Source organism: Engystomops pustulosus, chromosome 10, assembly GCF_040894005.1.
Source record: "Engystomops pustulosus chromosome 10, aEngPut4.maternal, whole genome shotgun sequence".
Taxonomy (NCBI): domain Eukaryota; kingdom Metazoa; phylum Chordata; class Amphibia; order Anura; family Leptodactylidae; genus Engystomops; species Engystomops pustulosus.
Window position 1 is genome coordinate 60,386,937 of NC_092420.1, and position 69,500 is coordinate 60,456,436.

General features: G+C 42.8%; 1 protein-coding gene across 3 annotated transcripts; it reads right to left on the bottom strand.

The window, feature by feature from the left end:
* Positions 1-27,129: 27,129 nt before the first annotated feature.
* On the bottom strand, positions 27,130-53,997 carry LOC140103869 (dimethylaniline monooxygenase [N-oxide-forming] 2-like). 3 transcript variants are annotated; one of them, XM_072127159.1, is made up of 10 exons: positions 53,738-53,997; positions 53,519-53,542; positions 46,741-46,880; positions 44,379-44,567; positions 42,430-42,592; positions 36,351-36,493; positions 31,570-31,766; positions 28,091-28,446; positions 27,922-27,994; positions 27,130-27,691 (listed from the first exon to the last, which is right to left on the bottom strand). In XM_072127159.1, the coding sequence occupies exons 3-10, from the start codon at positions 46,870-46,872 to the stop codon at positions 27,346-27,348; spliced, it is 1,599 nt and encodes a 532-aa protein (XP_071983260.1). In that variant the 5' UTR covers positions 46,873-46,880; positions 53,519-53,542; positions 53,738-53,997; the 3' UTR covers positions 27,130-27,345. The 3 variants fall into 3 exon arrangements, with proteins under 3 accessions (XP_071983260.1, XP_071983259.1, XP_071983261.1); XM_072127158.1 differs by lacking the exon at positions 53,519-53,542; XM_072127160.1 differs by lacking the exons at positions 44,379-44,567; positions 53,519-53,542.
* Between the last annotated feature and the right edge of the window lie 15,503 nt (positions 53,998-69,500).

A 69,500-nucleotide genomic window follows, 5' to 3' on the forward strand; every position in this document is an offset into this window, starting at 1 on the left:
CCCACAAAGTCTCTCTGTGCTGTATCTTCACAGACTATTACACTGTCTCATCCTCCTACCTCTCTTCACCCTTCCCCCTGCCTCCCAAATCTCACTGCAAAAGAGGAAAGGAGAAGGAGGTACGCTTTGCACACTGTAACATCTTATGAATCTCAACCTCATTCCCCCCAGAAGCAGCCACAGTGCCCTGTCACCCCCAAGCAGCAATCACAGTGCCTCACAACTCCCCCCAGCTGCAACCACTTCGCCCCACGCCTACCACCCCAGCAACATCCACAGTGTCCCACACTTACCCCCCTCAGAGCAGCCACAGTGCCTCACCCCACCCCCAAAAAAGCAGGTGCTTCCCACCTACCCCCTCACAGCAGCTACAGTGCTCCACACCTACCCCCAGCTGCAGCCACAGTGCCCCATCCCCCAGAAGCAGCCACAGTGCCACTCATCTTTCCCCTACCCCAGCAGCCACAGTGCCACTCATCTTTCCCTGTTTTCCTGTAACAAAATCTAAATAATTTTAATCTACTGCAAATCTGAAATCTACAACTCATGACACTACAACTGTCCCTCTTACCGCTACATTAATGTGATAACATCGGGACATGTAAAACAAAAAAAGAATCCACTAGTATTAAACAAGGCTGCCCAATGTTACTAAAATGTGTGTAGCTTCTTTGCATACAGAATACTCTTGATTGAGTCATTTGAATCGAGATATTTTTTTACATTGAGAAATCACCAATTGTATTTTGTAATGTGAGATGCAGCAGTTCAGCAGTCACACTTCCAGTTTATTAGTTATTGGATACAAGCTTAATAAAAGTGACACTAAAAATGACACCAAATATCAAACACTTGCATTTTGATAATATAACATGAAGTATCCTACAACCAAACAGACATGATGGAAGTTATTACTGTTTCAGTATAAAATTACTGCTTTCTATTGGCAGTACAAAACATAATCATATATGTACCTATTACACAATTTTTATAGTACACATACTCACATGTAGGCACAATAACAAGGAATGTAATCCCTTTCTTTTGTTTATTCTAAATGGTTTACATTAAATTAAACTACGATAAGTCAAAACAGGTTACATAAGAATGAATTAAGAAAACATGAGAACAAAATAAATATAATCCAGATTTTTATTTTGGGCAAGTCAGTGACTTTTAGGCAGTATCGAGGGCGTAACCAGAAAGCCCTTGTGCTCCTGGCAAGTTACTAGCTCTATGTGGTTTCTGCAGACACGTCCACTGTGACCCGATAATCAAGCAATTATATAATTCAACTTCTACATGCACAAATGTGAAGAAGAGGGTGAGTGCTCATTACCCCTCCGCTCTCTGCAGGAGCTGAGCGGTGCACCACAAATCCACACAAGACTTGGACCAGCTCTACAGTCAAGGCCATAAGTTTTGAGAATGACACAAATATTATATTTTTACATGATCTGTTGCCCTCTGGTTTTTATGTGTGTTTGTCAGATGTTTTTATCACATACAGAAATACAAGTGCAATCATATTATGACTAACAAAAGCTTTTATTGACAGTTAGAATGAGTTACTGCAGCAAGTCAGTATTTGCAGTGTTGACCCTTCTTCTTCAGGACCTCTGCAATTCTCCCTGGCAGCTCTAAATCACCTTCTGGACCAAATCCTGACTGATAGCCGTCCATTCCTGCACAATCACTGCTTGTATTTTGTCACAATTTGTTGGTTTTTGTTTGTCCACCTGTCTCTTGATGATTGACCACAAGTTCTCAATGGGATTAAGATTTGGAGAGTTTCCAGGCCATGGACCCAAAATTTTCCCTGAGCAATTTAGTTATCACATTTGCTTTATGGCAAGGTGCTCCATCGTGCTAGAAAAGGCACTGTTGATCACCAAATTGCTCTTGGACGGTTGGGAGAAGTTGCTCTTGGAGGACATTCAGGTACCATTCTTTATTCATGGATGTTTTAGGCAAGACTGTGAGAGAGCCAATTCCCTTGGCTGAGAAGCCGCCCCACACGTGAATGGTTGCAGGATGCTTTACAGTTGGCATGAAACAAGACTGGTGGTATCACTCACCTTGTCTTCTCTGAACAAGCTGTTTTCCAGATGTTTCAAACAATCGGAAAGGGGATTCATCAGAGAAAATGACTTTACCCCAGTCCTCAGCAGTCCACTCCCTTTACCTTTTGCAAAATATCCGTCTTCCCCTGATGTTTTTTTCTGGAGAGAAGTGGCTTCTTTGCTGCCCTCCTTGACACCAAGCCTTCCTCCAAGAGTCTCCACAGTCTCACAGTGCGTGCAGATGCACTCACACCTGCCTGCTGCCATTCCTGAGCAAGCTCTGCACTGCTGGTACCCCGATCCCGAAGCTGAAACACTTTTAAGAGACGGTTCTAGCGCTTGCTGCTCCTTCTTGGGCGCCCTGGAGCTTTTTTGGCAACAATGGAACCTCTCTCCTTGAATTCCTTGATGATGCGATAGATTGTTGACTGAGGTGCAATCTTTCTAGCTGCGATACTCTTCCCTGTTAGGCCAGTTTTGTTAAGTGCAATGATGACTGCACATGTTGCTTTAAAGATAACCATGGTTAACAAAAGAGAAACAAAGATGCCAAGCAGCAGCCTCCTTTAAAAGTGTCCAGTAGTGTGATTCTTACTTAATCATGACAGATTGATCTCCAGCCCTGTCCTCATCAATACCCACACCTGTGTTACTGGAGCAATCACTGAAATGATCGTAGCTGCTCCTTTCAAGGCAGGCCTACAATGAAGTTGAAATGTGTTTTGGGGAAAAAGTTCATTTTCTAGGCAAATATTGACTTTTCAATTAATTGCTTTTAAGCTGATCACTCTTTATAACATTCTGTATATGCAAATTGCCATTATAAAACCTGATGCAGTAGACTTTGTAAAAATTAACATTTGTATAATTCTCAAAACTTTTGGCCATGACTGTATTATTTGCGGGCAGGGTGCCCAGCTTGGCCGTGGTGAGGTGAGACACAGTGGGGCACATTTACTAACAACAGTGAAATGTGTACTATGTGAAGTTAACCTCTGTAGTGTGCAGGCAAAGCCAGATTCATGATTATTGGCGCACGTTCTTCATGAATCTGTCACTCCCTGCACTGCTCCGACAGAGTGCACATCTAACATAAATCTGGTGCACAGTCCAACTGAACACCGAAATGTCGCCTTCAGTGCAAAAATTTGTGTCGCACAAAGAATAGTGCACATGCACCACAAATGTGCAAAGAAAACTGGCACACGGCTCATAGTAAATGTGGGCTAGTGTGCTCACTGCACCATGACCGTTTTTAGTACACCTCTGTGGGGCCTGTAATCAGGTCGTAATTCATGCATCTAGATCATGGCCCCCAGTTCAGACGTATGCATATAAGTAGGAAATTCAGCATAGGGAGAAGAACATGATGCATTAACCCAGGGGCGTTGCTAGGGTCACAAAAGATCCGGGGTATGGGCCCCAATGCATATGTACCAAATTTTCAGTTGTATCGACTCCTGCACATAACCCCCTTCACGTGTGGTAATGCCAATAACAACTGTACCTAACATATACAGCTACAGAAAACACAGGAGAAATCCCTACCTATTCCATTCAGTGCCTGCAGGTGACGTGTCATTGGACTGTAGTTGTTGTTCTCTATCTTCTCCATTAGGCCTGACATCACCATTTCTCCTCTTCAGCCACATGTCCTCCCTGTGGAGTTCAGCACACAGACTTCCTATGTTCTTCATTTTTTCTAAATCTTGATCGCCTAACACTGTTATCCTGCTGCAACCCCAAACACTTTCTCTCCTTTACTGTAAAGCCCCTTTCTTCTGAGGCTGACTACACCGATGTCTTAGAGCTAAAAGAGATCCTAGACATGAAGATGGTGAGAGTTAAGCGGTTCTTCTTGGTTGACTGGAAGGGGTTTGGGTCTGAGGAGACATCTTGGGAGCCTCTGGACAATTTCCTGGACCATGGTCTCGGGCCCAAGAAGAGGGGTAGGCCCAGCTCCCTGTAGTATATAGCCATCAGCCCCCAGTAGTATATAGCCACCAGTCCCCTGTAGTATATGGCCTGTCAGCCTGTTGTCGTATATAACCACCTTTACCCTGTAGTATAAAGCCACCAGTCACCAGTAGTATATAGGCACCAGTCCCCAATAGTATATAACCTCCAGCCCCCAGTAGTATATAGCCACCAGCCCCCAGTAGTATATAGCCTGCCAACCCACTGTAGTATTTAGCCTGCTAGCCCCCAGTAGTATATAGCCACTAGTCCCCTATAGTATATAGCCTTCAAGCCTGTTGTACTATATAGCCACTAGTCCCCTGTAGTATACAGCCAGCCCCCTGTAGTATATAGCCAACCTTCCCTTCCATGGATCCCACATCGGGCAGCCGCCAGCCTCTTTGAAGACACAGATACTATCGATGGGGGAGATTGCTGATGCACTGTTTCAGTGGCAGCAAGTAGTGATGGGCCACAGGCATTCCATCACTTTATGCTGCTGCCAAAACAGTGCATTGGCAATCTCCCCCATCTATGGCATCTATGTCCCACTGTGTAACATCCAGGGTGTAGCTTAATGCACTTGGGCACTTTGGTGCAGCTTCATAAGTTAGTTTTGCTTTTTGTATTTTGTGCCAAAAATAATCCACATCATAACAGATTTGACAAATTTGTCACAGCTTTATGTTTAGCACTTCTATCTTGGAGAGGTAACAGTACTTCCTTCACCTTCCCTCTAATGATGTATGAGCCATCCTCATACATTGGATGATGCATTATGCAACAAACATCCACCACTAACAGCTAAAATCAGTGCTGCCATGAGAAGACATGGTAACTATTTAAATGCCCCGGAAACGCCACCGGGAGCATTTAAATGCAGGCAGCGTGTGCGAGCCGCTATGTCCGTCTACTCCGTGATGTCATTGGGGGCGTCAATTCATTGTTGTGACAGTCGGGATTCTATGTGAGACTCCCCGATGTGTCATTCAGCACAATCTATAATAGTGTGCCCAAAACTGCTATAAATCAATGAGAAAATCCCCATATAATGCAATACAGTATATGTTAGGATCAAAGTAACAAAGTAGAAAAAAAAACTATAAAAATCAAGCTCCCTTTCCTTAGAACAGATATAAATATAAACAAATGAAATCATAAACATGTTAGGTATTTCCACGTCCCAAAATGTCTGATATATCAAAATATAAAAACAGTTATTCCCAACAGTGAACTTCATAACAGATAATAGCCAAATCGGTCAGCTTTGTCTCTAGATTTGCAACTTGCAAGGTTCTTATTGGCACAGCACCCACTTCACAATCACCTTCTTGTTGAACGACACAATCCATGACCTCAGTTTCCATTTTAGGTTTTCCAGAGTAAGGTTGCTTCTTCATGACACCTTTTAAACCATCACACAGGTCACTCACAACTGTCAGACTCTGAATAACACATTTGTCTTCTTCACCATCTGCTAGTAGCTGATTTGCAATTGATTCTCTCATCACTTGGAGTTTGGAGTGTACACTTGCCCAGTATGAACTCCACCTCAAGGTCTGTGCAGAGTTCAAACTCATAAGTCAAAGTCCCAAAGAAAAGTCTCCTCAGAAACACCAAGATGTCTGGGTTTACTCTTGAGACATCCTGAAGGCAGTCCAGCTACACTAATAGCGGGTTCCACCCACCAACAACTCAAATGTCTTAATTGACATGTTCTCCGGGTTCCTGAGCAGAGGACAATGAGGGCAAAGACATCTACTCATTGGCAGCTCCAGCACGGCTCCTTCCACTACACAGATGGGACAGCTACATGTTGCCACTGATAGTTGCCCTTAGCAACCACCTCTTTGTACTGCAGTAGAGACTTTTCCCACTTGGCTATTTGGCAGCAGGACATCCAGCCACTCAACAGTCCATTTTAAGGTTGTCCTTGGCAATGACTCACACCATGTTTTTCACTGGATTTGCAGACACATCATAGGCTCCTTGAACAATGGAGCGGCATCCACTTGGCTTGGCAGGCCTCCTATCAGCATCAGGCAGTGTAGGGAATGTAGGTGGAAACACTCCTGGTGTTGTAGTACCTCCATGTTGCCTAGAAGTCTGTTTATCCAGGGACTTCTGTAGTTGCTCCCAAGCAGCTTCAAGCTTCACTTCAACCTCTGCCATGTCACTTTGGGAATAACCCTTCAGCATTTCTAGGTCTTCCTTCTACATCATCTGCCGCAAGTGTCTCTCAAATTCATCCAATGGGAAGAATTAAAGCAAAACAGCAACAGTCTCTGTACGTCTCTCTGTGCAGAGACAAACCTTCTATTTAGGCTTTTTGTAGCCCCACAGTGTTACCAGCAGCAACCACCAGTCTCTGGGTCCGTGTCTATTTCCTCAGACAACACAAGCTTTAGAGTCTCTCAAATGGGGCTACTGGCCTTTTAAATCCTGCTGCAACACAGTTAATGTGCTATTTTGTGCCCACATCCTCTACCATATGTAAGGGTAGACGGGCACAATTCATCTGCACACTAGTAAATCCACTGTCCACACAGGGGGACTGACTATAGAGTATTTAGACACAATACACATCTCTTATTTCGGTTTTGATTATTCTCTTCCTATATGGAGTAGAATAACAGATATCAAAAACATATGGTAAATAGAAGCACTCAAATTCACCATTATTTACAATAGACATCCATGCATTGAAGGTTCCCTTATGTCATTCTTTTACTATTACAATTAAAAAATAACAGACTGTAGTATATTATAACAGAAGTATGACAAAAGGTACCATTTCATGCTGCAAATCTATTGTAAATAGTATAGGGGGCCCTGTTATAATTATTGTCCCGGGGACCAGCGGACTCTAGTTACGCCACTGGTTAGGGACACTTCTTGCTTGTTACAGAGAAAAGAGGCAATACATATAGAGGATGATATGATTTTGTCCACACTTGATGTAGAATCACTCCACGCTAGTGTTAGACATGAGGACTTTCTGATAGCGGTAAGATTCTTTCAAGGTGGTTCCATTATAGAGCATTGTATGAGGAATTTTATTCTGGAGCTGCTTGATCGCTGCTTTATTGTTTTTTCAGACAATTACATTGTGCAAGGGGGTACTTCTACCTACAGCTCCAGGGCAAAGCTATGAGGGCAGCGTGTGCCCCCTCATATGTCAACTTGTTACTGGGGCGGTGGGACCTCCTGATTTTGGGATGGACTGTGACATTGACAACATCCTGGTCGTCTGCAGGGGTACGGCCCAGCAGTTGGAGACATTCATTATTATGAGTTGGAGACATACATTATAATGAGTTAAACTCCAATATGTAAAATATCAAACTGACTTATAAGGCCAGTAGGGAAACATTTGATTTCCTGGATGTAGTTTGGATTGTCACAATTTGGTTATTTACAAACCGATTTGTATAGGAAAGATACATCAGTGAACGCCCTATTACAAACTTCTTCAAGAAGGAACCATCTCTACTCCCAAATTCTAAAGGCCCAATATTGACATTTTGTTGATTCCTATGGCCAGAAGGAATACATGATAATGCATGACATTACTTGTACAAAAAAGGTAGTGCTATATTATGCCACATGCCACAGTAATAAGATTTAAATTGGTCTTACCACTAGAGAATTGAAAATAACAGTGAGTCAGCATGTTGGAGACATAGGTGCGTCTAAAGTTCCTGACTTCTGTATGGATGACTACCCAATTTCTTGGCATTTCAAATAATCACATAACTGTAACCCAAGGGTAATACAGGTTCGTGGCATTGACCCAATAAGAAGTAACATCAGGGAAGCCCCATTACACAAAGACTAGCCCAATGTGAGACCAAATGGATCAGAACTTTACGTACACTGACCCCACTGGGACTTAACAAATCTCTGAGCTATGCTCTGTTTCTCTGACCCTCTGATCCAGGCAATTAGATTTTTAAGTTTTTGTTCTTTTATTTTGGAATCTATTTGTTTGTAATGCTTTATATTCTTTTACAGCCATTTAGATGTTATGCAGTTATATTAGATTATTGTCTGGTGAAGGGAAAAGTTCCTGGATTGATCCATAAGACTTTACGGCTTTCTGTTCCTGGGTTTTCTTGAAGGAAACACAAGTCTATGCTTATATAAGTTCATCGAAAAAGTGCAATATATTAATATGTGTCTATGAAATACTGTAACTTACAAAGCCTATCTGTTAACCTTAACCTAACTTAACTAACCCTTTTAAAAATGAATGACACTAACATATCCTCACTGAATACTTTCCTGTCTATTTTAGAATCATTTCTGTTGCATGACGCAGAATTTCCAGGGTCCTAGATGAGTTCAAGGCCCACTATTAGGGCAGGTCTAGTGTCCATTTTTCCTCAGATAGCAATGAACAAAAATGTTGATTGGGTTAACAGTTTTTATTGTAATCAGAGATTTGTTATTTATATCTGAGATGCTTTCCAGAACAGCATGGCTTCAGATATGATCCTTGCTGAGAAGGGAGGAGTCTGTAAGATTGTGGGAGTGGCTTGTTGCATGTACATCCCAATTGACACCGCCCCCTGTGGATCCATTACCCATGCCCTTGAGTAGATTGAAGGACCGTCCAGGGAACTGAAGAAAAACTTTGGAGTGGACACTTCGTCCTTCACTTTGTGGTTGGGCAATTGGAAGGGTTTCTTGACTTAAGTTGGGATGATTTTGCTCTTGTCACTTTTTGCATGTTGTGTGGTCCCCCTCATCAAGTCCACCATGTCCCAGATGGCTTTCCAGGTGGTAAGAACCATGGCAGGTGATGTGCCTAGAGTAAAGTATATCGCCTTGAAGAACTCAGTTATGTGATTTGAGTATGCAGACCTGTGACCCTTGAGGGACTGGCCTCCGGGGAATCTGGTGAAGAGTCCAGCAGGTAAAGGGGTTAGCCTACCTGATGGTACCTGGAGTTTGAGGAGGTCACCCAGGATAGAGTTACAGGCCATGCAAGACTCAAAAGGGCAAAAATGTGAGGGAGATCACAGCCATTTTGTACGTTATAAGTCATGTTAGACTCAGCATCCACTTCAAATAACCTGTCTAGTGGTTCTTTTGTTAGTTTCATTTTTCCTGTTCCTCTTCTTATAAGTCGGGAGGGGTTTCTGTTCTAACAAAGAATGGCACATCTCTAGGGACACTTAAGGCTTGCTAGCACCGTCTATGGGACGGTATTCAGGGAGCACCTGGGCATTTCTTAGTGTGAAGAAAGCCAATGGTTTTACATTCCTTTGTGTGCTGGCATCCAATAGTGTTGCATTTCATTGGGGGTCAAACCACCCAATAGTATTGCCCGCTTGTGTACTTTGTGAGGGAACATAATCCATTTTCTATTGTGTTCTCCCTCTATATGTCTTCTTCTTTGGCACTATTGATAGAAAACACCCCTATGCACCATCCCCCCGAGTACACAGATCAATTTTACACTGATAGCTCCTCTTGAAGGCTATTGGAATGTGGGTATGGTCAGTAGGCTCCTTTGTCTCAAGAACCTATAAAAACTGTCTGTAACCTAAATAAATTGGAATTCTCTCAAACATGTGAAGGTCTGAGTGATTCACCGAGCAGCTCGTACTATACAATGATTTGGAACCACACATCACATCGAGATAAAGGGATATTTCCCTGACAAAACATGGCGCTCGAACAGCGACATGGGTTTGCATGACGCCTACCGGACAACTTAGGGATCATCCTTTCAGGACAGACAGACCATGCAGCTGCACAAAAAGGTAAGAAGTTTTTTTTCTTACAAATTGCTCTGTCTCTCCTTGATTGGATTGTTCCACGAGTTGCATGCCTATATTGCCCAGTCCAAAGAATCTTGTTAGTTTATTTGAAAACTCCATGTGATGTGTGATAGTGTATATGGCTATTGTGTGAGTTTGAATATGTGTGTTTGATAGCGCTATTGTGATACTGTACTGTACTGGTTTTAAGAACGTAACATTCTATGAATTGCCCCTACCTAAAGAGTTTCCTAGACGAGCAGCTTTTTGGATCGTAATTCGCTTGAGACAAAGTAGACTGAGTTTGGACAGTCGGACTTTATAAATTTATTTTGTGTGGTAGGTTCCAGAGCTGCTTCAAGGAAGGGGACTGCAGTCATTTCTTGACGGGCAAACGGTTTAAAAAAAAAAAAAAAATTTTTAGAATTAGAAGTGGTTCAAATTGCCCTATGGAAGAGTGAGTGACTGCGAGTGTGTGCCGGCACTAGAGATATATAGAAAATTATGGAAAATTGCTAGGTAGGATGAGAGGCAATTCAGAGGGAAAACCAGACGTACGGATCTTGAATGAGAAAAAAAAGAGGCTGTAAAAGGATGTCAGAGAATGTTGGAAAAGGACAAGTATATCAAAAGATGGTTGTTTGTATGTTGGTAAATTGAAAGGTTCTTAAAAGAACAAAGGCTGGTTGCATAATAATGATATGATGGAAATTGCAAGTGGATAGAAGAAAGTTACAGAGGAAGTGACCAGAGGAGGTTATAAAGAAACAGCCATAGGAAAGTGTGTGTTGTATGAGTGTTATGACGATGACGGACGAAAACGTTGGACAGACAAAATTCAGGAAAGGTTCTGCCTCCACCCTAAAATGGTGGATGAATTGATGTATGGAAACAAAGAAACAGACTGGCGGAGACATGTGCATGCAATGTGGAACCTAGACCCAACCCCCACACTGGAATATATCCGGTCAGGACTGGATTAGAAAAAGTGCGGGCTCCAACAGGACAAAGACATAGGGGCAAATTTACTTACCCGGCCCATTCGCGATCCAGCGGCGCGTTCTCTGCTCTGGATTCGGGTCCGGCCGGGATTTAAGAAGGTAGTTCCTCCGCCGTCCACCAGGTGGCGCTGCTGCGCTGAAAATCATCTCCACGCGCCGGAATGCACCACCTCGGACCAGGTGAAGGTAAGCGGTCACCAAGCGACACTTTTTCGGGTTTTAAATGCGGCGGTTTTTCCGAATACGTCGGGTTTTCGTTCGGCCACGCCCCCCGATTTCCGTCGCGCGCATGCCGGCGCCGATGCGCCACAATCCGATCGCGTGCGACACAATCCCGGGGCAATTCAGGTACAATCGGCGCAAATCGGAAATATTCGGGTAACACGTCGGGAAAACGCGATTCGGGCCCTTAGTAAATGACCCCCATAGTCTTCAGATGTTTCTCACTTTGATATACTTTAATAGAGCAGTGGTATGGAGGAATGATGCATTGCCTAAACATCTTTGGATTTGCACCCACAGTCCACTCAGCTGTATTTAGCTGTATTGTTGTAACTTTAGAAGACAACTAAGATATAGTACCCAGGGAATAAATGTAGGAGACTGTGCCTGCTTATCTAAGAGTCACCTCTCAGAACTACAAGGTCCAAAAACCCGGGTAGTAACATATTTGTTACGGATTTTGGTCTTCTGTGGGGAGAGCTCCTGGACGGTTGTGCAGTCCCAATTGGATTCCCTGAGCTGACCCTTGCCAGATACTGTAGATGTTCTATGGGTTTATTCCATTATACAGTCCTGCAGATTATGGCAAAGATATAAATATGTGTTTTGTCTATATCATGTACAGTGCTAATGGTATTTCATCAGAGTTTCCAGATCTGAGGAAAGTCCAGCACACAATTGTGGACATTGTTCATTGCAGGCTTGGACCTGAGACATCCTGTGATGTATGTTTAATAACATCAGACATGTAGTGTAAAACTTTATAATACACCTAAAAGTCTGAAGGATGTGGTCAAAAGTGTTTGCAATTTGTGTAGGATGATGGAGTGAACTTAGATGTTACAATGGTGTGTTAGATTCCTTCTTTGTTCTCCTGCTATGCTGGGACACCTAGTACTACAGACACCACAGGGAGAAGGAGGGGGCTGCCTCCCCCCTTGTCTCAGTGAACACAGGAAGGGGGGGGGGGAGCACATGTTGGAGTTTTAAGAGAAGAAAGGAACAATGAGAATGTGTGTTCATTACTGAGGACTGATAACCCTGATGGCCCTAAGCAGATTTTGTGTTTGATTCGGTGCAACATCTGTAATTTTAATGTTTTAACCAGGAGTAAAACCTCCCTATGATCCCTACACTATTAGTCCTATTCAGCAGCTATGACTGAGATTATTATTAGGAGGTTTTTATGCAGAAGTTATAACACACCTAGAAGCCTCCTACGTCACTGTCTCTAGTGATGCTTCTGCTCAGTAACACTGTCTCCCAGTATGTGCCCCTAGTATGTGCCCCGAGTATGTGCCTCCAGTATGTGTCCCCAGGATGACTCTATAGTTTTATAATTATACAGCATTGACACATCGGCATTGGTCCCAAAAAGCTGCTGATCGTGTGTCACATGACAACCTGGATCTTCTTGGTTTTGTATCCTACTGCTGCCTGTGGATATAAAAAGCTTCTGTAGTAGTTTTGGACTATCCTGTTACTATTTCACCTCTTCATAACTAGAAACCTTGGTTATAATGTGCCCTCTTTATGATGTATTACATTGAATCCAGCTCCACTACTTGCTAGATTCAAAGGGGGGAGACATGAGGTAGACGGGTTGTATTTAAAATTTTCTATTATCTTAATGATAAATGAACCAGTTACCTTTTTGTAATGTCAAAAATGAATATATCATTAATCTGCATTTTGAGTTTTTTGTAGATTGCTTTAGAAACCAGGAATAAGGTTAATTCTACATCAGATGTGCAGCGGTCACACAATATGAGGTAACAGCAGCAGAACCGCTCCTGACCTACCTGTCTGTACAGGAGGCGGAGGTGAGGGCACTGATGGAGGTGTAAAGTGGCAGAGGGGAAGAATGTGATTCTTTTGGGATTCCTTATGATTCCTGATCTCATATAGTAAGTATATCAACAACTATGAGACTTAGAAATAGCTGATAGAGGCCTTAGTGTTACATTAATATATAGAAACAGGCTTCACAGGTGAGGAAGCAAGACTGGAGTAACACTGGGACCCCATGGATGGAGGGTGGACTATGGCAAAGAGGTGACAAGCAATGTCTGCCAAGGGCCCTTTACCCTATGATGGTTCAGTGCACCCACAGGGTGAGACACCAGTCTAAGACTCTATATGCTTCATGGTGGATAAGTATGGAGTATCACTTAGATTCACTTTTGCTACTGTCCATTTACACAAGTATGTTTATATGTGCTTAGTACAATGTAGGGAGAGTAATGAAATCCCTCATATATACACTCCGAAGCCGCTCTACCCCTTCCAGAGGCTGCAGATTGGCTAAGTACAGCTACCAAAGGTAAGTAGCTACGAACATGTACTTATGTGTGTGGACCTCTTTTCTGGGTAATCTGAACCCTATCCTGTAACTAAAGCAACTGTAAAGACCACAGCCAGGGATCGAGGAATATGTTAGTCCACTTATTCTAGAGACTAAAGTAATAATCCCTATTGGGGCAGTAATATAGTTGATGACAGCTCTAGGGATTATAAAGTCTTTTCACCTACTGAGGTTGTTTTTAGAATTGCCCCATGGATGAACATATACTTCCCTAAGGTTGTCCAGAGGTGTCATAGAGAACTGGTGGGTTGTCCAAAACCTGCAGATACATTTTGTTTCTTAGGTGCATAACCAAGTTTCAATTCCAGAACCTAAAGTAGCTAGAGCAGAGGACCTGCACCCAGGTGATGAGATGGTCCTGATGTGACACCTGAGAGTCTTTTGAAGGGTCATCACAAATACCTGTGACATATCAGCGTGTAGAAACTACAACGAGACAGCGACAGCTGAAGAAGAATGGTGCTGGACTCAGAGACTGATGAACATGAATCTGTGTAGCTCGATGCTGCTATGGACATTATTACTCCTACCACTCCTACTACAGTGTGTGCGCCGCATACCATGTCTAATAGTACTCAGGGGTTGGTATGGTGACATATATAAGGATATACACCAATAGGATGTAGAGATTCTACCCTTTACAATGGATTTACGTGAATTGTGTTGTGATATAATGTTCAGGATGCTCAGGAGGGAAGCAGGTGAAGAGGTCAGATAAGTCCTGGATGTGTGATTAGCATATGTCAATGTACCACCTGAGCACTACCTGAAATTATTCACAAAAAGGGAGGAATTGTGAGGGAATAGAATCCATTTTCTATTGTGTTCTCCCTCTATATGTCTTCTTCTTTGGCTCTATTGATAGAAAAGACCCCTATTCACCATCCCCCCGAGTACACAGATCATTTTACACTGATAGCTCCTCTTGAAGGCTATTGGAATGTGGGTATGGTCAGTAGGCTCCTTTGTCTCAAGAACCTATAAAAACTGTCTGTAACCTAAATAAATTGGAATTCTCTCAAACATGTGAAGGACTGAGTGATTCACCGAGCAGCTCATACTATACAATGATTTGGAACCACACATTGCATCAAGAGATGGGGATATTTCCCTGACAACTTACACGCCCTATGCAAAGTTCCTTATGATTTCCTATATAAGGAAGCTCATGCTAAAAATAAACAAGAAGTGAGTTTAATCACATACTGGCTTCTCCCAGCGCTGGTTTCTTTTTACTATCTAATTTGGAAATCGTCAGACCCGAGGCTGTCTGGTTTCTGAAGATTCATTACAATGAGCCAGTGGCAAAAATGCATTATACTGCAATACAGTAGTATTGCAGTGTATGGTAGGAACGATCAGACCATCTAGGGTTAATGTACCCCAGAGGGTCTAAAAAAATAGTAAAAAAATAACACACACATGTCCTAAACCCTACTTTCACACCATTTTACATCACATCAAAAATGGAATATAAAGTGACCAAAATGTCGTGCAGACCTTAAAGGAAACCTACCACTTCTGAAGGTAGGTGTGAGATTAAACCGCGATATAGCGGTTTAAAACACTCGCTAAGGTAAGCTCCGGCACCAGCTCACCCTGAGCTGGTGCCCGGTGTTTACATCTCACACCTACCTTCAGAAGTGGTAGGTTTCCTTTAAAATGGCAGCAATGAAAACATCCGCTCATTTCGCAAAATATGACAAGTAAAACATCTCCGTACACCAAAGTATGAAAAAGTTATTAGCGTCAGAAGATGGCAACATTTTTTCTCTTTTTCGTACACAATCGTCTTTCGAAAATGTATTAAAACGCAATATACCCTATATAAATTTGGTATCACCGTGATCGTACCAAAAAACAAAGAATAAAGTAGAGGTGTTATTTGGAGTGCACGGTGAAAGTCATAAAAACTGAGCCCACAAGAATGTGGCGAGGACGTTTTTTTTCAGATTTTTCCATATTTCCTAATACTTGGAATAATAAATGATGTGACGGAGAAGTAAAATTTGTTACGCATAAAATAAGCCCTCTCACATAAAAATGAAAAAGTTATGATTTAATGTTTAGTCTTTGTATGTTTATCATACATATACATGTTTTGTATCAATATGAACATTTCACACACAAGTATTATGGTGTAATATGTTGAAATAATTATTAAAGGAAACCTACCACCACGGATCTACCTATAAAGGTAGATCGGATGGTAGGTGCATCTATAGGACGTGAGGATAGCCCTTAAGCTGCATGCCTAAGACATCTGGTAGGAGGGTCAAAAAGGCTACTGGGGCATGGAGTAGCTGCAACGTGTAGCCTCCGCTCCGGCTACTCCACGCCCCTGTAGCCTCTTTTGAAAATCTGCATATTAGGGAATTAAAAGTTAAAAGGGCTATCCTCATGTCCTATAGATGCACCTACCACGCAATCTACCTTTATAGGTAGATCCATGGTGGTAGGTTTCATTTAAGATCCCCAATAAAAAGGGTATTATTTTTATTATTATGTCCTTATATACATCTTGTTGCCATGTATAAGATGATGTTTAGACTTAAATGCTCCTTGCATATTCAGAGTACTGTATGACTACTATCACTATATAGGTGCATTTATTTACCCTTGATGGTTTATTTATTTTACATTTTTGGAACAAGTATTGTAGGTTTAATTATGTATACCATGTAGTAGCAACATATTCCATTTAAACACATTCCTTGCAGCAGATGGGTGGAAATTCATATATATTTGTTTTTTAAATTAGCTTTTTTTTTTTTTTAACTTAAATTTACCTTAGCAATGGTACTGCCTAATAGACAGTGGGTATTAGCTGGTAGTTTTAGCTGGTAAAAAAGGCTAACACTAAGCCCATTAGCCACTCTCCTTAAACCACTAATCAAAGGCCCCTAATATATATAGGGGCAGATGTATGTTAAAAGTGCAATTTGTGGCCAAGTTTTATTTTATGTGCTGAGCACTTCTGCTTTTTGTTTTATCTTTGGGCAATTTTACTTAAATTTTCCCTTCCTTGTAGCATCTTATTCCCTTGTTTTTATGAAAAGAGGCTTTAAAATTTATTTAAATGAGTATGTGGGGCTCTGGGCTCAATTAACATAAGAGCTCCCCAGACTCATTTGTACAAATCGTAAATCCTTTTTTCTAAACATCAATTGCATAAGAAGCTAATGTAAAAGTGGATCCTGCCAGAGGTGGCACACATCAGCATGTTAGTGTGCTTGGTTTACAATCCTTCATCCAGGTGAAAGATTTCCTTTAAGTTAAATAATGTGTTTTTTTGTGGAAATTTTTTGCACACATCTGAAATTTTTCTGCACATTTTGATACCTTTTAGGAGCAAACAAGTGATAAAACATTTGTCAGCTAATGTCAACAAGTACAGTTGGAAGATTACCTTGGCACAAAGAAGGAAAATCAGTGTGCCACAAGTTTCAGAAAGTAATACACACAAAAAGTAACAAGCTGATGGTGAGGGCCGATACACCACCTGCATAATAAGAACTAACAAATACTTGAACAGAAAATAACTCCAAAATTAGAAATATGACATACCTTTATTGAATCTTACAAAAATAAATCACAATGAAAACAATAATATATGGACCATAAAGGATTAAAATAACATGTATTCAAATAAGAGCCACTAGAGGGCCTCGAGGTAGGTTATACAATCCATCTGCAGAGTAATAGCATATAAAGAGACACAGCAAAGATGAAAAACTCACATAGCCAAACCATAAAATAACATATATCAGATTGTGAATATACCATACCAAAGGAGAGGAATACACGCCACACACCCCGACACGTGTTTCGCTGATTAGCTTTATCAAGGAGAGTGCTATGTGTTGGAGGTGTGTGTTATTTAAACTACCTTGATTATTTGTCTTATTTGTTTTTATTAATTTGGTGTCTTTTATGTTTCTTCCTTTTTCTTTTATAGATATCCCTGGATCATGTTGCCCACACAATACATATGATACCCACAGCTGATATGTTCAGCTGTGTGTTCTTTTCATCCCCAATTGCAATTTATTTATTTTACTTCTATTCATTATGCATTTATACTGCACGTGTGTTCACTTTTGCACTTTTTGCACTTTTTATTGGCACTATTTATTATGTGTATGTGTATTATTATGTGTATATATCATTTTGCATCTGTACTATATTATATTTTATATTTATTGTTCAAAGGTTTATATTTGTATATAAGCTTTATTGGATAATTGTCAGCACCCGTCCAGCAAATGCGCAACCACAACCAGGCTTGGCGCTAGCTGTCAGACTACATAAGTGATAGTGAACTCACCCTGCGACGTCCCTGCGGGCTAAGGCCCTGCCTAAAGCAGATAAACCGCCCTGATAAGGGCGAACCAACTATCAGGAACCTAACTGCCGGTCCCTGAGTGACCCTACAACAGGACACTTACTTCATCTGGCAGCTGCTGGATGGTGGAGCGGACAGGTAACGGAAATACAGGTATAGACCAGTGTTCACACTGGTGCACAGAATACAAACACAGGACTGAGACAGGGACAAAACAATAGATATATAGAGGTCTACAGGCAGATAATCACAGGTCAGGTACAGGTACAGGCAGGATATATACAGGTCAGGTCTAGATCAAACGGGTTATATACAGGTCAGGACAAGATCAAGCGGGTAATATACAGGTCAGGTACAGATACAGGCAGACAAATGGAGACAGGTAAAACTGAACTAGAAACACAGGGAAGACAAGACTCAAAATAACCAGCAAGCCTGATGGATACAGGTACAGGCGGGATATACACAGGTCAGGTCAAGATCAAGCAAGTTATACACAGGTCAGACTCAAAATAACCAGCCAGGTAAGATGGGAGCAGCCAGGTATAAAAAGCTGATCCCGGACACGCCCCCAGTAGCTCACTGGAGGATACTGTCCATCAAGCTAGTAACCCTTGCTGGGCAGGACAGAAATGCAAGGAGCAGGGTGTGGCTCAGTTAATCCAAACACAAGAATTAAGCCACAATTCACACACAAATATGCCATGTATTCCGCCAACTGCGGATAGAGCGACGTTCAGGCACGGACGTTACAATAATATTGGGACTATGTGCAATATACAAGTTTTTTATACACATATAAGGTATATTTTGTATATATATATATATATATATATATATATATATATATATATATACACATACTGCAGTGTATTTATTTTTGCATTATGTATTAATTGTTCATATTATATTCTGTCATGTTTACATCATGAATTATTGGGTTTATGTGCAATACATTATTGGTTTGAGTATGGGGGTTTGTGGCTCTTCCTCTTTTGGTTATATAGGGTTTTGTACAATGCTGCTATTTCCGTCCCTCTTACCGGAGTAGATCCCCTTATATTGCGCATGCGCGCTCATACTATAACTATGCGCGCTGGGATGTGTAGTGACGGCTGGATACGAAGGAATGCGGCCTATACTTTGGTCACACGCCATGTAATTGGACGCATGCTGGTATGGTGTGTAGTATTGCTCGACGAATAGAAAGACCAGCAAGTCAGGTGAACATGATCCATGGAGCCGTATCAGTGGCCCAAGGTAGTTTATATAACACACACCTCCAACACATAGCACTCTCCTTGATAAAGCTAATCAGCTAAACACGTGTCGGGCCTGTGGTGTGTATTCCTCTCCTTTGGTATGGTATATTCACAATCTGATATATGTTATTTTATGGTTTGGCTATGTGAGTTTTTCATCTTTGCTGTGTCTCTATATGCTATTACTCTGCAGATGGATTGTATAACCTACCTCGAGGCCCTCTAGTGGCTCTTATTTGAATACATGTCCTTTTAATCCTTTGTTTGTGGTCCACATATTATTGTTTTCATTGTGATTTATTTTTTGTAAGATTCAATAAAGATATGTCATTTTTCTAAATTTGGAGTTATTTTCTGTTCAAGTATTAGGAAGTTTCAGAAAGTCCCAAATAAGGCACAAAAAATGTGCCTAACTAATAACATTATGCCTTACTCTCCTTGTTGTTGTATATATATTAAAAAAAAAAACATATTACTCATCTCTCCTCTACCCCCACAGCAATCTTCTGATGCTGCTATGTACAGCTGTGAAGCCAGGAGGAAAAATTACGTCTTTACATTGATTCTGCTGGCATCTGCTGCACAATGAAAATGTGGATAAATATCTGCATCTGGAGGACCAAGATAGAGTTTCAGCAGGGGAAATAAATCACAACGCCTGGAATGGAGGAGGAGGGAGGATGAACTGGGATTCCATTTATAGGCTCCAACAAGAGGGGGTGCCTGGGCCCCAAGGCTTTTTCCCCCTCCTCCTCTGTTCTAAGCGTTGTGAGGTACGTCCCCAGCTGATGGTGGCCCTTATTTATGGGTATCTAATGTGTTTAACAGGAAATACAATCTTAACCCACCAAACAGGTCTTGAAGTAAAGGACTATAAGTAGAGATGAGCGAGCACTAAAATGCTCGGGTACTCGTTTTTTCGAGACAAACTTTTCCCGATGCTCGAGTGCTCGTCTCGAATAACGAGCCCCATTGAAGTCAATGGGAGACTCGAGCATTTTTCAAGGGGACCAAGGCTCTGCACAAGGAAGCTTGGCCCAACACCTGGGAACCTCAGAAAAGGATGGAAACACCACGGAAATGGACAGGAAACCGCAGGGGCAGCATGCATGGATGCCTCTGAGGCTGCTTAATCGCACCATTATGCCAAAATTATGGGCAACAGCATGGCCATGACAGAGTGACCGAATGAGGCTAGATAGCATCTAAAACATGCAATAATTGACCCTGACACTATAGGGGACGGCATGCAGAGGCAGCGGCAGCAGTGGCAGGCTAGAGAGTGTCATGGCGACATACCCTAAATGGACTCAGGTTTCACCAAAGGAGGTGAAATGATTTCCTATGTGAACAAAAGGTTGACGGTATATTTAGTCGATAACACAGCATGGTGGTGACATAGTGACCAAGTTCCATAACGTATCTGGTGAAACACCCGAAAAATGAGCCTGACACAGCTCTTTTGATAAGGGGACGACATGTGGAGGCAGCCATGGAGACAACTTCCATGATTAAGAGCGACAGTATGGGGACATTCATATTGCGCTGCTATGATTGCAACTTCAGGTCTCCAGCATGGCGGCGACAGATAGACCGAGTTCCACTATGTATCTGGTGAAACACCTGAAAATTCTACCTGACACAGCTTTTTTGATAAGGGGATGATGTGCTGCATATCCTCTCGTGCTCCTGCGTCTGGGGTATAGAGAGTTGAAATGAGACATTGGTGGACGCTGTGGAGGATCGTGGAGGCAAAATGGACAGGAAACAGCAGGGGCAGCATGCATGGATGCCTCTGAGGCTGCCTAATCTTGGGATGGAGCTGGCGGTCCACTGCCAGGCGAGATTTCGCCTGTCCAAGCCCCTGTCTCTCAGCTCCTCCCCACCCAAAATGGGCCTGGGGGCCAGAAGCGTTTACTTTGAAAAAATTATAATTTTCAAATCAGGCCGGGTCGTTGAATATTTCACCTAGGAATAATGGAATAGCATAGCGGTTCTATTTTTAATTGTTTTTACGGAAATGGTTCCATGATTAAGAGCAACAGTATGGGGCATCCATATTGCGCTGCTATGATTGCAACTTCAGGTCTCTAGCATGGCGGCGACAGATGGGCCGAGTTCCACTATGTATCTGGTGAAACACCTGAAAATTCTGCCTGACACAGCTCGTTTGATAAGGGGACGATGTATGGAGGCAGTGAACTAGTAGTAGATTAAAGGTGCTGCAGTTAAAACTATGTTAGTTGGATCTTGAGATGGAGCTGGCGCTCCGCTGCCAGGCGAGCTTTCGCCAATCCAAGCCCCTGTCTCTAGGCTACTCCCCAAACAGCACTTCGAAGAACCTTTTGTATAAGATCAAGTGTAGTAGCGTTCTTATAAGTTTGGGTTATGGCGGGTGAGGGGAATGTAAACAGATGCGCAAGAAGCGCTGAAATAATATCCGTAAATGATGAAAGTTTGCCAGTATATTTTGTGGATTACACAGCAGGGTGGCAACAAAGTTAACAAGTTTGATGTGGAATCCATGAAAACAACCCAAAATTCTGCCTGACACAGTTCGTTTGATAAGGAGACCATGTATGTAGGCAGCTATATGGACGACTTTTGGAGGCAGCTATGGTGATGACGTGTGGAGGTAGCAATGGAGACAACGTGTGGAGCCAGCTAAAAAGACGACAGGTGGAGGCTGCTATGGAGACAATTTAATTTGGATAGTGCCTGTATGTGGCAGTCCAAAAAAGTTTTCAAACCAGAGGAGCAGGTAGGTGGTCCTCCAGAAAAATTAAATAGATTGAGTGCCTGTATGTGGCACTCCCAAAAATTGATTAAAACAGAGGACCGGGTAGGTGGCCCTCTAGAAAAATTAAATACATAGAGTACTATAGCTAGAGCCAGTTGGCCCTGGCAAAAAATATCCAGTTTCCTATGCTTTAGTGTACAAAGAGGAGGAGAAGGAGGACAATATGGAGGAGGAGTGCATACATTATTCAGGTTAAGCTTCTTTCACCTGGTGGAGAATGAAAATCCGGAGAAATCCAGGCTTTATTTATCTTGATAAGCGTCAGCCTGTCAGCGCTGTCAGTCGACAGGCGTGTACGCTTATCGGTGATGTTGCCACCAGCTGCACTGAAAACCCGCTCGGACAACATGCTAGCGGCAGGGCAGGCAAGATCCTCCAAGGTGTACAGCGCCAGTTCGTGCCACATGTCCAGCTTTGAAACCCAGTAGTTGTAGGGAGCTGTGTGATCATTTAGGACGATGGTATGGTCAGCTACGTACTCCCTCACCATCTTTCTGTAAAGATCAGCCCTACTCTGCCGAGACTGGGGACAGGTGGCAGTGTCTTGCTGGGGTGACATAAAACTGGCAAAGGCCTTGTAAAGCGTACCCCTGCCAGTGCTGGAAAAGCTGCCTGCTCGCCTACTCTCCCTAGCTACTTGTCCTGCAGAAGTACGCCCTCTGCCGCTAGTGCTGTAAGAAGGGAAATACTATTTCAGCTTGTGCACCAGGGCCTGCTGGTATTCATGCATTCTCACACTCCTTTCCTCTCCAGGGATGAGAGTGGAAAGATTTTGCTTGTACCGTGGGTCCAGGAGAGTGAATACCCAGTAATCAGTGCTGGAATAAATTCTTTGAACGCGAGGGTCACGGGATAGGCAGCCTAGCATGAAATCTGCCATATGCGCCAGAGTCCCAACGCGCAAGAATTCACTCCCCTCACTGGCCTGACTGGCCATTTCCTCCTCCTCCAACTCCTCCAACTCCTCTTCTTCTGCCCATACACGCTGAACAGTGAAGGACTGAACAATGGTCCCCTCTGCTGTCTCGCCAACATTCTCCTCCTCTTCCTCCTCATCCTCCTCCACCTCCTCCGATATGCGCTGAGAAACAGACCTAAGGGTGCTTTGGCTATCAACAAGGGAATCTTCTTCCCCGTCTCTTTTGACGAGCGCAAAGCTTCTGACTTCATGCTGACCAGAGAGTTTTTCAACAAGCCAAGCAGCGGGATGGTGAGGCTGATGATGGCGGCATCGCCACTGACCATCTGTGTTGACTCCTCAAAGTTACTCAGCACCTGACAGATATCAGACATCCACGTCCACTCCTCATTGTAGACTTGAGGAAGCTGACTGACCTGACTACAATTCTGGTGGAAGTTGACATCTGGCAGTCTACAATCGCTCTGCGCTGCTGGTAAACTCTGGATAACATGGTTAATGTTGAATTCCACCTCGTGGGCACGTCGCACAACAGTCGGTGAGCGGGCAGTTGGAGGCGGGCCCTGAGAGTGGCAGCATCTATGTTGGACTTCCTGAAATGCGCACAGATGCGGCGCACCTTCGTGAGCAAATCAGACAGATTGGGGTATGTCTTGAGGAAACGCTGAACTATGAGATTTAACACATGGGCCAGGCATGGCTCATGTGTCAGTCTGCCGAGTTGCAGAGCTGCCAGCAGGTTACGGCCGTTGTCACACACAACCATGCCTGGATTCAGGTTCAGCGGTGCCAGCCACAGATCGGTCTGCGCCGTGATGCCCTGTAATAGCTCTTGGGCGGTGTGCCTTTTATCGCCTAGGCTCAGCAGTTGGAGCACCGCCTGCTGTCACTTAGCGACGGCACTGCTGCTGTGCTTAGAGCTACCGACTGATGGCGCAATGCCCACGGATGGTAATTCAGAGGAGGAGGAGGTGGAGGAGGGGTGGGAGGAGGAGGAGGCATAGTAGGCCTTTGAGACCTGGACCGAGGTAGGCCCCGCAATCCTCGGCGTCGGCAGTATATGACCAGCCGCAGGGTCAGACTCGGTCCCAGCCTCCACCAAGTTAACCCAATGTGCTGTCAGCGATATATAGTGGCCCTGCCCGGCAGCACTCGTCCACGTGTCTGTGGTCAGGTGGACCTTGTCAGAAACGGCGTTGGTCAGGGCACGGATGATGTTCTCTGACACATGCTTGTGCAGAATTTACCTAATTTCACTACCCCAACGTTATCACGCGAGGCGCCGTCCTCCTTGTTGTCCCTTTTTGTTCTCCCATTTTCGTTTTGTGCTTGTGCAGGGCTGGGACGGCACATCGGGAAAAGTAGTGGCGGCTGGGGACCGAATACCGAGGGGTGGCCGCCACCATGAGGCTTTTAAAGGCCTCGGTCTCTACCAGCCTATAGGGCAGCATCTCCAGGCTAAGCAACTTGGAGATGTGGACGTTGAGGGCTTGGGCGTGTGGGTGGGTTGTGCTATACTTCCTTTTGCGCTCCAGCGTCTGGGGTATGGAGAACTGAACGCTGGTGGATGCTGTGGAGGATCATGGAGGCGAAGATGGGGTTTTCGCACGGGAGGTGTTTGGGCCGGGGTCCTGGGCAGGGAGCTGACTAGCAGATGACACAGGGGAAGGAGCAGTGGTGTGCCCGGCCGGAGGTGAACAGGCTTGGTGCCATTGAGTGGGGTGTTTAGCATTCGTATGCCTGCGCATACTGGTGGTAGTTAAGCTAGTAGTTGTGGAACCCCTGCTGATCCTGGTTTGGCACAGGTTGCACACCACAGTCCGTCGGCCATCCGGTGTTTCTTTAAAGAACCTCCAGACTTCTGAAAATCTAGCCCTCGCCACGGGAGCTTGACTACGGGAAACATTTGGCGCTGATGCACCAGCTCTGGCCCTGCCTCTCCGTCTGGCCCCACCACTGCCTCCTCCAACCTGTTCTGCTATAGGACTCGCCTCCGTCTCAGAAGCACTGTGTTCACCCGGCCTATCAACCCAGCTTGGGTCTGTCACCTCATCATCCTCCGATCCCTCAGTCTGCTCCCCCCTCGGACTTCCTGTCCTGACAACAACTTCACCACTGTCTGACAACCGTATATCCTCATCATCCGACACCTCTTTACACACTTCTTCCACTACGTCAATAATGTCATCATCACCCACAGACTGCGACCGGTGGAAAACCTGGGCATCGGAAAATTGCTCAGCAGCAACCGGACAAGTGGTTTGTGACTGTGGGAAGGGTCCAGAAAACAGTTCCTCAGAGTATGCCGGTTCAAAAGCCAAATTTTCCTGGGAGGGGGCAGACTGGGGGGAAGGAGGCTGAGGTGGAGGAGCTGGAGGAGTACTGATTTCGGTGACATGGGTGGACTGCGTGGAAGACTGACTGGTGGACAAATGGCTAGAAGCATTGTCCGCAATCCACGACATCACCTCTTCGCACTGTTCTGGCCACAACAGTGCTCTACCACGAGTCCCAGTAACTTGAGACATAATGAACATAGGGAGTGTAGCTCTGTGGCGTTCCCCTGCTCCCTCATCAGAGGTTGGTGTCTCACCCCGCCCAGGACCATGGCCTCTGACCCCTGCAGTAGTTGGACGCCCATGTCCACGGCCTCGTCCTCTACCCCTAGCCCTCGGGTTAAACATTTTCCAAATTAAAGTGTAAACTTTAAAAAAAAAACATTTTGTGTTTATTTTTCTTTCTTTCTTTATTTTTTTTAAACAAAACGATGCTATCCTATTGCTATGGCTAGTTTCTGACCTACACTGACAGCACACAACTGGATTTTGTGCTGTGCCTGATGACTTTGAGTTATAAAAAGAAATAAAGGTAAAAAATAAATCAGCAGACTCTGCCTCATTCTAATCAAACCCCTAATAAATTGTCCCACTTCGGTGTTTGAGGTGGATATGCGTGTCACTAAGAGCTAAACACAACGGTCGCAAGTCTCCCAGCAAATTCCTCACAATATGGTACTAGCTGCACTACTAATGCCAGCAAGCCCAGCCACAAGCAAATAAAAAAAAGGAAAATATAACGCTATTTTAGGCCTAAGTAAGCCGTTGGGGTTATCCTATGGCTATTTTCTAGCCTACACTGAAAGCACACTGCTTTGCAAGATGACTTTGAGCTATAAAAAGAAATAAAGGTAAAAAAAAATAAATCAGCAGACTCTGCCTAATTCTAATCAAACCCCTAATAAATTGTCCCACTTCAGTGTTTGAAGTGGATATGCGTGTCACTAAGAGCTAAACACAACGGTCGCAAGTCTCCCAGCAAATTCCTCACAATATGGTACTAGCTGTACTACTAATGGCAGCAAGCCCAGCCACAAGCAAACCAAAAAATGAAAAATATAACGCTATTGTAGGCCTAAGTAAGCCGTTGGGGTTCTCCTATGGCTATTTTCTAGCCTACACTGAAAGCAAATTTTTTTTGCAAGATGACTTTGAGCTATAAAAAGAAATAAAGGTAAAAAAAAAAAAAATCAGCAGACTCTGCCTAATTCTAATCAAACCCCTAATAAATTGTCCCACTTCGGTGTTTAAGGTGGATATGTGTGTCACTAAGAGCTAAACACAACGGTAGCAAGTCTCCCTGCAAATTACTCACAATATGGTACTAGCTGCACTACTAATGCCAGCAAGCCCAGCCACATGCAAACCAAAAAGAAGTAAAATAAAACGTTATTGTAGCCCTAAGAAGGGCTGTTGGGTTCTTGTAGAATCACTCCTGCCTAACACTATTCTAATATAACACCCTAACGCTTTCCCTGACCAGCAGCAGCTCTCTCCCTAGCGGCATCTAGACAGAGAATGATACGAGCAGCGCGGGCAGGGGCTAGTCTATTCCAGGGTCACCTGATCTGGCCAGCCAACCACTGCTATCGACGTGTAAGGGTACCACGTCATGCTGGGTGGAGTGCAGAGTCTCCTGGCTTGTGATTGGCTCTGTTTCTGGCCGCCAAAAATCACAACGGCGGGAGATGCCATTTTCTCGAGCGGGCGAAGTATTCGTCCGAGCAACGAGCAGTTTCGAGTACGCTAATGCTCGAACGAGCATCAAGCTCGGACGAGTATGTTCGCTCATCTCTAACTATAAGGTCTTTTCTTCGTCTGACACCTTGTGTCCCATAGCAGCCACTAGGGGGCAGATTTATCAAGCTGTCTGAAAGTCAGAATATTTTTAAGTGCCCATGGCAACCAATCACAGCTCCCCTTTAAAATATTCATGAGCACTGGTAAAATGAAAGCTGAGCTGTAATTGGCTGCCATGCGCAACTAGAAATATCCTGACTTTCAGACAGGTTGATAAATCTGACCCTGTGTCTACTTTAGTGGTAGTTATGCTATATTTTGTTGCATACCAATGAATAAGAACTCATGATACATTGTAACACAGTTTATTGACCAGTTCTCACATTAATACAGTATATTTTTCATAAAACAGGTCATAAAACATCACAAATATTTAAAAAATATAAGGCATATAAGGCTGAAAGGAAGGATATACAGCGCTGTACTATAGTGAAACCTCAATTATTTAGTATTTGGTAGCAGGATATAGATAGATTTCTTTCTCTTATGTAGATGTTGCCTTATATCAACCTTTGAGGAACATAGCCAAAATCAAAATGCCAGCCCAAAGAATCCAAGTTATATATGATAATAAATTAGATTTAGTTTTTTTCTTCACCACCCTTGTACTTAGTGGCTTTTCAATACGATCCCATTGAGTCATTATTGCTTCTCGAGCTCCATCCCATTTGCCTGAACCAGTCAGACGGAATTGATAAGAATTGCATGGTCCAAAAACAACCTTCCATGCTAACACAGGATCTGTCAGAAATAGTTTCCATATGTTCACTCTCACTCCTATATCCGTGGCCAGATCATCCATGTATGAGATGTAATTGGTGCGACGAAAATTATTTTCAGATGTTGCAAACCTTTAAAACAGTAATTAAGTGAATAAGATAATATTATTGTTATAACCATCATATTATAGTAGTTTAGAGAAATGAATTCTGTTCCTAATTTTGTACTTGGATTGACCAAGATAAACAATCTTCCAGGATATGTTCCTATCCTTATTCCGTACACAACTTGGAAACTAGCACATGGACATGGGCACATGTTCCTGTCACCCACCGATAGTTAGAACCACGTTTTAACTCACCATTTTTTTCTGCGCTGTTCATCCCTTTGCATTTCTTCTCTCATTCCTACAGGATCTGGAAGTTTATGTAATCCTTAAAATAGAAGTATATAATTGGTCACATGGGTCGACAGTGGTCCATAACAGTTCGACAATCTTCCTCCATGTATATAGTTTCAAATTTCCTTACCCTTGAAAAGTCTTGTTGCCCATCGAGACTGAAGTTCAGCGACCACCATAGTTGGCCCAATGGGTAGAATGAATGCAATGAATGCTAATGTGGGTTTTTCAATTCCTAGAGGGATTATTTTTTTATAAAAAGATCCTTTGCTTTCATCCTTTTTAATGATGGATTCATCTAGAAAAGGGAAACTGTATTCATAGCCCGTGGCCAGTATAACAATGTCAAGATTCTCCACAACGGAACCATCTTCAAAATGGACTGATGTCTCAGTGAACTTTTTTACTCGTTGCTTGATCATGATTGATCCTGACATAATACGGCTTGGAAGTTCCTCATTCACTAAAGGTTCTCTCCAAACCGTCCTAAGATGAAAAAGTAACTTCTAATACATAAACAAGGATATACAGCCAAACAGTAAAATGTACATTAAAGAAACTCATAGCATGCTTGAAATAATAGGTTTACACATTGGAATTTATGTGTATCCAGTAACCCTATTTTCCACATGCCACATCATAAGGGTTTTTTTTTTGCATCCAAAATATTTATGCTTTCTGCTCAACCCTTTAAGGACCCAGCTCTTTTGCATCTGAAAGGAAACCTACCATCTCGGAACTACCTATTAAGATAGATTCGATAGCAGGTTCAACTAATGAATGACATGGAAGCCCGTTTTAGGGCTAATCCTTGAGGGGCCTGTAAATCTTTTATCAGATAATATGCAAATATCTGAAAGAGGATACTGGGGCGTGGAGTAGCCAGAGCTGAATCTACATGTCACAGCTATTCCACGCCATACTAGCCTCTTTGGATCCTTCTACTATGAGATCTTCAGCACTCGTCCACGCGCTGAATAGACTATCTATTCAGAGCTAATCTGCGCATACTTGGCTTCAAAGCCGGAGCTATTAAGCATGCGCAGTAGCTTCAGCTTCGCAGCCGAGTACGGGCAGCCACTGGCTCTGCATAGACCTCACAGTTTGAGGAACCAAAGAGGTTACAAGGTCGTGGAGAAACAGTGCAGTGTAGCTCCAGCTCTGGCCACTCCATGCCGCAGTAGCCTCTTTCAGATATTTGCATATTAAATGATAAAAGATTTATAAAGTTACAGGCCGCTCAAGTATTAGCCATAAAAATGTCTCCCATGTCATTCATTAGTTGAACCTGCCACCGGATCTACCTTAATAGGTAGATCCGAGATGGTAGGTTTCCTTTAAGAACCAGGCCCGATTTTTCAAATCTGCCATGTGTCACTTTACGAATGCTTTGAACGCTTTAACTTCTCAAGATTATTTTCTGAATTTTTTTTCTTGACATGTTGTACTTCACCATAGTGCTATGTTTAGGTTGAAATGGTTTTTTTAATTGCTTTTTTGTTTGGTTGGATGCGCAAATATCCTAATTTTTGTTACTGTATTCACCACACAGGTTCAGTATTTTTTAATTTTATTTTATTATATGGGTTATTATGGACGCGGCGGTACCAAATATATATGCGGATTATCACACAGCTCTTTATGTGGAAAAATAAAAAAGTTATAGATTTTTGAAAGTGGTGAGTGAAAAATGGAAATAAAAAAACTAAAAAAGGACAAGTCGTTGAGGGGTTAATTTGTAAACTTGTAGCACTCATCTGATCGCTTGTTCAAACTAATACACTGCAATAGTGATGTATGGTATAGAGTAGTCAACCTATGCAGATGCATAGTGACAGGATCATTCGTTCAGCAGCTGAAGACAGACTATGCATCATTCATTGGACCCTGGGGCTGCCATGGAAACAGGCATGCAGGGGGTGGCGATCATAGTGGGGGCACCCTATAGATGTTGCGGTCATATTTGCCTGCATCGCCTGAAGCTGGAATTGTGACTATTGCGATCCGGGCTGTTGCATACAGCCAGCCCCTCACATGCTGTCATCGGTATCATTGTTACAGTTTTGTGCAGGGGAAAAATGGACTTCCAGGTCACTACCTGTCACCATGGACATGCATTTTGGAGCATAGTCAGCAAGAGATTCATTTATATTTTGTTTTATACACTGTATAGCATAGTTATCATTATATTTATGTTCAATGGGTCGGTACGATCACGGTGATATCCCTTTTATATAGCTTTTTTATGTTTGAATAATTATGCTGAATAAAAACGCATTTAGAGAAAAATCACTTGTTTTTGCATCCCCATCATCTAAGAGGTATAACATTTACATTCTTTGTTGATTGAGCTATATTATGACTTAATATAAATAGTATCCTTGAATGATTTGAACCTGAGCAGTTTTTCTAGTCCACAAAATTTTTTCTCATGATCATACAGCTCTTGATATAACTTTGCTTCACAGTCTCTTTTTATAAATGCAGACTCACCTGCTATCAAGATACACTGATGTATTATTCAGAATATTTTAAAACTGGAGTAAGAACATTGATTACTTTGAGAAATCTGAATGGTCTTAACAAAAGTAGATTGAATCTTTTTTTAAAGGTGTTATCCGACTATTTCTAAAACTATAGAGGTGAGCTGGGGCTGTTAAAAAATATAGACCTGTATGTACCTTCTCCGGCACTCCCGATCTCCTGCACCCTAATACATTTTTTTACAGCCTCCACCTCTGCTCTGACAACTTCCACACACCTTATTTGACAAGCGGAAGTGGAGCGCCAGAGAAGGTAAGTACAGGCGGTCCCCTACTTAAGGACACCCGACTTACAGACAACCCATAGTTACAGACAGACCCCTCTGACCTCTGGTGAAGCTCTCTGGATGTTACTATAGTCCCATATTGCAATGCTCAGCTGTAAGGTGTCTGTAATGAAGCTTTATTGATAATCCTTGGTCCCATTACAGCAAAAAATGTTTAAACTCCAATTGTCAATGTGGCCAAAAATTTTTTTTGTCTGGATCTACAATTATAAAATATACAGTTTCTACTTACATACAAATTCAACTTAAGAACAAACCTCCGGACCCTATCTTGTTCGTAACGTGGGGACTGCCTGTACAGGGTTTTTTTTAACAGCCATCCCTAGTCCACCTCAAAAGTTTTTAAGAAAGCTGGACAAACCATTTAATTTACTTATTTATTATATATCTTACACATATTATTATTATTATTATTAGTTTCCCAAATATTTCCGATTTGCGCCACATTGCCCCAGGATTTTGGCGCACGCAATCGGATTGTGGTGCATTGGCGCTGGCTTTCACGTGTCAGAAATCAGTGGGCGTGGCCGTAGGAAAACCCGGCGGATTCGGAAAAAATGCGGAACTTAAAAAAAAAAATTGTGTCGCAAGATCAGCACTTACATACACAGGAACGAAGAAGGTGAACTCCGGCGGACCTCGGCGCAGCAGCGACACCTAGTGGATATCGGGCGCACGACATTAGTGAATCCCGGCAAGCTCCGAATCAACGTCAGACAAAGTGCCACGGGATGGACCGGGTAAGTAAATGAGCCCCATTATATTTAACTTTATTTTACCCCTCCGGTTGTATGTTGTACAGGTCATGGTTAAATTGGTCATTCATGTATTTCTTCAGCATCCATCGAGACACAGCTGGTGGCATTATATTGTTGATCCAGTCAAAAGAACGACGCAGGAATCCCAAATCAAATGGAAGTCCTCCTTTTCCAAGCCGCTGAAAAACCCAAACTCCTGTTTTACAGCTTAGATACACCTGTATACAATAAATAATAGACAAAGTTAAATATAAATGTATAAACTAAGATACATGCTATGAGAAATAGTGCAATATCAAACTTTTCATTCCAATTGGCACCTGGCTTCTTATACCATGGGTGTACTAAGCTTACATGCACAATTTGTTAGAGGCTGTTACCTAACATTTGCCCAACATTTCATCTGTAACCTATACATAAGACTGGGCATCCCAGTATGGCAGTATATGGGGATTTTCCTTCTAATTCATTACAATGTGCTGATAGCACATGAATGGGTAATGAATGGGTTAAAATGAGACAGCCCCAGGTCTGCGGAAGACCCGAGGCTGTCATGCCGACCAATTGCCGCTCCCCAATGACGTCACGGGGAGCGACGATCCGCGGCATTGCCGGCAGCGATCAGTGGAGAAACACTGGCACTATGAAGCAAAGACCTACCGGCTATGGAGAGGGCTCGGCCCGTGAGCCCTCTCCATGCACCGGGACCCGGCTTGCGCCGTACTAGTATGGTGCAAGTCGGGAAAAATGGGGTGATCTGTGGGCAGTTTCTAATAAATAGAACTTTGAAAATCCTTATGAAGATGAATTGTCCTCAGCATTCACAGCCCAACACCGTGCAGAACGCTTGGCATTTGCCATAGAACACCAGGAATGGCAAATCCGTAACTGGCACCCTGTGCTCTTCACAGATGAAAGCAGGTTCACACTAAGCACACGTGACATAGATGACAGAGTCTGGAGATGCTGTGGAGAGCAATCTGTTACATGCTACATCCTTCAACACTGACCGGTTTGGCAGTGGGTCAATAATGATGTGGTATTTGAGTCACCACTCCAACCACTCTTAGTACCAATGCCCTCTTAAAATTCTTGCAAGTACTAAACGTGGATATGTTATGTGACTGGGTCCATACTCACAGATTAGTTATTTACAAAAAAGCTCCCTGGGGACCTCACTGAGACCCATTGGTCTAAAACTTAACTTTTAATATGTTCAAGCATTAAAAGGTCTTATTTGGATTGTTGAAACCTATTCGAAAACACACAATTAAAATTTCTACAAATCCATGGCGTAGAATATATATTTATTTATAAGCAAGTCCAGTTAGAGCGGAGTTGTCTATCGTGTTCGTTCAAAATAGGGGGGAACCACTAGGGGTCGCCAGTGGAATAGTTCTGGTTGGTCTATGTATTAAATCAGTAATGTTTTTTATTAGTTCTGCAACTTAGTTGCTATAACTGTATTCAATGATGTAACAGTGCGCTACCGTAGGCTGACTTCCAAGTCACTATTCACTGGTATGTAGATCCACTAGAGCTCTCCCTGTCTGTGAATATTTTTCTCCTCACTTTCTAACAGTTAATGGACATATGAACTAATCCCTACACACCATATCATTGCTGTCTAAAAGATGGATAATAGCCCCCCCGACATGTTTCGCCAAGATAATGGCGTCCTCAGGGGTGCCGGGGCTAAAAATTCTTAGTACACTACACCCAAGCCCCCTTAGTAATGAACAACAGCACTCTTGAGGAATAAATATGGCATAATTCCCCGCCAGTATAAATATTGTTGCCCCATGGCCTTATGATTGCAACCCCCCCTTAATTTTAATGTATCACATGACCCTGGAATAGATGTACAATAGCACCTTCTCCATTGCAGCCACCCCCCATCATGAATATAGCACAGCACATCTAGGAGACCATCTAGCAGCCCTGTGAGCCACCACTACCTTAGAAATGCAGTACAGGATTCATGTGACCAGTAGATAGAAAATAGGGCATGTACAGCAATATAATCATGCTGCCTGCATCCAAAAGGGTCAGACGGTAGGTTTTCTCCTTATGGAGAGATTGCCAATTAAGGCCACCTTAAAGGGAACCTGTCACCAGGAGACCCATTTTGAGCACTCCCGCAGTCCCCACAGAGCATAGTACATACACTGCCAAAGTGTTTTTGTATTAAAAATTGGTTTTACAGAAAAAAAGATATGTTATATTGTACCTTTCATTAGCATCTGCTGTGTGACTAGGCAGTTGCCAATTGGGAGGGGCTGGAAAGGAGCAGTTCCCCCCCACCCTTGGGAAACATGTGACCTTTAAATATATGAATAACTCCCCACACTTGGGATTGGCTGTAGAGGAGCAGGGGGCGTCGCTAAGCCCAGTGATGGGTGTTTTCATATATTTGAAAAGGTCACATGTAGTAGCTGTTCCCCAAGGGTTGGGGGAACTGCTTTTTTCCAGCCCCTCCCTTTTGGCAACTGCCTAGTCACACAGCAAATGCTAATGAAAGGTACAATATAACATATCTTTTTTTTCTGTAAAACCAATTTTTAATACAAAAACACTTGGCAGTGTATGTACTATGCTCTGTGGGGACTGGGGGAGTGCTAAAAATGGGTCTCCTGGTGACAGGTTCCCTTTAAAGCCATATATGCTCCACTAGGGAATTCTGGGATGTATGCAAGTATGTTTTGCAAAGTGTTAAATGGAAAACAATGCCCCCTTTTGCTACCTTGTAAGGCAGCCCCCTTAACACCAAGTATGACCTACAAGAAGTCTAAAAACATTATGTGGGATTAAGCCAATCCAGTATATCTATTCCAGAAGGAACAGACTCCCAACTGTAGACAGCACTATTTCGAGCTAGTTGGGTCTCCTCAGCACAGCATATTGAACTGGATTGGCTGTATGAGAGGCATGTGGAGACTTAAAGCCAACCGAAAGGAGCAGCCTGATCCCCTAATCAACAGTATGTGCATTGCCCCTAATATGGGGGATGAGGGTGGTGCACTAGGCGCACTCACCTACCTCTCATCGTGGGCTTGGTAACAGGGGGCAGGTAAGTAGACACCAAGACAGACTGGTCAATGTTAACATATACTGCCATACGCCAGTGTAGTAGTACATTTGGTGGGGGGTCTGAACAATCTCCAAGACAGACACACTTCATTAGCGCTTCATACTAAAGCCTTCTTAAGCTTCAATTTACAAGCTTATCTCATCCCTAACTGACCCTTCTGACATTCTCTTATCTCTAATAATGGTCACCAGAAGAAAAGCAAACAAAGCAGAGGAAGGTGGCTGACTTCTGTCCGAGCAGAACCTCACATAGAGACCTGACCCTAGCTACCTCGGGTTTCTGTTGGCTGTTGGCAGTAATTCACCTCCCTCTTCCTCCCCCATTAAGTTGCATATCACAGAATATCTGGCTGCTCTGATACCTCCCAGATAATACTCAGAAGCTCTGTCTACAGGCAGAAACAGGAAGGGCACGTTCCCACGATGCATTGCGTCACGTTTTTTGAAACCTTCATCCTTGATCACATGCTGAGGTGACGTTGCATTTTAGCACATGGAGTGGAAATGTAACCTTAGCATGGTCAAGGCTGAAGCCTTTGGAATGCATCAAAAACGCATTAAAAATGAGATGCAATGCATCGTGTGAACGCGCTCTAAGTCACATTGCATAGTTCAGCAATCCTTCCCCACGATGGCACCAGCCACATGTTAGACAGGCTTTTCACTGGACTCTCCCTCTGCTAGTCGGAAGAAGCAAAGACCCTGCTTATCTAACTCTGAAATCTCTCTAGCTGATCTTCCCTCTTTAGAAAGCTCTGCAGACCCCTTCTTTTCCATCCAAACAAGTAAGCAACCAGCAGTAGCATAACTAGTTGCGTAAGCAGTAAAACTGCAGCAAAACTTCTGTATTTACTTTCTGTAGATTGTGACGCCAAGCAATTTTCAGGACAAAGCTCAAGACATCCATGTCCCTCTTGGAAGGGAGTAGGGCAAGAAAGCAATAAAGTTCAGGGTGACCTTAATGCACTGCTACATCTGGACGAGGCAGGTCAGGCTGGCAGTTGAACAACTAGAGTTACATCTGTCCCAAGGGTTTGAAATGTGGCTACTGGACCATCAGCATCTCCTATGCCTTTTGTGTTGCCTGAGAGAGGGACTGACTTGTGTGACATTAACCTGGGAGTAGGAGCCCCTCTTTGGAGCTGAAAAAGGATCTTTGTGGGCTCTGGGCATAAGGGGTCACAGAGATGCCAGCAGGAGCTAGCCGGCTAGTACATACCGGGCGTGCACAGCGCACGGATGTCATGTTACTCTAGATTAAATATGCCTAATAATAGACCCCTGAGAAATCTCTGGCAATGAGGAAACGCGTAGGGTCCTAGGGTGAAGAGTTAGCCCCCAGCTGATGTTAGATAGCCGCGTTCTAATAAAAATTATTATTATTATTGTAAAAAACGTCTGTTTTTACAGTCCTGCAAAATCTTAATGCAAGAAAAAATAAAAGCTAAGTTTTATTTTTAATAAAATACCTCCAATTACAGTAAATATCTGTCCTGGAGCCTTTTGGAAGAACATCTGTGATTACTTCACTGACTCCTGCTGTTCTTAGGCAGATCAGTAGGCTCGTACATATGAAACATAATGGAGATACATTGGGCAAATTGACACACATAGCAACTAATCATTGCTGTGAATGACCAGGGGGGCCCCGATTTCTAATCATAAGTCTCTAGCATGCACATTCTGTTTTAATACAGTGGAGAAAAATATACCTGTGAGGCTTTTGTGCATAACTCAGTAGCGATATCAACTCCAGTGTTGCCCATTCCAATTATTAATACTTGTTTTCCATCAAATCCAATGGGCCTCTTGTATTCTCTGCAATGTAGGACTTTACCTTTAAATATGTCAATACCTTAAAAGAAACAAAGCAACAAGAAAAAAATGAATTTATAACATATACAGTAAATAGTCTCAAGGTATTTACAACATGTATAAATTAGATCACAGCTCCGATAGAGGTCTATGACATCTGGTCATAGAGCCTTACAGTATTTTGGGAAGAGTGTTCGGAGTAGTATCAGGTTAACACTGTCAGGGAACCAAGATGTAGGGACAATGGGGAGCATAAGATGTAATATAAGCAGTAATTTATTGTTAACAGCTCTGTCAAATCTTTCAATCATATCAGCATCCTGAGGACATCAATACAGTGGATTGTCATATCTACATGTACACTGCTGTACATTTTTAAAAGCATGAAGAATAAAGTTAACTGATTTTGCTGGAAGTGCTACGGATCATTTCTCTTTTGGACTATTTGTTTGGATAAAGCCAGAAACACGTGTGCACTCCGTTTGGAAAAGCCTTCACCACTTTCAGGACATGAGGGTACGTGTATTATATTTATACCTTTTCTCTGCTTTTAAGATTATTGTTGTAGCTTCCATCCAAGTTGTCCTGAAGAGGAAGATCAGAGCAAGAGCTCCAATGATAATCAAGCTTTGTCTACAATTTCTCCGTCAGTTCCAAGCAGCACTTTCCGCAAACTGTGAAAGGTTGAAAGGAGGCCTTGTTTGCCGAAATCTGTGCTGGATTTGTGGCCTGGGTGCCCACAGAGAGAGCTGTGAGTGCCACGTGCCATAGATTTGCCACCACTAGTCTAGGCTATTTTACACCCCCTGATCATTTAATCACCCAATTATGCTAATCCAAACTACAACCAGACTACGTGTTGGAATGATGTTCACCACATCTTTCCTGCACACAATATAAAAAATGATCTCAAATGACAGTTAAGCTTTATTGCAGATCAATAAAATACTATAAAGTAGCATGCCTCAAGCAATGTATGTTTTATTCCAGCAGGTAACATTGAGCAGGTAAAACATTGCCTTTCTGAACACTGGTGGAATTGAAGACACATTGCTTGAGGAGTGCCACTTTATCGTATTTTATTGATCTGGATCAACAGACGGTTCGGTCAAACGTTCAGAAAGCCTGCACCAGCTGTTTGCTGCTATGAAATATTTGTCTTTTTTTTTTTTACCTTTAATTCATGGGCCACACCACATGATAACATTAATTCAGATTAGACATCACTGTTAATTTAGACCCAAAAATGAAATACAAAGCCTAAATTAAACCACCTTATAACCTCAGATGTCATGTCAAGATATAACAACATCCTTGTTCCAAGATCCTTCTAGCTTATGACCAGATGCCAAAATCTCATTCTTAGTGCTCCTTCTATTTGGAATTCAGGTCCTTTGTAGCTCAAGTCATGATGCCTCACAGTTTACAGCATTACCAGGTAAATAAGTAGTGCAAACCATCACTTGGTAGAGTGATAGATGGGCAGTATGTCCTTTTAAGACTCCTGGTCTCCATGTTATAGGGGCCATGGTTTTGTAACTGGACTTTAGATCCAGGGTTTAGATGTTGCAGGGTTCCTGCCTTGATTGCTCCTCTCCATACTCCATGACCTGATATTTACCTGACCCTTTAGCTGCAGGTGTGGGTGTTCAGTTTGTTGAGGAGCAAATGTACAGAGGCAAGAGTTGCTGTGTGCTGTTGTTCAAAAGAGAAGACCGACTGCAGTTCCTGAGCAACACAGTGGGAGCAAAAGCCTGAAAAGCTGGGTGAGAGCCATTGCTGGAATGTTCCTTCTGTACTGCTACCCTGAAACTAAGGACATTATATGTTTGTTTTATGCTGAAGAACGCTTGTTGAGTTCCTGTTGGACTGTGTTAAATAAATCTTTGGACTTGTATTTGGACAAACAGACAACAAGTCTGTCTGAAGGGTCCCATTTCCCACATATGGTGTTTTGGATGCAAGCAGCTGTTGCTAGGGGCAACAGCAGACAGAATTGAAGTTTTAGAAGCTGAAATCTGTGAATGTCTTGGTCGAAAGTGGCTGTAGCACTGCAAAAAGGCATGGAGGAACTTATCAAACAGATGATGCATGCCAATCTCCAACAGCAGCAAGCTCTGGCACGTCAGCAGAAGGTTCATGCAGAGGCCTTACAAGCCCAGCAGCAGGCTTATGTTCAGCAGACTAACCGCCTTCTCATGGAGCAAATGGCTGCTTTAAGAAAAGCAGTGACTGTACCACAGGTTGTCGCCATAGTTGGTAAAACCTCATATGTAATTATAAAAAAATAATTACAAGCTTCCTTGCAGAAGATGACCACTGAGGATGATGTGGAGGCTTATCTTACTGTTTTTGAATGGATTGCGGACAGAAAAAACTTGCCAGTAGACCAGTGGTCTGAAGTGCTTGACAGGTGAGCCACAAAATGCTTATTATGACCTCACCTTGCAAGATTCAAAAGACTATAGCAGATTGAAGGCTGAAATACTTGCACTATTGGGGGTCAGTATGGCAGTCCAGGCCATTGAGTACAGCAATGGATTTTCTGCAAAGAGAAGCCACCAATGTCACAAATGTTTGACCTGTTACACCTGGTGTGGAAGTGGCTACAACCAGAGTCCTCTACACAAGATCAGATGGTGGAAAAGGTTGTGATTGATCGCTATGTCAATACTCTTCCTGTGCAAGCGCAGCGCTGGATTGCCCAAAGAGATCCCCAGAATGCAGACGACCTGATAAGCTTGGTGGTGATCACTGCTGAACATCTCATCCTTGAGGCAGACAAAGTAAAATTACCTCACTGGAACCAGAAAGTTCACCCTCTGCCTAGTAGGAGGTTATTGAATTCTGCAGGAGAGTGGAGACAATCTACAGAAAGCAAGAAACAGAAGGCAGTGGAAACAGCTTCTACAGCTCAGTCTTCCCAAATAATTTGTTGGAAGTGTCAAAACCTTTGACGCATTGCTGCTCATTGTCCTGTGATGGTAGATACCATGGAGTGTGATCTGGCTCAACAGTCCTCCTTGTTGGCACAACCTGTCTGCAGTGCTGAGCCGTACCAGGCTGGGGGGGTCACAGATGTGCCAGGTGACTGTCAATGACACCATGATGATTGCTCTTTTGGACTCTGGGAGCCTGGTGACACTTGTCCGCGGTAATCTGCCACAGGTACTGTGTGCCCCAGGAAAATGCCTGGGGGTAAAGTGTGTACATGGAGATGTCAAAGACTATCCGGTGGCTGAAGTGATTATTGCTACTGAATGTGGGTCTGTGTCACACCAAGTGGGTATTCTTAAAGACTTAATGCATGCAATCATTATCCGACGTGACTTTCCTCTGTTTTGGGAGCTGTGGGGTAAAACAGCCATGTCCAATGATAACCAGGTTACCACTGTTAATAATGTATTCCTTATGTGTGAGCTTCAAGGTAGTGAAAATCCGCTTGATGTTAATAGGAAAACCTCCAGAAAAATTTCCTCTGGAGGTGTTGGTCAGAGGATGAAGGGAATATCTCAGAGTCTGACTTAACCTTGACAGAACTTCAGGTGAATCGGGTAAATTTTGGAAATGCACAGTGGCAAGACCCAACACTAAAAATGATGTGACAGTTCTTAATTGTATTCCCCAAGAGCAAGCAAATAATGATGTGGTAGAACAGTTAGTTGTTCCGGGTCCATATAGAAAAGTGGTATTGGATCTGGCCCACACTCATGCCTTGGGGGGTCATTTAGCAACCGATAAGACAAGGGAGCGTATCCTTCAGAGGTTCTATTAACCCAGCTGCTATAGAGAAATTGAAAACTACTGTAAATCATGCTCCACTTACCAGATTAATGCCCCTGTGTCTCATTTCAAAAGCCCTTTGGTACCCCTTCCTGTAATTGAGGTTCCGTTTGAGCGCATAGCTAGTTGGTCCCTTAGTTAGGTCTGCTAGGGGGCACCAATACATTTTAGTGGTTTTGGATTATGCCGCCAGATATCCTGAAGCAATTCCTTTGAGAAACACATCAGCTAAATGTATTGCTCGTGAGCTATTCCATATGTGTACCAGAGTGGGTCTTCCCAAAGACATCCTGACATGACTGAACAGGGTACACCTTTCATGTCGATGGTGATGAAAGAATTATGTAAGATACTTAAGATTAAACAGCTAAGAACTTTGGTATATCATCCACAGACTGATGGACTGGTAGAACATTTTAATAAAACTTTGAAATTAATGTTAAAAAAAGTAGTGGAGAAAGATGGTAAAGATTGGGATTGTTTGTTACCCTATTTGTTGTTCTCCATTAGGGAGGTCCCTCAAGCCTCTACAGGATTCTCCCAATTTGAATTGCTGTATGGTAGGCACCCCCGAGGTCTTCTTGACATAGCTAAGGAGACGTGGGAATCTGAAAACACCCCGTATATGAGTGTTATTGATCATGTGACACAAATGCAGGAAAGGATTTCCAAGGTGATGCCAATAGTGAGAGAGCACATACAGAGGGCCCAAGAAGCACAATGCAGGAAATACAATCGGTCTGCTAGAATAAAAGAATTTGTCCCAGGTGACTGTGTCCCAATACTGGTACCCACTGTTCAGAACAAGTTTTTGGCTTAGTGGCAGGGACCTTTTGAGATTCTTGAAAAAGTTTCAAATGTCTCTTATAAGGTGCCAGGAAACCAGTACAACTATATCATGTCAACCTTATTAAGCCATGGAAGGAAAGGGAGTCACTGGTAGCAATGAGTGCTTCCTTAGTTACGGAATTAGAGTATAGTAATCTGACAGATGCCTCATTAGGGGCTGTTATGTCTCAGGAGGTTAATGGAGAAGAGCACCCTGTTATGTACTTGAGTAATAAACTGAACTCATGTTAAAAGAATTATTCTATTGTAGAACGACGGTGCCTGGCAATAAAATGGGCACTAGACTCTCTGAGGTACTACCTGCTTGTCAGGAAGTTCAAGCTTGTCTTAGATCATTCTCTTTTAAAGTGAATGAGCCAAAATAAGGGAAGTAATGCAAGGGTGACACATTGGTTCCTGGGATTACAGGAACAGCACAGGCCAGGCAAATTACATGTCAATGCAGATGCCCTGTCAAGAAGTTACTGCTTGGTAACTGAAGGTGCCCCACGGCTTTAGGCAGAAGGGAGGGGGGGGGGGGTATATGTAAACCATCACTTGGTAGAGTGATACATGGGCAAGGTTCCTGGTCTCAATGTTTTAGGGGCCATGATTTTTTTAACTGGACTTTAGATCCAGGGTTTAGATGTTGCAGGGTTCCTGCCTAGGGCTCCTCTCCATACTCCGTTACCTGTGTTATATACCTGACCCTTTAGCTGCAGGTGTGGGGGTTCAGATTGTTGAGGAGCAAATGGACAGAGGCAAGAGTTGCTGGGTGAGAGTGATTGTTGGACTATTCCTTTTGTACTGCTACCCTGAAACTAAGGGCATTATATTTTTGTTCCTGTTGGACTGTGTTAAATACATCTTTGGACTTTTATTTGGACAAACCTCCCTGGATGTGAATTTGTGCCAGACAACAAGTTTGTCTGAAGGGTCCCATTTCCCACAGTAGATGGACTATGGTTACACACTGTTACAGGTAATAAACTAATTATAGTGTATAAAATTATACACACAGTTGTCCCTGTGCAATTATACTGTATGATATCTCCATAAACTACTTCTTACATAAAAGCATTGGTTTCCTTTACAATAGCCCATGTGTTGTAATATGGCACATTTAGCTGGAGATATATGAAGAGGAACTTGAAGGTGTTGTACGTGTCTGTAATTTAGAAGGACTGTGTTCAAGCATTTGGTGAAATGTGTAATAATGGGACTGGTGTACACATATCATTGGGAGTTAAATCTAAATATTCAGAGGTTTCCTGCACTAGATAGAAAACTCATCCTTTAGCATACCTAACCAAAAGGTTTCAACTTTAACAAGAAGAAAAGATGACATAACAGCAAATATTTTACCTGGAAGGTTTTCCAAGTGCATTGCAGGTTTTGCATGCTGTCCAGTGCAAACCATAACTGCATCAAAGATGTCTGCTTTCTTTACTCCATTACTTTCCGTAGTTACCAGCCACTGTCCATTAACTGGGAAGTCAGTATGTTTCTCCAATCGGCAAACACTTGTCTAAGCCAAAGACACGGATGAAAAGGTATTTTTATCTTTGTAACAATGTCTTCTCAATATAGGACGACTGACATGGTTTCATAGTATCATAGTTTATACGGTTGAAAAAAGACACTTGTCCATCAAATTCAACCAATGAAGGGATTGGCTTTGAAATATTTTTGTTCACATCCTTTCGTTTTTGCCATAATAAAACCAATTTTTTTCTGATTTTTACATTTTATTTCTGCCTAAAGTTTCTACTTCCCCATAAATCGACCCCAACTTAACAACTTAATGTTCTTCATACTCTTCATATTGACTCCTGTTCATGACAAAAGCTGTGTAAACAAAAGGAACAGTACATTCTCTGCCATGTTCTGTTTCTTGTATTTTAAGACTACTATTCTTGACCAATTTTTGTATTGAAAAATCAGAATGGTGAAAGGAAGTAATAAAACATGACATTTAAAAAAGATATAGACATAAAGTGATATTAAATCAATTCATAAAAAACACATATACCCTTACAATATGGTACAATATGACTCAGTGCACCATATTCACACTGCTATCACAACATGGTGCAAAAGACCCAACTTGATGTAAACAACAGTGCATGGTTTAGTCTTAACAGTCATAGATGGGAGGGAACAGAACAAGAAGTCCAGAGGGAGAAGTCAGAGATACGTCAGGTCAGTAGACAGCACCACCCCTAACAATAGATGAGCCCTGCTTAGCCCACATACAATCACATGCCCTGACATGGGCAGTCATAAAAGCTCATCATAGTGCAACTGGGAGGCCCTATTATCTCAAATTTCTTTGTTAGGATCGAAACACTGGCCTCACATGTACATTTCACTTTTACATTTCTACCTGGAATGCTAGGGTTTTCTACAACTATCTCCAACTACATTTTTAATGATAACCAATGAACAATTTGAAATTTTTTTTCATGTGTGATCTGTGCAGTTTTACTACTTAAATGCAAGTTATTGTAATTTATTTATATAAAGATACACGTACCATATATGCTCGTGTATAAGCTGAGGTTTTCAGCACAAAAAATGTGCTGAGAAATCTCTCCTCGGCTTATACACGAGTCAATGAAAAAAATAAACTTACATACTCACCTTCCAGCATCCCCATTGCTCGTCCCCGCTCCCCGATGCTTGTCACAGATCCTCTTCTGTATTCTCTCCGCTGTAACAGCCGGCAGAGTCAGCTATGTATACTACAGGGGCTGGCAGGCTATATATTACAGGGGGCTGGCAGACTCTCGGCTTATACTCGAGTCATCAGGTTTTCCCAATTTTTGGTGGTAAAATTAGGGGCCTTAGCTTATACTTGTGTCGGCTCATACTCGGTATACTCCACTCATATACGGTAAGTTTTAAACAAAGTTTAAATACAAACACACACAAATTTTAGGTTTTTACTTAAAATTGTAAAAGTCCCAAAAATGTGCCATGTAACCCTAAATGAATTAAGCATAAAGTACCTTGTGGCCTGGGGAGGTATGAAATGAAAAAAAAAAGGCTTATTCACTGGCTTCAGTGTAACACGTACACTGCTATTGACATACTGTTTTCGATCTGCCCTTGTGGGGCCCTCACAATTTACATTCCAGACTGCAAAATAAGCAAACTGGACCACACCAGGATAGGTGGCTTTCTTTTTATTTGTAACCAGTCCTCTGGCCGCCAGTGGGTTCTCTGGTTAGCTAAGAAAACCTGTTTCATTAATAATCCTAAATTCCACACATTGTTTAGCCTAGTGTTAGCATCAAAAATATATGTCTTACCTTCAATTTGATGTATTTCACTAGTTTGAAATAATTTGCGTAGAGTCTGATGTATTCAACGTATTTGTGATTTGGCAAGAAGTTCGGAAAATCCTCTGGCATTGGAAAATCACTATGACACATGATTTCTTTGGAAGAATTGGTAACCAAAGATTTGTAGATGCTGGCCCTTCCATCTTCTACTTCATCCTAAAACAGTTTATGTTTACTAAATGTAGTTGCCTATTTACAGATATTCTCATTTAAAGGAAACCTACCACCACAGATCTACATATTAAGGTAGATCCAGTGGCAGGTTCCTCTTATGTAAAGTTGTATAGCCTTTTTTAGAGCTAATTTTTTGGTGGCCCGTAAGTCATGCAAATTTAACTTTGCACAATATTCAAATTTTCTAAAGAGGCTACTGGGGTGTGGAGTAGCCGTAGCTGAGGCTTAACGATGCAGTTACTCCACGCCCCAGTGGCCTCTTGTCTTCTGCCTACCCTGACATCTACAGCGCGCAGCTCCTGGTAGCTGTGTGCAATCCTCTGAAAAGCTGGGTTCTGAGCATGCGCAGAAGCTCCGGCTTCAGAGCTGAGAATGCGCAGCCAGCAGGCTTTGCTCTGCACATGTGCAGAACTCAGCTTCTCAGATGAGTGCGTTCAGCTACCAGGAGCTGCACGTTGAAGATGTCAGGGTAGGCGGAACACAAGAGGCTACTGGGACGTGGAGTAGCCATGCCGTGTATCCTCAGCTCCGGCTACTCGACGCCCCAGTAGCCTCTTTAGAAAATTTGAATATTTATGCAAATTTTAATTTACAAAACTTTGGGGCCACCTAAAAAATTAACCCTAAAAAGGGCTATACAACTGTAGGTTAGAGCAACCTGACACCGGATCTACCTTAACATGTAGATCCATGGTTGTAGGTTTCCTTTAAATGGCTTGTCCCATGATAAAATATTACATCAATCGACCTTTTTTTGTATATAAAAAACATTTATTGTTCAGAAAATGTTGCTAGGTCTTGATTCCTCTCTCCACTTTAGTTCCCCCTAAATCCATATCATCTACATCAGAGTTGATACAGACAAATAGATTTATTCCCCCATGAGTACACAGCAGAAGATTCATCTTCTGAACCTTGGGTAAGAAAAGCTCTTTTACTTAAACTGTAGTAAAACACCTGTCTTTAGGAATTATATACTTTAAAAGAAACCTGTTATCCCCTTACCCCCCCCCCCAAGCCCACCAACAGTACCTTGTGATGTATAGTGCATGTCCCCCAGAGGTCCCTATTGAATACTCCTATGTGCCAGCTCTTCTGAAAAAATCATCTTTTATGCTCGTGTAAAACCCAGTCAAGGAGGTAGGGATGCTCGTTCCCTCAGCCCCACCTCACGACCGCTGTATGCTCAGCCCACTATAAGCATGATGCATGGCAGTCCTGTCTCCTAAAACCCCTGTCATTCTCCTTCAATGCTGAATTACGTAGCAGAAATATGCAACAAGGACCTCCGACGGATGTGCATTATAAATCACAAAGTACTGTTGGTGGGCTTAGGGGGAATTAAGAGATGAAAGGCCATTGTTGGTAGCACTTTAGTGACCAGTTTCTTTCTTCTGATGGTGAGAGAATTTCTATACTAATTCCATGGAGCATCTCATGTTAGACTAGTTCCAAATGCTACTGTACATTCTATTCCCAGCAATGCACAAAATCACTTTGATCCCATATACCACAACTTGACAGATTGCCTATCTTTCCTTGCTTGATTCACCTGAACACAAGGTGGCATCATAGCAAGCAATTGTAAAGAGGCTGTTCGGGGTTAAAAAAATGGATGGGAGGGCTTAAAAAATAAAACTTATACTCACCTCCTCTGGCACTCCCATTCTCCCGCAGTGCTGCCTGCCACTGGAGGTTCTCTGTTTGTAAACAAAAGCTGATGTTGTCGTCTCAATGAATGCCAAATGCCCATTATAACAGAATGGTGCTACTGGCCTTTGTAAATGGAGAACCCTCCAGTAACAGACGACACCACAACAGAACGAGAGCGCTATAGAAAGTGTATCCAAGTAGCTATATTATTTTTTAAGCCTGCCTAGCGGCCCAGCTATATGTAATTTTTTTAAATCTCTGGACAACCATTTAAACCTCCGGAAGCTTTTTAATTGGTTTTATTCAAAAACCTGTTGGGGTCTGACCAGCAGAATAGTCGATAGTAAGTCCTTATGAGCTTATCTACGACTTCCAAGGCATGCTGTCCTATAAGCTTTCTTTGAGAGCAGTGGGGGATAAATAACATTTATGTTAAAACCCCAATAATTATGGGACAATAAATTTTCTATAATTAGCATATGAAGAGCTTGTATAGACTCACTGTGAATCTCCAGAGGCCTCCAATATCATCACTTCTCTCAAAGCAGGTTGGCTCAAGACCTTCCTCTAGACAAGCTTTAATAGCTCCTAAACCACTAATCCCAGCTCCAATGATAGCCACTGTTTTAACCATGGTTTTATCTGAAACATAAAGAAAATATATTGAAAATCAGTAGGATAATTGGTTTTCCATTTCTTTTAATATGCAATTCAAATTAGACATCCAAATTAGTATAAATAATTCTCTTTGGGCTGTTTGAACAGCATTGCCCCCCAAGAGCTGCATCTGCCATGAGACAAGATGAGCATCTCGCCTCAGGCAAAAGATGACAGAGCTCTGAGGGGAGTGGCAGAATGTTGGATAATAATGTGGGTGGTTCAGACAACCATGGTCAACCAAATTGTGGACCAGCAAAGTCACAGTTGTCATTGATTCAGAATGGTTAAACACAGAACTTTCTGTCCACGCTACTCAGTAGCTCTGTAGGATACAAGCAGTGTTTGATGATGTCACACTGCCTGCGTCCCTGCTTGCAACCCAGCAGAAGAACCGGCAGAAGAGGAGAGCAGCTGAGTTCTGGGAGTGTGACTAGAAGTAAATAACTGCTTTATTATTTTATCACTGGCCACAAACTTATAGATAACTGGAGGGGCTGTATATTATATAATTTGGGAGGCTGGATACCAATATTGGAGGGGAGCTATATATAGGGGGTTATATATAATTTTACCAGGAGAAAGAATATAAAAGGGGTCAGGATTTTAATTAAATTTTTGGGGAAGGGGTATGCTGTATATGGGATATTGTGTATTATTAAACTGGTGGGAATGCTTTATAGAGGGGTCTATTAATAATTATACTAGGATGGAGATGTTTTTGTAACTAGGTGGCTGTATATAATTTATATAGGGACAGTATATTATTAAACTTTGGGCATCTATATATAGGGACCCGATCTTATTAAACTATAGTAGCTGCAATTAAATTAATTGGACGAGGGTATATATAGATGGCTGTTTATTGAGGAAATGAGGAAATTAGAGACTGCTTTATATATAAAATAGAAGGAGCCAGTATACAAATTAGGATTATGTTATACATAAATAATAACAGATTAATTAGGGGACACAGTATATTATTGAGGCTGCCCCCACGTCATGTGTTTGCATTGTGTTTTGAAATGCATCTAAAGCGCATGAGCAAAACCCATCACCAAACACACATTTGTGTAGCATGTCATCACATCTAAATGCATCACTGCACATAGCTGCAGCAGAGGAGGAAGAGGAGAGCTGCTGTGGGGCGGTGACAGGTGAATATGTGGTGTTTATTTTTTTTATATTCATTTGAAACAAGGAAAGGAGGAAAAGCGGGGTTAGGAGGCCCACAATATGAGTGGAGAGCACAAGATGAGGGGAAGATGATAAGGCCACACTATGAGGGGGATATAAGAGGTCACAAGATGAAGGGAAGATGAAAGGAGCATGAGAGGGAGATGAGAGGCCACCATATCAGAGGGCCACATTATATGGGGAAAATGATGATGCCACAATATGAGGGTGAGATGAGGGGCCACAACATGAGGGGAAGATGAGATGCCACAATGTGAGAGGGAGATGACAGAGGCCACAATATAACGGAGAGCTGAGACACTACAATATAAGAGGGAGATGAGGTGTCACAACAAAAAGGTGGGAAATGAAATGGTCACAATAGGAGCTGACAGAGGGCTAAACTTGGCTTCAGAAAATACCGGTAATATTTCCATGTAGTAATATGTAGGCCCACAAAATCAATTTCACTGGAGGGTCTTAAGCCCAGTATCTAGAGAATGCATCAGACACCAGGAGACAGGCCAGTACACCAGGAGACATGGAGTTGGCCGTAGGAGGGCAAAAACCTGACAGCAGGACTGCTACCTCCCCCTTTGGACAGACCACTATGCTGCTCTGTCAGTAATGATGTGGGGAGGAATTTCTTTGGAGGGCTGCCTCGGCCTTGTGTGGCTTTAGTGTGCCAGTAGTTCCTGCATTATGCTATAGACTTGCCTGCCTATTCCCCAAATCTGAATCCAATCAAGCACTTCTGGGACATTGGGACACATTTATTTACTCAGTCCCTCAGAGTTCCCGAAAGTGCATTGTCCGACGACAATGCACTGTGCCGCGATTCACTGGGATCATGCGCCCGATATCCTGCATCTGTCGCTTCCCCGCTCAGGTCCGCCGGAATTCACCATCTTCTTTCCGGTGTATGCATTGGTTGCGACACAATTTTAATCTTAAATCCCACGCTCAGTCAAAATCACTATCACTAATGCCACATAGTACCACAGACTGTCCAGGAGTTCACTATTGCATTTGTCAAGCTTTGGGAAAAGATCCCTCAGGATAACTTCTGCCGCCTCATCAGGAACATGCCCAGGTTTCCTAGGGAGATCATGCAGGCATTTGGAGGCCAGACACACTTCTGTGCCTCAATTTTTTTTAGACATTTGCAATGAAGTTGGATCAGTGTGGAATTTTTATTTCCCGTTTGAATTTTAGTATCAATTCAAATACAGACCTCAATGGGATATTAATTCAGATTTTCTTTGATGTAATGAATAAAGAACTGCACTGGGAACATCTGATTCATTGAGTTCTAGGATGTTGTATTTTAATGTTTATACACAATAAACCTTTATAATACTTTAAACAGTAAATATTGCTGCACTATGTTTTCTATCCTCAAATTTATCAGTAAAAGGAGTTTATTACTAATTCTTTTGAACTCATCAAAACTAGATGAACGGTATCACTTTGTCTGATCTGTGTAGATTAGTTTATGTGCAGTATATGATTATGACTTATTTTTGCCACATATAAAAGCTGCAAGACTATTTTTGGTGGAACATTTTAAACAAATATTTTTTACTATGAGAACTGTCACTCTGTGGAATAGCCTGCCTCAGGCGCTGGTCACAGCAGGGACAGCAGAGAGCTTTAAGAAGGGTCTAGATGCCTTTTTACACCTAAATAACATTGCTGGTTATGTTATATAGAATTGTTTCCCCTAAATCCCTTCCTCATCCAATCCCTTCCCTTCCTTGGTTGAACTTGATGGACAAGTGTCTTTTTTCAACCGTATAAACTATGAAACTATGAAATATGTTGGTTTCAGTTTTGACTTTCACATAACTTAGAGCTTACTTATTACTGTAAACATTGTTGGTATTATAATTAATCTAGAACTAGAGAATGACAATTGCTTTGTGTTACTCAGAACAGTATTTGCACTGATTTAATCTCTTAAACCTTTAATTTTGTTGTTGCTTAAATTAAAAAAGGCTGCACCTACACATAAAAATGTGGCTTGGTGCCACACAGCTACCTGGTTATATAAGGAGACAGAACAGAAAGATAATTCATGTTATGCATTTGAATATGTTTACCTTGATCACAGAAATGTGAATATTATAGAGCTTTGGTATGTTTAATATATTAAAAATATTCTTCTCATTCACAAATATCATAGTATCATAGTTTATACGGTTGAAGACACATGTCCATCATGTTCAACCAAGGAAGAGAAGGGATTGGATGAGGGAGGGATTTAGGGGAAACAATTCTATATAACATTAACTTTTTTTTGTATTTTTGTATTTTTTGCAAGACCAGCTGACGATTTCTTTCATACCAGTTAGGGAACTTTATGCCCTTTTTTATCACATTGATAACACATTGATAAAATATTATAATAATATAATATATCTTATATTATAATATATATATATATATATATATATATATATATATATATATATATATATACATATATACTCAAAAGTCCCGTAGTTCCTATATTAAAATACTAAGGTAATCAGGCTTGATCAGGATTGGGGAAAGTAAGGCAAGACCCAGTATAGGGTTGACACTTGCATACCTAGGATCCTTCACCAAGCCTCATCGGTCCCCTTACCCAATTGTAACATGGAGGAGTTTCATTTCATAGTTCTAACCAAAGCGTCTTAGGAACACCAATCACTATTATTACAGCTGGAGCCTGACTATCAGTAAATAGCATTGTAGCCATATATAACCATATTTAAAGTTACAGTATATAAAGAAATAGATGAGCATTGATATACTGCAGGGATGGTATAGATCATAGTGATCTATAATGAAAAGAATCTCTACTTTCCCTTCTAAGCAGCATGGCTGATACTTTAATCCCTTGACTCACCATTGCATTCCTCAAGATCATGTTGTGGTTATAATTGTATAAAGAGGGCTTAATGCAGCAAACACCCACCCCTAACATCTGCAAAAACCACCAGGGGCATTTTAATGATGATGGCACATGGTCGCCTTTATATCAGGTTGGATCACCCACCCTTATGGCATCATCTGAGGGGAGACGATCTGTTGCTGTGACAGCAAATCATAATATCATAGTATTGATGTACAGTATATGTTTGGATCAATCCGACCCTCTAGGGCTCAAGCACTCTATGTGGTATAAAAATATAGAAGAAAAATTAAAAAGAAAAAGAGATTAATAAAAAACAAAGTTCCAATATCCACCCTTTCCTTATTACCGATATCTAAATAAATTAAGGGATGAAATCATAAACATGTTAGGTATGGTCATGTCCCAAAATGTCCGAATTATCAAAACATAAAAACGGTTATTCCCAGTAGTAAACCCCCATAACAGAAAATAGCTCCAAAGTTTCCAAATCTGCACTTTTTGCCATTTTGGAAATCTACCATCAATATCAGGCATGGATAAACTAAGGACAATTACTCATAGATCTAGGCACTGTGACTGTGGTAATCTTCTTATATTTTCTCCTTCCCTTCAAAATCCAATTTTAAAATAATGGTAATGAGCCTCAAGTTCTCCTAGGGGTTTTACCAGATCCCATCTGAGCTGCAGGTTCAAAGGCTGTTACACTGCCTCACCCTTCCCCATTGCTCCCTTAGCACTTCTCCATCCCTCTCCGTGATGTAATCTCACTGAAGAAGGACAGGCTTCAGCACACATTAGGAGGGGGAGGTACTCTGGGAAGTACACTGTAACAGCTTGTGAATCTTTGACATGGATAAGCTAACATAGCATAATTAGAATAATTTTAAAAGTTGATTCTAGAAGGAAGGAGGCCATGGATAACACACATAAGAAGAATACCACAGTTACTGTGCCTGGATTTATGATTAAGTGCCCCTGGTTTAACAATTGGATTGAAAACTGGCTGAAGGATCGTATCCAGAGAGTTGTGGTCAATGATTCCTACTCGGAATGGTCACCAGTTATGAGTGGAGTACCCCAGGGTTCTGTGCTTGGCCCACTACTATTTAATATATTTATTAATGATATAGAGGTAGGAATTAATAGCACTGTGTCGATTTTTGCAGATGACACCAAACTGTGTAGTGTAATACAGTCTATGGAGGATGTTCATAGGCTGCAGGGGGACTTGGACAAACTGAATGTTTGGTCATCCACTTGGCAAATGAGGTTTAATGTGGATGAATGTAAGGTTATGCACCTGGGGGGCAATAATCCAAAGGCAAAATATGTCCTTGGGGGAGTAAATCTGGGAGAGTCCCTTGTTGAGAAGGACCTGGGGGTACTAGTAGATCATAAATTGAATAACAGCATGCAATGTCAATCAGATGCCTGTAAAGCTAGTAGGATCTTGTCATGTATCAAAAGTGGTATGGACTCTCGTGATAGGGATGAAATATTACCACTATACAAGGCACTGGTTCGGCCTCACCTGGAATATACCGTCCACTTCAGGCCACCAGTCCATAAAAAGGATTCCCTGGAGCTGGAGAGGGTTCAACGTAGAGCCACAAAAATGATAAGGGGTATGGAGGGTCTCAGTTATGAGGAAAGATTAAAACAATTAGATTTATTTAGTCTGGAAAAGAGACAACTACGAGGGGACATGATTAATTTAAATAAATATATGACTGGTCCATACAAAAAATATGGTGGTAAGTTGTTTCAGATTAAATCAAATCAAAAGACGAGGGGGCACTGTCTCCGTTTGGAGAAATCAAGGTTTTTTACTATGAGAACTGTCAATCTGTGGAATAGCCTGCCTCAGGCGCTGGTCACAGCAGGGACAGCGGAGAGCTTCAAGAAGGGTCTAGATGCCTTTTTACACCTAAATAACATTGATTGTTATGCTATATAGAATTGTTTCCCCTAAATCCCTTCCTCATCCAATACCTTCCCTTCCTTGGTTGAACTTGATGGACAAGTGTCTTTTTTCAACCATATAAGCTATGAAACTATGAAAAAATGGATTTTGATGGTAGATTTCATTTAATGTGTTCCCTGCTGGCCTTATATACAGATAACAAATAACTATTGTCTAAAGGTTACAACTTATATATATATATATATATATTCATTAAAATATATTACTAAGTATATTATATTTATCTCTCCTGTTTTCCTTTACATCCTTGCCTCACTGTGCTTATTATTACTTCATCTCCATAATTTAGCAGCCAGTACACAAAGGAGAGAATTGTGGAAATTGTAAACATTGTGTAACAAAAAACATTAATTGGATATTGCCATTATAACCTTAAACTGAGAAATACAGTACAGACCAAAAATCTCATCATGAATATTACACCAGGTTGCTCGATGTTGCTAAAATGCCTTCTTTGCATAGAGAATACTCTTGATTGAGTCATGTGAATTAAGATTAAGTTGAGAAATCAACAACTATATTTTATAACGTGAGATTGAGCAAATCAGCAGTCATACTTACTGTGTATTAGTAATTGGATACAAGCTTAATAGAAAAAAAACTATTGTAAGATTAAGAATCACACCTAATATCAAATAAACACTTGCATGATAATATAATACAATGTATCCAATCCTAGAGTAACTAATTAGACATGATGGATGAGTACTGATTGCTACTGGCAATACAAAACAAAATGATATATATCTAAAACACAATTTTTACACTACACATACTTACATGTAAGCACAATAACGTGTAGTGTTCCTACAGTAAGAAGTTCTTCCTTCTTCTGTTTATTCCTAATGGTTTAAATCAAGTTAACCAAGTTACACAACAAGGTTGCTCCTGAATGAGTTAAGGAATCACGAGAATAGTATGAACATCATCCCGATTTTTTTTATTGGCAAGTAAGTCACTTTTAGTTAACATTAAGGGCGTAACAAGAAAGTGCTAAAGCCCATGACAAATTCTGCAACATGTCCTCCTGCCAAGTTGTAGCTAGCTCTATGTGGAAAGAGAACACGCCTTCTGAAGACACTTTCACTACAATCTGATAATCAGGCATGCTGCAACAATGATGTCATTCAAACTTTATTGAACCAAGGCGAAGCAGACGGCCAGGTGAAGAAGGGCCTATACTCTTTTGTAGCATGGGTGTCAGTGTCAGAGACATGGTATGCTCAGCCCCTTCATGGTCTCATATAGTAGACCTTTATGAAGGTTGTGGTGAGGCCGCAAATCAAGTCCAGATCACAGACCTCAGTACGTGTGCATATAAGTAGTCATGTAAGTAGGAAATGCAGGAAGGGGAAGGGGAATGTGATACATTAATAATCAACCCCACAATTTTGAACTAGAACCTAACTTTACCATTTGTAAATACAAATTCATACGAATTTTGAGACAAAATTCGGTTGGGCACCCAGACTTCGGGTTGATCTTCGACCCGAACATGAACCCCATTGAAGTTAATGAAGATCCAAATTTTAAAACTCAAAAATGGATGTAAAATTGGGTTAGTAAAGGGCTAGAGGGCTGCAAAATGGTGGAGATAACATAGTAGTTGCCCTATAAATTATAACTTTAAAAAGTTAATAAATAAACAAAGAAAAAAAACAATTTTAACAAATTTTTAAAAATGTCGCAACAATAACCTCACCTTAAAAATCTATCTGACAACCAGGATCTGGTTATTAAGAGTGCTGACAAAGGGGGCGGGGAATAGTGCTTCTAGATAGGGCTGATTATGTGGCAGAGGCCAATAGACTTTTGTCAGACCCGTTATTCTATCACAAACTAGATGCTAATCCAACAAGACAATTCAAAGAATCTTTATACAAATTTCTAGATAAGGGCCATAAAGAAGGCGTATTGAATGAGAAAGAGTTATTATATCGAAGAATTGAGGAACCAGTTACAGCCTTATTTTATTACTTACCAAAAGTTCATAAAAACACAGAAAAACCACCTGGGAGGCCCATTATCTCTGGGATTGATTACCTCACAGCGAATCTTTCACATTACGTAGACATCTTCCTTTAGAAATATGTAAAAACTCTAAAATCATTCATTTTGGATACAGCAGATCTTATTAAACACATATTACCCATACAGTGGAATGAAGATTACCATTTCATCACAATGGATATAACATCTCTCTACACGAACATCGCACATGATTTAGGTAGGGATGCGGTAGCTCATTTCCTCAGTAAAGATCCTTCTATGTCTGATCAACAACAAAATTTTCTCCTAGAGAAACCCAAAAGGGAAACACAAAAAGGGTACGGCGATGGGGAGTAAATTCGCCCCAAATATCGCCAATCTATTTGTAGGCCTATTCGAAGAAAAATTCATTTACACACATCCTTTATTCGTCAACTGTGTAACCTTCAAAAGATATATAGATGATATTTTCATTGTCTGGAAAGGAAGTACACAGAGTGCTAAAACCTTCATCTCAGACCTAAACAATAACACATGGGGATTAGAATTTGCCGATAACATTGTTGATAATAATGCAGAGTTTCTCGATATAATAATTTTTCATGACCAAGAGAGAAACATAAAGACAAAGACTTTTTTCAAACCTGTGGACAGCAATAGCTATCTTGATTTTAAGAGTAATCATTTTAAAAAATGGCTTATAAATATTCCTTTTGGGCAGTACAAACGCATTAGGCGAAATTGCACTAACGATTCAGATTATGCACTACAAAGCAGAATTTTAAGTGACAGATTCCACAAAAAAGGTTATCCCTCCTGTCTCACGAATGAAGCTGTACACGTGCAAGTACTTTAACTCAGGAAATTTTTCTGAAACCGAAACAAATTGTACCAAGTGACAATCCTCATACCCTCAATTTTATTACCACTTTTTCCAATGATAGTGCAGACATTAGAAAAATATTACGAAAACATTGGAGCGTCTTACTACATGACCCCTACCTCAAAGATGTAATTCCAGGCAAACCGAAATTAACGTTTAGACGAGCCAAAACCCTGAAGAATATTTTGGCCCCTAGCCGCCTGAAACCCCTTAAACTCTTTTACAGCACCAATCTCATCCTTCCCTAAAACCCTGGGTTCTTTTAGATGTAACCACGCCCGATGCTGTGTAAATGCTGTGAGACAATTACACATAAACGTAAAGAATTTATGTCTACCGTCACTGGCGAAGCCTTTCAACTTAAAGATTTTATGAATTGCGGGACAAATTATGTTATATACCTGCTTGAATGCACGTGTAACCAGCAATATATTGGAAGAACGATTCTACCACTGAGGGAACGTTTAAACAAACATCGTAGCAATATAGAGAAAGGTTTCCTCCAGCACAGTGTTTCTAGGCACGCTTTCATAACCATAATTATAAAGACTTCTGCATTACGCCAACTGAACACATAAAAAACACCGACCCTCATAGATTCAATAGTCTGAAGAACAGAGAAATGTTCTGGATATACAAACTCCAAACACTTGTACCTGCAGGGTTGAATGAGAGTCTTGAAAGTGTTTTTTGATATGTATTTTATCATGTTTCTGTACACATCACACTGGTTTTGTCTGCCTTTTTTATATATTTTTTATATATTGTATATATATATATATATATATATATATATTTATGTTCCTTTATATGCTTTTTATATGCATTTTTACATATATATATAATTTTATATATTTTTATATATGTATCTTTTATATATGCATTTATCCTTGCATTGTCCATTGTATTTTATTATTTTATCATCTCCACTGTAATTGCACCATGCCTCCTTTTTATATCCATTTTATTCATTATTTAGGCCAGTTAGGCAAGGGTATATATATATCATATATTTATATATTTTTATACAGCTTCAGTTAGCCATATTTTTATTCTATTATTCTACTAATCATTTATGTAATTAACTAATTAATTATTTATTTAATTACCTATCTGCACATCCAATTACCCTTTCCCATTTTTTTCTATTTTGGGGAATACCTATGTATTTACATATTTTACCCTACAGTCAATTATATTACCCACACTTAATCTAGCAACTAGCCGCTCTATCAATTAATCATTTCCGTCTTTACAGTGCTCGTTTTTCCCCCACACAGGGCACGAATGATGGTCTAGCCTGCGCATGCACAGACGGCCATGTTTATACTCCCAATCCACTACACTTCTTTTTACCCACTGCGCATGCGCAAGCGGCCATATTGGCCTGCTGCACGCCTTCACCCCGGCTTCTCCCAACCCTAGGCGTCCTGAACGCTGTAACACGCCCACGTAAGCGTGCCTCAACAGGACTCAACAGGATCTACTACTGTAAGTTGTAAGTCATATCCCAAACATTTCACCATTTAATATTTTAATATTTTGATTCCATAAATTCCCGGCATTGTTTACATCAGATAATGGTTAATATGTGACTACTTGTGATTGGTCTATTGTTAGGTTATTTCTTATTTGTTAGTGATAAGTCACAACTGTTTGTGATTGGTCCATTGTCAAGCTCTCTCTCTATTGGTTGTTTTGCCTCAATTGGCCCACCCTTTTTGCATGTATAGCAATGGTGTATGCTGTCTTTAATAACTTTTGTCCTACACTTTGAGAAAGGGCTCTGCCCGAAACGCGTCAGTAAGGACTTCAATCTATTCATTTATGTTTTAACTATTTGGTCTACCGTGTATAAAAATAAAATTGTTATCATTACTATCATCCTCGTTTTTGAGAGTTGGTAAATATCCCGGACAATTAGCGTCACAATTTCTGCCATTATATTTTTTCTACGTTTCTGTTCAATTTATCCCGAGCTCCCTATTTTTGGGACCTTTGGGAAACCTATCTTTGGCTAGTGGCTGCTTTCCTCCACTCTGGGATCCAACTTGTACAGACAAGAGGAACACCATCCACCTCCAGGACCCCAACATTGGGGCATTTTGCCTGAAACAAGACTTCCGACAGGTGAGCACCCCACATAGGGGTTGGGTTTACTCCTCTTCTTTGCTGGAAGATATCACTCTAGGCGCTGTCCTCTGTTTTTATGTTTTTTTCTTTTCACCGATGGCTAAAAGTGGTACTGTGGGCATAGGACTTACAAGATGAAGGAGCTGGAGAGGGTCAAACATTCGGATTCTATACATAATTTGGGGGATGAAAAGCAGAATGTATGGTGTGGACAGGCTTGGTAATGGGGATGATGCTGATGGTGATAGTGGTGATGGTGTCACATCCCCCCTTTGCAAGGAGACAGGTAGCCTTGTGAGGGGGTGAAACTTCTGGGGAAGCCTTATGTGTCTTTTTTGGTGTTTCAACTACTGCAACTCATGTTTAGGTGCATCATCATGAGGTACTAAGATTGTTAAGATTTTGTATAATATTCTTTTTAGGTGAAAAAAATAGGAAGAAATATGTGTAATTAGTTATTAGTTACTATTTGTTTAACAAATGGTAGGGGGGATCGAAAAATATAGGATGCCAGAATTACATGATTGTCTAATGTGAATGTTTCTGAGTAAATTCCAGTCAGATTTTGGAGATAACCTAATGTATTTAGGTCCTGAAAAGATTCCAGGCCAAGTTTTAAAACATTTTTCCCACTCCTTAGAAGGCTATATTAAATGGAGGAAGACACATTAACCCCAGAGACTACTGAGGAAGGCGCTGGTAGCACTCTGTGGATGCAAATAGAATCCACTATGGCCGTGGATCTCGATGTTCACACTCTGGATATCCCAATACACAAATCATTATCTGTCCCCAAAAACTTTTCTTTGAGGCTGGAAAGCCCTTCACGCATGTTCCCCAAGTAAACTGCCCTGGGTTGACCTCCCTATTGTGGTTTTAGGCCAAGCTATCCTATCCACCTCCCGGACATCGTGGGTCACAGCAGGTATCCAATCATGTTCACAATGATATGATGAGGATACCCTGCTCTTGTTTAAACGACTAAGGGAACAGTACTCTCTTACAGGCAACGGCTTCCAACAATATGCCCAGGTCAAACTTCCAAAGATCTCGACCAACACCTAATCCTAATTACTAACAAAATTTTGTCCATGATATTTTGCAAAGTTAGCAGACTTTAGCCATTTTATGTTAAGATCGCTGACTGCATGTGCTTTCATTACTTATATCCCCTACAAATGTGGGAGAAGGAAATGGGAGTTAGGCTATCCCCTTGTAGTTGGTTATCTTCAAATGAAGTGACACATGTCAGATTTGAAAAACCAGGCTGTGTTTGGAAGGTGAAAAGTGGATCAGGCAGCAAGGGATTATAGCACCTGCCATCAGCATGAATATATGCATCCTGAGACATACCTCTCAATGCCCTGTATATCGGGGGAGGTTGGGAATACTGTGACTCTGGGGCCCAGTTCCCCTCTCCTTCCTGGGCCCATGAATGGAGTCTCAGCATTCCTTCCATGATGGTGACCCTGATCTAAATGGGCGCAAACACAACATGTTACATGGGGCAGAGAACTCTGGGAAGAAGAAAGGAACACCCTCGATCACATGTGCAGACATGTAAGCTAATCAGCGACCGGCATTTCACACTGCATGTGCTGTCTCTAGTGTCTAGCTGGATGTACTCAGTAGCTGATGGAGTTTTGGGGGATCTGTATACCCCAAATTTATTTTCTTTATTTGTTACTAAAATTGATATCAAGAAATCTGTGTCAAACCAATATAGTTGCTGGAGTGATTTTTTCTCAAAGTCCAGGGTGTCAGTTTTTGGGGTTCTGTTGTCAGGATTAGAGATGAGCGAACATACTCGTCCGAGCTTGATGCTCGTTCGAGCGTTAGCGTACTCGAAACTGCTCGTTGCTCGGACGAATACTTCGCCCGCTCGGGAAAATGGCAGCTCCCGCCGTTTTGCTTTTTGGCGGCCAGAAACAGAGCCAATCACAAGCCAGGAGACTCTGCACTCCACCCAGCATGACGTGGTACCCTTACACGTCGATAGCAGTGGTTGGCTGGCCAGATCAGGTGACCCTGGAATAGACTAGCCCCTGCCTGCGCTGCTCGGATCATTCTGTGTCTGGATGCCGCTAGGGAGAGAGCTGCTGCTGGTCAGGGAAAGCGTTAGGCTGTTCAATTAGAATAGTGTTAGGCAGGAGTGATTCTACAAGAACCCAACAGCCCTTCTTAGGGCTACAATAACGTTATACTTTTTTTTTTTTTTATTTGCAGCTAGTACCATATTGTGAGGTATTTGCAGGGGGACTTGCTACCGTTGTGTTTAGCTCTTAGTGACACCTCAAACACCAAAGTGGGAAAATTTATTAGGGGTTTGATTTCAATTAGGCACAGTCTGCCATTTACTTTTTATTTTACGTTTATTTTTTCATAACTCAGCGTCATCTCATCTGGCATAGCAGTGTGCTTTCATACTTGGCTAGAAAATAGCCATAGGAGAATCCAAACGGCTTACTTACGCCTACAATAGCGTTATATATATTTTATTTCTGGTTGATCTGCTGGTGGCTGTCCTTGCTGCAGTGCATCTACTACCAAATTGTGAGGAATTTGTAGTGAGACTTGCGATCTTTGTGTTTAGCGCTTAGTGACGCACATATCCATCGCAAAGACCGAAGTGGGAAAATTTATTAGGGGTTGGATTTCAATTAGGCACCGTCTGCCATTTCCTTTTTATTTTACGTTTATTTTTTCATAACTCAGCGTCATCTCATCTGGCATAGCAGTGTGCTTTCATACTTGGCTAGAAAATAGCCATAGGAAAATCCAAACGGCTTACTTACGCCTACAATAGCGTTATATATATTTTATTTCTGGTTGATCTGCTGGTGGCTGTCCTTGCTGCAGTGCATCTACTACCAAATTGTGAGGAATTTGTAGTGAGACTTGCGACCTTTGTGTTTAGCGCTTAGTGACGCACATATCCATCGCAAAGACCGAAGTGGGAAAATTTATTAGGGGTTGGATTTCAATTAGGCACAGTCTGCCATTTCCTTTTTATTTTACGTTTATTTTTTCATAACTCAGCGTCATCTCATCTGGCATAGCAGTGTGCTTTCATACTTGGCTAGAAAATAGCCATAGCAATAGGATAGCATCGTTTGGTTTTAAAAACTAAAAAACACAAAAAAAAAAACCCACAAAAAAACACAAAAAAAAGTTAAAAAAAATTAAAGTTATAACTTTCATTTTCAAAATGTTTAACCCGAGGGCTAGGGGTAGAGGGCGGGGACGTGGGCGTCCAACTACTGCAGGGGTCAGAGGCCGTGGTCCTGGACGGGGTGAGACACCACCTGCTGATGAGGGAGCAGGGGAACGACGCAGAGCTACACTCCCTAGGTTCATGTCTGAAGTTACTGGGACTCGTGGTAGAGCACTGTTGAGGCCAGAACAGTGCGAACAGGTGATGTCGCGGATTGCCGACAATGCTTCGAGCAATTTGTCCACCAGTCAGTCTTCCATGCAGTCCACCCATGTCACCGAAATCGGCACTCCTCCAGCTCCTGCACCTCAGCCTCCTCCCCCCCAGTCTGCCCCCTCCCAGGAAAATTTGGCATTTGAACCGGCATACTCTGAGGAACTGTTTTCTGGACCCTTCCCACAGTCACAAACCACTTGTCCGGTTGCTGCTGAGCAATTTTCCGATGCCCAGGTTTTCCACCAGTCGCAGTCTGTGGGTGATGATGACCTTCTTGACGTAGTGGAAGAAGTGTGTAAAGAGGTGTCCGACGATGAGGAGACACGGTTGTCAGACAGTGGTGAAGTTGTTGTCAGGGCAGGAAGTCCGAGGGGGGAGCAGACTGAGGGATCGGAGGATGATGAGGTGACAGACCCAAGCTGGGTTGAGAGGCCGGGTGAACACAGTGCTTCTGAGACGGAGGAGAGTCCTCGACCAGAACAGGTTGGAAGAGGCAGTGGTGGGGCCAGACGGAGAGGCAGGGCCAGAGCAGGTGCATCAGCGCCAAATGTTGCCCGTAGTCAAGCTCCCGTGGCGAGGGCTAGATTTTCAGAAGTCTGGAGGTTCTTTAAAGAAACACCGGATGACCGACGGACTGTGGTGTGCAACCTTTGCCAAACCAGGATCAGCAGGGGTTCCACCACTACTAGCTTAACTACCACCAGTATGCGCAGGCATATGAATGCTAAACACCCCACTCAGTGGCACCAAGCCCGTTCACCTCCGGCCGTGCACACCACTGCTCCTTCCCCTGTGTCAGCTGATAGTCAGCCCCCTGCCCAGGACCCTGGCACAAAAACCCCATTGTCGCCTCCACGATCCTCCACAGTATCCACCCGCGTTCAGCTCTCCATACCCCAGACGCTGGAGCGGAAACGGAAATATAGTGCAACCCACCCGCACGCCCAAGCCCTTAATGTCCAAACTCCAGTCACACTGTATAGGTTGCAGGGAGTTTTTTATTAATACAAACTATTATACGTGACGTTTCGGTCAACAATAGACCTTTATCAAACTCAGTCTGTAAAGTGGAATCAGTAAAGGGAGGTATGCTTGTAGCAATGTAGCGCTGCCCAGAAGGAATAGCGGTCTGTGCCGCTTAGTGGAGAGCGCCACACTTTACTGATTCCACTTTACAGACTGAGTTTGATAAAGGTCTATTGTTGACCGAAACGTCACGTATAATAGTTTGTATTAATAAAAAACTCCCTGCAACCTATACAGTGTGACTGGAGTCCAAGATTTTCTTACACTATATGGGATTGGGACCCTCTCCAGTGCACCTGCATCGAATACTTGATTAAGTGTGCAGCCAAAATCCAATTTTTAAACTATAGGCTAGTAGAGACCGAGGCCTTTCGCAACCTCATGGCGGCGGCCGCCCCTCGGTATTCGGTCCCCAGCCACCACTACTTTTCCCGATGTGCCGTCCCAGCCCTGCACCAGCACGTGTCAGACAACATCATCCGTGCCCTGACCAACGCCGTTTCTGACAAGGTCCACCTGACCACGGACACGTGGACGAGTGCTGCCGGGCAGGGCCACTATATATCGCTGACGGCACATTGGGTTAACTTGGTGGAGGCTGGAACCGAGTCTGACCCTGCGGCTGGTCATATACTGCCGACGCCGAGGATTGCGGAGCCTACCTCGGTCCAGGTCTTTCAGGCATACTATGCCTCCTCCTCCTCCCACCCCTCCTCCACCTCCTCCTCCAAACTACCATCCGTGGGCATGGCGCCATCAGTCGCTAACTCTAGGCACAGCAGCAGTGCCGTCGCTAAGCGACAGCAGGCGGTGCTCAAACTGCTGAGCCTAGGCGATAAAAGGCGCACCGCCCAAGAACTATTACAGGGCATCACGGCGCAGACTGATCTGTGGCTGGCACCGCTGAACCTGAAGCCAGGCATGGTTGTGTGTGACAACGGCCGTAACCTGGTGGCAGCTCTGCAACTCGGCAGACTGACACATGTGCCACGCCTGTTCAGCGTTTCCTCAAGACATACCCCAATCTGTCTGATTTGCTCACGAAGGTGCGCCGCATCTGTGCGCATTTCAGGAAGTCCAGCACAGATGCTGCCACTCTCAGGGCAGCGCAGCGCCGCCTCCAACTGCCCGCTCACCGACTGTTGTGCGACGTGCCCACGAGGTGGAATTCAACATTAACCATGTTATCCAGAGTTTACCAGCAGCGCAGAGCGATTGTAGACTGCCAGTTGTCAACTTCCACCAGAACTGGTAGTCAGGTCAGTTAGCTTCCTCAAGTCTAAAATGAGGAGTGGACGTGGATGTCTGATATCTGTCAGGTGCTGAGTAACTTTGAGGAGTCAACACAGATGGTCAGTGGCGATGCCGCCATCATCAGCCTCACCATCCCGCTGCTTGGCCTGTTGAAAAACTCTCTGATCAGCATGAAGTCGGAAGCTTTGCGCTCGTCACAAGAGACGGGGGAAGAAGATTCCCTTGTTGATAGCCAAAGCACCCTTAGGTCTGTTTCTCAGCGCATATCGGAGGAGGTGGAGGTGGAGGAGGATGAGGAGGAAGAGGAGCAGAATGTTGGCGAGACACAAGAGGGGACCATTGTTCAGTCCTTCACTGTTCAGCGTGTATGGGCAGAAGAAGAGGAGTTGGAGGAGTTGGAGGAGGAGGAAATGGACAGTCAGGCCAGTGAGGGGAGTGAATTCTTACGCGTTGGTACTCTGGCGCATATGGCAGATTTCATGCTAGGCTGCCTATCCCGTGACCCTCGCGTTCAAAGAATTTATTCCAGCACCGATTACTGGGTATTCACTTTCCTGGACCCACGGTACAAGCAAAATCTTTCCACTCTCATCCCTGGAGAGGAAAGGAGTGTGAGAATGCATGAATACCAGCAGGCCCTGGTGCACAAGCTGAAACACTATTTCCCTTCTGACAGCGCTAGCGGCAGAGTGCGTAGTTCTGCGGGACAAGTAGCGAGGGAGAGTAGGCGAGCAGGCAGCTTGTCCAGCACTGGCAAGGGTACGCTTTACAAGGCTTTTGCCAGCTTTATGTCACCCCAGCAAGACACTGTCACCTGTCCCCAGTCTCGGCAGAGTAGGGCTGATCTTTACAGAAAGATGGTGAGGGAGTACGTAGCTGACCATACCATCGTCCTAAATGATCACACAGCTCCCTACAACTACTGGGTTTCAAAGCTGGACATGTGGCACGAACTGGCGCTGTACGCCTTGGAGGTTCTTGCCTGCCCTGCCGCTAGCGTGTTGTCCGAGCGGGTTTTCAGTGCAGCTGGTGGCATCATCACCGATAAGCGTACACGCCTGTCGACTGACAGCGCTGACAGGCTGACGCGTATTAAGATGAATAAAGCCTGGATTTCTCATAATTTCCAATCTCCACCAGGTGAAGGAAGCTCAACCTGAATAATTTATGCACTCCTCCTCCTCATTTTCCTCCTTCTCCTCCTCTTTGTACACTAAAGCAGAGGAAACTGGCTATTTTTTGACAGGGCCCACTGGCTCTAGCTATAGTACTTTATGCATTTAATTTTTCTGGAGGGCCACCTACCCGGTCCTCTGTTTTAAACAATTTTTGGGAGTGCCACATACAGGCACTCAATCTATTTCATTTTTCTGGAGGGCCACCTACCTGCTCCTCTGGTTTGAAAACTTTTTTGGACTGCCACATACCGGCACTCAATCTATTCAATTTTTCTGGAGGGCCACCTACCTGCTCCTCTGGTTTGAAAACTTTTTTGGACTGCCACATACAGGCACTGCCCAAGAACTATTACAGGGCATCACGGCGCAGACTGATCTGCCACAAAGGCGCACCGCCCAAGAACTATTACAGGGCATCACGGCGCAGACTGATCTGTGGCTGGCACCGCTGAACCTGAAGCCAGGCATGGTTGTGTGTGACAACGGCCGTAACCTGGTGGCAGCTCTGCAACTCGGCAGACTGACACATGTGCCACGCCTGTTCAGCGTTTCCTCAAGACATACCCCAATCTGTCTGATTTGCTCACGAAGGTGCGCTGCATCTGTGCGCATTTCAGGAAGTCCAGCACAGATGCTGCCACTCTCAGGGCAGCGCAGCGCCGCCTCCAACTGCCCGCTCACCGACTGTTGTGCGACGTGCCCACGAGGTGGAATTCAACATTAACCATGTTATCCAGAGTTTACCAGCAGCGCAGAGCGATTGTAGACTGCCAGTTGTCAACTTCCACCAGAACTGGTAGTCAGGTCAGTTAGCTTCCTCAAGTCTAAAATGAGGAGTGGACGTGGATGTCTGATATCTGTCAGGTGCTGAGTAACTTTGAGGAGTCAACACAGATGGTCAGTGGCGATGCCGCCATCATCAGCCTCACCATCCCGCTGCTTGGCCTGTTGAAAAACTCTCTGATCAGCATGAAGTCGGAAGCTTTGCGCTCGTCACAAGAGACGGGGGAAGAAGATTCCCTTGTTGATAGCCAAAGCACCCTTAGGTCTGTTTCTCAGCGCATATCGGAGGAGGTGGAGGTGGAGGAGGATGAGGAGGAAGAGGAGCAGAATGTTGGCGAGACACAAGAGGGGACCATTGTTCAGTCCTTCACTGTTCAGCGTGTATGGGCAGAAGAAGAGGAGTTGGAGGAGTTGGAGGAGGAGGAAATGGACAGTCAGGCCAGTGAGGGGAGTGAATTCTTACGCGTTGGTACTCTGGCGCATATGGCAGATTTCATGCTAGGCTGCCTATCCCGTGACCCTCGCGTTCAAAGAATTTATTCCAGCACCGATTACTGGGTATTCACTTTCCTGGACCCACGGTACAAGCAAAATCTTTCCACTCTCATCCCTGGAGAGGAAAGGAGTGTGAGAATGCATGAATACCAGCAGGCCCTGGTGCACAAGCTGAAACACTATTTCCCTTCTGACAGCGCTAGCGGCAGAGTGCGTAGTTCTGCGGGACAAGTAGCGAGGGAGAGTAGGCGAGCAGGCAGCTTGTCCAGCACTGGCAAGGGTACGCTTTACAAGGCTTTTGCCAGCTTTATGTCACCCCAGCAAGACACTGTCACCTGTCCCCAGTCTCGGCAGAGTAGGGCTGATCTTTACAGAAAGATGGTGAGGGAGTACGTAGCTGACCATACCATCGTCCTAAATGATCACACAGCTCCCTACAACTACTGGGTTTCAAAGCTGGACATGTGGCACGAACTGGCGCTGTACGCCTTGGAGGTTCTTGCCTGCCCTGCCGCTAGCGTGTTGTCCGAGCGGGTTTTCAGTGCAGCTGGTGGCATCATCACCGATAAGCGTACACGCCTGTCGACTGACAGCGCTGACAGGCTGACGCGTATTAAGATGAATAAAGCCTGGATTTCTCATAATTTCCAATCTCCACCAGGTGAAGGAAGCTCAACCTGAATAATTTATGCACTCCTCCTCCTCATTTTCCTCCTTCTCCTCCTCTTTGTACACTAAAGCAGAGGAAACTGGCTATTTTTTGACAGGGCCCACTGGCTCTAGCTATAGTACTTTATGCATTTAATTTTTCTGGAGGGCCACCTACCCGGTCCTCTGTTTTAAACAATTTTTGGGAGTGCCACATACAGGCACTCAATCTATTTCATTTTTCTGGAGGGCCACCTACCTGCTCCTCTGGTTTGAAAACTTTTTTGGACTGCCACATACAGGCACTCAATCTATTCAATTTTTCTGGAGGGCCACCTACCTGCTCCTCTGGTTTGAAAACTTTTTTGGACTGCCACATACAGGCACTCAATCTATTTCATTTTTCTGGAGGGCCACCTACCTGCTCCTCTGGTTTGAAAACTTTTTTGGACTGCCACATACAGGCACTCAATCTATTTCATTTTTCTGGAGGGCCACCTACCTGCTCCTCTGGTTTGAAAACTTTTTTGGACTTCCACATACAGGCACTCAATCTATTTCATTTTTCTGGAGGGCCACCTACCTGCTCCTCTGGTTTGAAAACTTTTTTGGACTGCCACATACAGGCACTATCCAAATTAAATTGTCTCCATAGCAGCCTCCACACGTTGTCTCCATTGCTACCTCCAAAATTCGTCCATATAGCTGCCTCCATACATCGTCCCCTTATCAAACGAGGTGTGTCAGGCAGAAATTTGGGTTGTTTTCATGGATTCCACATCAAAGTTGTTAACTTTGTCGCCACCCTGCTGTGTTTTCCACAAAATAAACTGGCAAACTTTTACCATTTACGGATATTATTTCAGCGCTTCTTGCGCATCTGTTTACATTCCCCTCACCCGCCATACCCCAAACTTATAAGAACGCTACTACACTTAACTTGGTGCAGGCTGGGACCGAGTCTGACCCTGGGGCTGGTCATATACTGCCGACGCAGAGGATTGCGGGGCCTACCTCGGTCCAGGTCTCAAAGGCCTACTATACCTTCTCCTCCTCCCACCCCTCCTCCACCTCCTCCTCCTCCGAATTACCATCCGTGGGCATGGCGCCATCAGTCGCTAGCTCTAGGCACAGCAGCAGTGCCGTCGCTAAGCGACAGCAGGCGGTGCTCAAACTGCTGAGCCTAGGCGATAAAAGGCACACCGCCCAAGAGCTATTACAGGGCATTCCACATCAAACTTGTTAACTTTGTCGCCACCCTGCTGTGTAATCCACAAAATATACTGGCAAACTTTTATCATTTACCGATATTATTTCAGCGCTTCTTGCGCATCTGTTTACATTCCCCTTACCCGCCATATCCCAAACTTATAAGAACGCTACTACACTTGATCTTATACAAAAGGTTCTTAGAAGTGCTGTTTGGGGAGTAGCCTAGAGACAGGGGCTTGGATTGGCGAAAGCTCGCCTGGAAGCGGAGCGCCAGCTCCATCCCAAGATCCAACTAACATACTTTTAACTGCAGCACCTTTAATCTACTACTAGTTCACTGCCTCCATAATAATAATAATAATAATAATCTTTATTTATATAGCGCCATCATATTCCGTAGCGCTTTACAAATCATAGGAAACAAATACAAATGTAATGTAACAGAGCACAACGTTTGTATGGAACAACAGGAGTCCCTGCTCGCCAGAGCTTACGGTTTATGAAGATGATGGGGTAACACGAGGTAAAAGAATATTTAATGGTCAAGCCATTCTTCTTAGGGAATAGAACAAAATATAATAAATGGAATTGCTGTCACTTGAACCACTCAGCCGTCATCTTATATACCAGGTCCAGGGTGAATGGGACTGCAGAGAAGTCTGGTGCCTGTTGGTTGCTGGATAACAGATGGGAGGACGACACAGGACGGGTTAGTAGAAGAGTTTAAACTTCATGCAGTTAATGAGTGTTATAGGCTTGCCTAAAGAAATGGGTTTTAAGAGCACGTTTGAAACTTTGGAGGTTAGGTATTAGTCTGATAGTCCGGGGCAGAGCATTCCATAGAATTGGTGCAGCTCTAGAGAAGTCTTGGAGACGCGAGTGGGAGGTCCGCACTAGGGTAGAGGTTAATCTAAGATCACTGGCGGATTTAAGAGCACGGGTTGGGCGATAGACTGAGATAAGAGAGGAGAGGTAGGGGGGTGCAGCATTATACAGAGTTTTATGGATGAGGGTTATTATTTTAAACTGTATTCAAAAGGAGACTGGCAGCCAGTGCAGCGACTGGCATGAACTGTAGGCATACATGGTCCCCTTATCAAACGAGCTGTGTCAGGCAGAATTTTGGGTTGTTTTCATGGCTTCCACAACAAACTTGTTAACTTTGTCGCCACCCTGCTGTGTAATCCACAAAATATACTGGCAAACTTTTATCATTTACCAATATTATTTCAGCGCTTCTTGCGCATCTGTTTACATTCCCCTCACCCGCCATATCCAAAACTTATAAGAACGCTACTACACTTAATCTTATACAAAAGGTTCTTAGAAGTGCTCTTTGGGGAGTAGCCTAGAGACAGGGGCTTGGATTGGCGAAAGCTCGCCTGGCAGCGGAGCGCCAGCTCCATGCCAAGATCCAACTAACATAGTTTTAACTGCAGCACCTTTAATCTACTACTAGTTCACTGCCTCCATACATGGTCCCCTTATCAAACGAGCTGTGTCAGGCAGAAT

Bases quoted from the DNA above. Each gene is read 5' to 3' on its own strand.
- LOC140103869 (XM_072127158.1), bottom strand. From the start codon at position 46,872: ATGGTTAAAACAGTGGCTATCATTGGAGCTGGGATTAGTGGTTTAGGA. The intron at 44,568-46,740 runs GTGAGTCTATAC...AAACTGTTTTAG, and splicing joins GAGGCCTCTGGAGATTCACA to GATGAAGTAGAAGATGGAAG. The intron at 31,767-36,350 runs GTATATTTTTCT...TATTGTATACAG, and splicing joins TATGCACAAAAGCCTCACAG to GTGTATCTAAGCTGTAAAAC.